We start from the raw sequence: 72,089 nt of genomic DNA, 5'->3' as shown, positions 1-72,089 counted from the left end.
AATGCACTATAAATCCGCAAAAGAGATATGGGACAAAATTGTCACGAGCTATGAAGGAGATGAACAGGTAAAGCGTGCTAAACTTCAAACTCTCAGAATTCAGTATGAGACTCTCAAAATGTATAATGATGAAAGTGTGGCTAACTATTTTCTTCGGGTAGATGAGGTTGTTAATTGTATGAAAAATTTGGGTGAAGAAATAAAAGAGGCTATTGTGGTTGAAAAGGTTCTAAGATCATTGTCCCCCAAGTTTGAATCTAAAGTATCTGCAATAGAAGAAAAGGAAAATCTACGAATTCTTACTATGTCTCAGCTACATGGAATTCTAACTGCATATGAAATGAGAAAGGGAGGTCCATCAGACAGAAGAGAAGCTGCTTTCAAGGCATCAGGCAAAGGAGATTATTATGAAGCAAGCCACGTCCCAGAAGAAGAGGAAGAAGAATCAAATTTTGTCAGAAATCTTCAAAGGGGTTCTGGAAGGTTCAGAGGTAAGTTACCTTTTAAATGCTTTGCTTGTGGAAGAGTAGGTCATTATGCTGCAAAATGCCCTTATAAGGATAAAGGAAAGGAACCTGCTAGATGGAACAAGAAACAGAACGCAAATAAGAAAAGCTACTACACTCATGAAGATAGTGATGGTCTATCAAACAGTGATGAAGATGAACAAGGTAATGAATATAAGTTGTTAATGGCATTTGAAGATGATGATTATATGGATGCTGTAGATGTGGATAACCTTTATGATGAAATTACTAGACTCAAGAGATGTATAGAAGAAAAGAACATGATCATTGATACTCTACAATTTCAAATTGATGAAAAGGAAAAACATCTTGAAAAATTAGAAGGTGAAATTGTTGGTCTTAGAAAAGAGATTGAGAAAACAAAAGCTATTAATCTCAAGTTTGTCAAAGGATCTGAAACTTTGGATGAGATTATCAATGTGCAGCGGTCTCCTCTAAACAAGACAGGTCTGGGCTATAATGGAGAAACTTCTCAAGCATCCACCTCAAAAAGTTATCTTGATGCAGCAAGAAGAAATGAGCAAAAGAACAATGAAGATCAACAGGTAAAGCAGGAACGAATTACAAACAGAAACTATCAAGGGCAATCCATCTTAAGGGTGAACAAAAGCTACAACCAGCCACAGGTAAAATCTTCTCAATTTGGTTCAAGAATAGATGAAAATAGAAACTACAATCAGTTGGCTGGTAGATTCAATAACCGCAGAAGTTTCTTCAATGGACAATGTTTTTCTTGCCATAACTTTGGTCACAAAGTAGCTCAATGTGTTGCATATAAAACGATCATGACTAGGGAAGCTCAAAAGCAAAGAAGTATGACAGGGATTACAAAAAGGACCTATAACAACTTTTCGGTTCTTGAAAATGAAGTTGAATGTTCTATTTGCAATAACTTTGGTCATGAAGACTCTGAATGCAGGAGCAGGTTTCAGCAGAAAAAGGAACAAGCCTCAAGCACCAAAACATGGAGAATAAAGGAACCTCAAACAGAAAGATGTGGGATAGCATTTTATGCAGAGGGACAGGAAAATTTATGGTACATTGACAGTGGATGTTCGAAGCATATGACAGGTGATAAAGAAAAACTCGAGTCTTATTCTGCTCTAGAAAAGGGAAAGAAAGTCTCTTTTGGAAATGATACTCCTGCAACTATAAAAGGAAAGGGCATTGCTCAGTTAAAAGAAAAGGTCAAGGCTGGAAATGTTTTGTATGTTGATGGATTGAAGCATAATCTTCTAAGTGTCAGCCAGATGTGTGATCAAAGAACCGAGGTTATATTCAGATCAAATGGATGTCTTGTTCGTGATCTTGATACAGGTAAAACAGTGATCAAAGGCAAAAGAACTCCAAATAATCTGTACATATTTGAAGAAGGACAACAACAATGCTATCTGAGCAAGGATGATGAGCACTGGTTATGGCATCGGAGGTTGGGGCATCTAAGCTTTTCACAAATAAGGAAAGCATGCAAATATCAGGCAGTTCGCGATCTTCCAGATATCAAAATTCCTGACAACACCATATGCAAATCATGTCAGTTTGGAAAACAAACCAGAACTAACTTTCCAGAGAAGGAAGGATCAGCTAGCATGCCTCTCGAGCTAGTACATACAGATACATGCGGTCCATTCAGGAAAAGAACACCTAGAGGAGAAGAATACTTGATAATATTTATTGACGATTTCTCCAGGTTTGTCTGGCTAGGACTTATGAAGCACAAAGATGAAGCATTCGAAAAATTCAAATCCTTCAAAGCCTTGGTTGAAAATGAATCAGGTCACAAAATTAAGTGCCTCAGATCCGACAGAGGTGGGGAGTTTACCTCAAATGAATTTTTCGATTTCTGTGAAGAACATGGGATAAGAAGAGAATTCTCTACAGCTAGAACTCCTCAGCAAAATGGAGTTGTGGAAAGAATGAATAGAACAGTCCAACAAATGGCTCGTGCTATGCTTGATGAATCAGGAACTCCCGCAACTTTCTGGGGTGAAGCTGCACATGCTGCGGTTGTTATTCTCAATAAAACAAATGTCCGGGTGAACAGCACTCAAACTCCTCATGAGCTCTGGAGTGGTAAGACTCCTTCGGTAAAGCACTTCAAAATCTTTGGGAGCAAATGCTATATCAAGAATACTGATGAGCAGCTTGCCAAACTTGAACCTAGAGCAGATGAAGGCATTCTTCTTGGTTACTCTCCACATAGCAAAGCATACAAATGCTACAATAAAAGACTTGGCAGAATTGTTGACAGCATTGATGTAGTGGTTGATGAGAAGGGATACATTCCTAGGCAAGTACATCATGAAGACATAGAAGAAGATGAAGGCTACCCTCAAAGACAGAATGATGAAGAAGAAGAACCTCAAGAAGAACCTCAAGAGGAGGAGCAGACAAGAATAGAAGAGAAAACCCCATCTAGATATGTTCAGAAGAATCATCCAGAATCTCAGATTGTGGGGCAGAAAGAAGCAGGTGTACAAACAAGAAGAACAGTTGCAGAAGCCTCAAGCTATTTGGCATTACTCTCCTCTACTGAACCACAAAATGTGAAAGAAGCATGCAAAGATGAATGTTGGGTGAAAGCAATGGATGAAGAACTTGAGCAAATCGAAAAGAACAACACTTGGGAGCTGGTTCCTAGACCAAAGGATAAGAATGTTATCGGAACAAAATGGGTCTTCAAAAATAAATTGAATGAAAATGGAGAAGTAATTAGAAACAAAGCCAGACTTGTTTGTAAAGGGTATGCGCAGCAAGAAGGAATAGACTTTGAAGAAACCTTTGCTCCTGTTGCAAGACTTGAGGCCATCCGAATGTTCCTTGCTCTCTCAAGTTTTCAAAACTTCAAAGTATTTCAAATGGACGTGAAATCAGCCTTTCTGAATGGAGACTTGGAAGAAGAAGTGTACATTGAACAGCCAAATGGGTTCATTCTTGGAAATGATCCAAATCTTGTATGCAGATTGAAAAAGGCTCTCTATGGTCTCAAACAAGCTCCAAGGGCTTGGTACTACCGTTTGGACAAATATCTTCATCAACAAGGTTTTTCAAAAGGATCAGCAGATAGCAATATTTATATAAAAGTTGAAAATGACAAATTGCTAATACTTGTTGTGTATGTAGATGACATTATTTTTGGGAGCAATGAAGAAGCTATGAGTCAAAGCTTTGCCTCGGTCATGCAGAAAGAATTTGAAATGTCTTTGCTAGGAGAACTGACATATTTCCTTGGTTTGCAAATCCAACAAAAAGAAGGAGGAATCTTTTTATCTCAAACCAAGTATCTCAAACATATTTTGAAGAAATATGGTATGGAAGATGCAAAACCAGTATGTACACCCATGGTCACAGGATGTAGCCTCAGTGCAAATGATGAATCTGCAGCAGTACATCAACCAACCTACAGATCTATGATTGGAAGTTTACTTTATTTGACAGGTACCCGACCGGATATCATGCATGCAGTTGGAATAGTTGGAAGATTTCAGGCAAATCCGAAGGAGACTCATCTTCAGGCAGTGAAGAGAATTTTCAAATATCTTCAAGGGACTCAAAATTATGGCTTATGGTATCCTAGAGATACAGATCTTACTCTTCATGCTTATATAGATGCAGATTGGGCCGGAAGCGTGGATGACAGGAAAAGCACAAGTGGTGGTGCGTTCTTTATGGGTTCCAGACTGGTATCTTGGTTCAGCAAGAAACAGAGTTCAATTGCCTTCTCTACAGCTGAAGCGGAATATGTTGCTGCTGCATCTTGTTGCACCCAACTCCTTTGGATGATGCAGACTTTGCAGGATTTTCAAATCACTTGTACACCTCCAATCCCCATCTTATGTGATAACACAAGTGCAATCAGCATCTCAAAGAATCCTGTTATGCATTCAAAAACCAAGCACATACCAATCAAGTACCATTTTCTCCGGGAACAACTACTTGAACAGAAGGTCAAGTTGGAGTATGTTCCTTCTAAGGAACAAGTTGCTGATATTCTCACCAAACCATTGCCCAGGGACACTTTTGAATACCTCAGGCAAAAGCTGGGGGTTGTTGATGCATCATCTTATTGTTGAATCTTTTCTGATTGATGGTACAGGTTCAGGGGGAGCATATAATGCATTATTGGCATTGTGGAGGATGGTCAGAAGGAGATCTTGGAAATAGCTGCAATATGTCTCTATCTCTTTCATGGTGGATTATGGTTCTTTGTTGCAGATTTGGTTCATATTCAGGGGGAGCATGTCCATACCCCTTTGCCCTTGATGTCAAAGGGGGAGAATGAAGCTGAAGTTTGTGAGGTTGCCATCAAGTCCAAAGGGGGAGATTGTTGGCATTATGTTTCTGGTATGGCTATATGTTACAGATGTTGTACTTGATGGCAACTCCCGTGGCAAGGCTCTTGATTTATTGAAAATTAAGAAGTACGCAGGAAAGCAGTTCAGAAGGTGCATACCCGCAGGTACACCATGCAGGGACCGCGTCCAGATACGCAGGCCAGCCGTTCAGGAGGTGCGTCCCCCCAGTGCACACATTTCAAGGCAGAGAAAAGCACACGTGGGGGTTTCTTATGTTTTACTCTTGGTATCTAGCCGACGGTATTGTGTTATTATGGTGTCGGCTCGTGGTATTGTTCCATGATTTGAGGAGGAGCTTGCCTATATAAAGCAAAGGAGATCACTTGGCTAAGCATCTTTTTCAATTGAATATCTTTAGATCTGAAATATTAGGTTATGGTCTTAAAAGCTTGATCTATATGAAAGGGAAGTTGAAGGCGAATCTGTGAAGGGTGATCTCTCGAGCACATGATCAGATCTGAGCAACTGTGCCACTCTAGTGGACTGCCTATTCGGCCCTAATCAGAAGGACGCAGGTGTTTAACAGAAGAGCTGCGTGGGTACGCAGTGCAGAAACAGGAGATCTGCGTCGGTACGCAGTGCAGAAACAAGAGATCTGCGTCGGTATGCAGAGCAGAAGAAGGATACCTGCGTCGGTACGCAGAGCAGAAGAAGGAGAGCTGCGTGGGTACGCAGAGCGACTAAGGTTCAGGTGCATCCGCATAGTAAAAGTACGCGGCGCGATAGTATCTTTGGGTGCGTCCCTGCAGTAACAGTACGTGGCGCGATAATGTCTCTGGGTGCGTCCCTGCAGTAATAATACGCAACGCGGTTCAAGGAACAGTGCGTGGGCACGCAGTTCGGCAGAAGGATCCCTGCGGGTATACGCAGGAAAGCAGAAGGTGAACTGCGTAGCGACGCAGGCCACAGAAGGGAAAACTGCGTATCTGTCTTAAAATGTTCTGTTGACTGAATTTTTCTGTTGATAAGGTGTTCAGGGTTAGTTCTGTTATTGCTGATCTGATATCTGTAGTGGACTGTAACTTTTATGTAATTGATGATCATTTGATGCTTTATGAAAAGAAGTAGGGGGTTGTAGCTCCCTTCCAGGAGAGACTGGAAAACGAGAGAGAGAGAGAGTTGTAGCTCTCTGCAGGTTGCAGCCTGCGTACTGGTAAAGGACTGCACCAGTACAAAACCATTGTAAAAGAAGTTTCCAAGTTGAAAGAAGATAGAGACATATTGCAGCAGGTGGTTTTCACCCACATTGGGTTTCCACCTTACATCTTGTGTTCTTTGGTGTGACTATCTGTTTTTCCTTGTTCATGCTCATTATTTTATGGTACTGACATGCAAAAATAATTCAAAGAACAAATAAGGAAGATTGATTAAAAGAATTAGATAATACTGATTCACCCCCCCTCTCAGTATTATTTCCAACAGTGATAACTTAGACACATGCATTTTACCTTCCTAGAAGTCAATGGCATCTCTTTCAGTAGCTTGCATCCTCTTTTTCGCATCAGTAGGGCTAGCTGGTAAAATTAGGGTTTGCTAGGGTTTGCATTTCCTTTCAGCTTTTCAGTTTCTTTCTGCAAGTAGATTAGCTTCCTTTGAGTTAGCTTTCATCCATCAGTTAAAAAGATTCTTCTCAGAGCTCATAGAAGTTGGCTTAAGCCCCTAGTGGACTTGTGCCAGCTGACCAAGTGACAGCTGTGGCAAGAGCTAGTACTTGTGCATACAGCACCGTCGCTTCCAAGTTTGTTACGAACTACCGGGTTGATAAAAGTAAAGAAGGGAGTCCCAGGAGTTGTAGCATTATTGCTGCAATACTGGAGCTCACCAACATGCACACATTGTCAAATGTCCAACAATGTCTCCCTTTGGTATTGATGGCAACACACCATCCTTCTCTCCAAGAATGGCCAACCTCAAGCTGCTTCCAAACATCTCATTGCATGAGACACCAATGGTCTTCTTGCCATCACAACTTCTCCACAACTTATACTAGCCATCAAAACTACCCCACAACTTTTCTCTCCCTTTGACATCAATGGAAAGGGGCTACAAGCTACCTCACTCTCCCAATGTAATCACCAACTGTGAGGACCAAATTATAGCTATTGAAGTGTGTATTCTTCCTCACAAACCTTTCTACCAGGACTACCACTACTGCTACTCCATACACTAGGAAAATGTGATATGTTCCCTGTGAACATATGCTGCCTCTAATTTGTCCTTCCAGTTTTCGACACCTTACCGCTGCTGGTTGAGAACTCTATCCACCAATGCATTTTGTATCAAAAATATTGATACCCATTATACTACACAGGGTATTGTTGTTGTTGCAAATACCAAGTTATAATGACGCATTTTTGGCTTTCGCTTTTTCACTACTACTACTGCTTTCGAGACTGCTCTCATTTTTTAGCATCTCCTCTTCTCCCTTTGAGATCATTCTCATATAATAGGAACTACTCCACAACTCATCCCAATTTCATCAACATAAAAGATACAAATAGAAAAATGTACTAGGAAAACTGTGCTTTTTATTTTCTAAAAAATAAATGTCCATTTTCACACATGGTTACTCAACATGAGCCCATCACAACCAATTGACATAGCTACATCAATTGAGGGTTAAGGGACATGAAAAATATTATACCAATTGTGTTTTATGAACACAAGACTACTATACATTATCAACTTACAACTTAAATGAAATAAGAGTGTTTCATCAAAGATGCAAACCTTTCTCTTTTCTCAACAATATTCCTTTTTGAGGCTACCCATTGTTTCCTGCTACTTCTTTTTCAAAGAAACTCCCCCTGAGCCAATGCTCCTTGATCTCTTGCAAAGATTCATTGCCTTTTGTTAGAAAATTATATATTATAGAGCAATGGAAAACATAAAATATTGGAAAAATATAAACACAGAAAAATGCATAAAACAAGAGAGACACAGATATACGTGGTTCACCCAATTTGGGCTATATCCACGGAGAAACAGCCAGTCCTTCTTTTTATATTATCTAGCAAACTGAAGAGATACAACCTACAGCAGATCCACTGTAACTCCCTCTTCGCTCTCAATCTCCTCTCTCTTACTCACTCAGAATACAAATATTTAGATATACATAGATGCAATACAATTCCCTCATATATAGCGAGGAGTTTCCTTCTAGGGAAAAAAACCATAAATTAAACATAACTTCTACCGTAAGATCATCCGTGTAATGAACGACCTAGATTGACTAGAAATTACTATACTTTTACAAGGCAATTTTACGTCTATTCTAAGCTTCGCGGGCACTGCCCTCGATCCCCCTACCAGGGGGGGCTCCCAAAAGGTCGCAACCATCCCCCTAGACCCCCCCTACAGCGAATATTTTACGGGCGGCGTTGCTACCCCATTCGAACTGGGGTCCAATGCGGCGATAACTTTGAATATAGAGGATAATCAGGCTCAACACCCAACACCTTTGTGCAGGGACTAATCTTGTGGAACTGACATGAATGCGAGTTTCCTATCACTCCACACTTCGATTATAGCCCATCTTCTTTCCATAAGAAGAGATATTGTTGTGTACTCCTCATGTTGGCCGCACTCGACCTTCATCAATCATATGTGCCATACTATTCATCTTCATGGCCTCCTACATCTGACTTACTCGACCTTCCTTGAGGCCCTTCTCTTCCTTTACTGAAGAGAAACAAAGGGTCGATTCCCCCTGAGAAAATCATCCTCTTTCTTCTTCTAGACCCTTAAAGGTCAAGTTCTCATAGAAGAATTCCCTTTTTGCTTCTTCTTCACCCCTATTTGGGTCTTCTCTCCACTGCACATGGGTAGAGGAATATTTCTTTCACCTCATGTTTCCTCACCCAAACCCTCTTGGAGCCTTTCTTCCTTATAGAGGGATCTGTTGCAAGAGTGGGAGGATCATAATTTTGACTTCTTCCTCCTCTATGCACCTTTCTCTGTTGACACAGAGCATTGAAGACATATGCGTATTTTTAATTCTATTCATTCTCCTTGTCTTCAAATCCCAAGCTGGTGTATTCACATGCACATGCTGAGAAGCATTCTGTTTCTTCTCATTTCTATAGTCATATCTCTTGTGCCTAATATTTCCATTGTTGGAGAATTCAACATCGCATAAGACCAAGCCATAGAAGTTTCCCTTTTTGACACCTCTTTTGTCAAAACTCCCTTCTTTGTTGTTGCTGCTACTTTTGAGATTGCTCTTATTTTTTAGCCTCTCCTCTTCTCCTCTTGAGATAATTCTTATATAATAGGGACTGCTCCACAACTCATCCCAATTTCATCAACATAAATGATACAAATAAAACATTGTACTAGGCAAATTGTGCTTTTTATTTTCTAAAAAATAAATGTCCATTTTCACACATGGTTACTCAACATGAGCCCATCACAACCAATTGACATAGCTACACCAATTGAGGGTTAAGGGACATGAAAAATCTTATACCAATTGTGTTTTATGAACACAATACTACTATACATTATCAACTTATAACTTAAATGAAATCAGAGTTTTTCATTAATGATGCAAGCCTTTCTCTTTGCTCAACAATATTCCTTTCTGAGGCTGCCCATTGTTTCCTACTACTTCTTTATCAAAGCAACTCCCCCTGAGCCAATGCTCCTTGATCTCCTACAAAGATTCATTGCCTTTGTGTGGGGACTGATCTTGTGGAACTGACATGAATGTGAGTTTCCTGTCACTCCACACATCAACTGTAGCCCATCTTCTTTCCATAACAAGAGATATTGTTGTGTACTTCTCATGTTGGTCGCACTCCACCTTCATCAATCATATGCGCCATACTATTCATCTTCATGGCCTCCTACATCTAACTTACTCGACCTCCCTTGTGGCCCTTCTCTTCCTTTACTGAAGAGAAAAAAAGGGTCAATTCCTCCTGAGCAGATCATCCTCTTTCTTCTTCTAGACCCTTAAAGGTCAAGTTCTCATAGAAGCATTCCCTTTTTGCTTCTTCTTCACCCCTATTTGGGTCTTCTCTCTACTGCACATGGGTAGAGGAATATTTCTTTCACCTCATGTTTCCTCACTTGAACCCTCTTGGAGCCTTTCTTCCTTATAGAGGGATCTGCTACAAGAGTGGGAGGATCATACTTTTGACTTCTTCCTCCTCTATGCACCTTTCTCTGTTGACACAGAGCATTGAAGACATGCGTATTTTTAATTCTATTCATTCTCTTTGTCTTCAAATCCCAAGCTATTGTATTCACATGCACATGATGAGAAGCATTCCATTTCTTCTCATTTCTATAGTCATATCTCTTGTGCCCAAGATTTCCATTGTTAGAGAATTCAACATGGCATAAGACCGAGCCACAAGAGTTTCCCTTTTTGACACCTCTTTTGTCAAAACTACTCTCAAGGCCAACATACCTTCTTCTAGCCTTATTGTGCATTCTTGGGTTGCTTCCACCCAACATATCTTGTTTCCTTGCAAGCCATCTAGAGTCCATGTCTTTGTGTCCAAAATTTTTGCAAGAAAAACAAAAACCATGAAAAGGCTTTTGTTGATAGAGGTTACCTTTTCTTTGAAGACTCTATCTTTAAGGAGGAGGGGTCCTCTGTTGGCTCTTCATGTGCCTTCTATGACAATGAGGATAACTGTCATGCACTCGTCCTTGTAGTTTCCTTTCCCTCTTCTATTGTGCTTGCTGTTGCTAATGCTTGGGATTTTTCTTCACTTGCTATTGCTTCTTCTTGGGCTTCTACTGCTCTAGTTGTTGTTGCTGCTTCTTTCCTTGCTACTGTTATTCTCTAACAACCTTTATTTCTTTTTTGTTGGAATCTTTTAGATTTTGAGAGTGAGACAACTCTTTATTTGACTTCTCTAAGTCATGTCTCAATGAGAATACCTCATTTTGTAGTCTCCCACATTAAGCTTCCTTTTCACTCAACTGATGGGTTAACATCCCAATCAATCTACTAGCCTCTTCTTGTTGAGAATTTAGTTCAACTAATGATTTGCTTAAATTTCCATTCTTGAGGTCATAGACTTTCAGTTTCTCCTCTTGCTTGAGAATTTTCTTTGATAGGTGCCCAACCTCCTTTAAAGCGGAGAACAACCTATTTCTAGAAAATATCCTTTCATATGAATCCTTTTCTTCACCACTAGAGGTGCTATCTTCTGAGCAGTATGGTTCGTGTTATGAGAATTATTCCTCATAAGCAGAAATGTGATGAGCAACAACATTACCCCATTCTGGTTCATTTCCAAAGTAGCAGGGCTCCTCATTCTCTACTTGGCCCTGTTGAAGCCTAAAAAATCGTTCCGACAACATGGGGGAAAACCACCCGGTTCGGACCTTGAAAGCAGCGCCTTTTCCGTTTGGTGTAGTGGCTCCAACTGGGGATAATGGGACCAATTTCTCAAAAAATATTTTGATAGTGTTGGTGGGGTGATATGATGTAACGAGAGAGTGATTGAGCTAAGTGTAATCTAGTCTAACAACTAAACACATGCATATATCCTAACTTAACACTATTTAACTTATAAATACACCCGAGAATTAAATACAATATGCGATCTACAATGATGTCTTACAACAATTGGCAATAAAGATCATTCAACTGCAACAAGAAATTAAATTGTTTAACAGTAATAATTTTGGATAAGTAGTTAGACAAAATGATTGAGAAAAATATATCGCCTATAAAATCGTTCATGTATTCAGAATAGAATCAAAGATAACATCATACAAAAGTGCAATAATGCTAAACTATAATTCATACTTTCATACATACAACCATTAAAATAAGAAGCATTTCTTAATGCATAAATAAAACATGATCATAAGATAAAAGTACCATATATGACAAGTCCTGCTCATATTCTTCAACAATATTGACCCAATTTCAATCAATCCAACACATTCTAAGAGTACAAAAGTGAATTTCAGTAGAGCATGCTACATATTTAAAATAAAATAGATCATGTTCCATTCATTTCATCAAAACGTCCTCAAAAGTATAGAAGTGCAATGTTTTGAAAAGTGTTTTTGATAAAATTTCTAGACCTCTCTCTAAATGCATGAGAGGAGTTTAAATACTAAACTATATGTCTTAAAATAGATTATTACAAAAATATCTGAGGAGGTTTCAAACAACATTCCTCAGAATATGCAAAAATAAAACTAAATTAAATGACTAATTCCTTTGAACTTGATCTCTTAAGGTCGCAAATATCAGTCATGGGCTTGAGCTGAGGTGGTTCGCTGATTGCAGATTTTAACTATCCAGCAAATATGGCATCTGTTAGTGCTGACAGCATATTTTGTGTAGAGGTTATTAAACACCTCAAGGTCATCCAATGGCTATGTGGTTTCACTAAAAACTACTAGTATGCTTCCCAATTTAGCCTGTTTACCTGTTTGATTGCCTCCTCCTTTTCGTGCGTTGCCTGTATCCATTGTTGCTCTAATTGTTTGAAATTTGGAAGAAATCTTGGTACACATTCCTTAACAAGATTGGCTCCATGAAGATTTTCATTGGTGGCTTCTATTATGTTGTTTGCTGCTGTCGCTGTTATCGTTGTTGCCCTTTCCGCTTGTTTCAATTGGGAATCCTAATCCGTGAACAAAATATCTTTATGAGACTCAACAATGTAAACTTTGAAATGGGAACTATAAACTCAAAATGGAAATTCTGGCCAAAAAACCTCGTAAAAACATTAAAAACAGTGCTAAAAACGAAAAGTGTTGATGTTGGAATAACACGTTTTTTTTTCTAGAGGAAATTTTCAACATGTTTTCAAAATGGTGGTGAAAACCAATTTTTTGTGCAAAAATTGTCCAAAAAACACCTTCAAAACAAAAAGCGTTGATGTTCGAATAACACTGCAAAAAACACCCTCAAAACGAAAAGTGTTGATGTTCAAATAACACCTTTTTTTTTCGATGGTAAATTTTGTGCAAGAAACACCCTTAAACGAAAAATGTTGACGTTGGAATAATAGTTTTTTTTCGAGGGCAAATTTTCAACATTTCGAAATAATGGCATAAAAGATTTTATTTCAAAAAAAAAAAATTAAAACAATGAAAAAAACACAAAACAAAAAAAGTTAAAATAAAATAATAGAAACGTAAATTAAAATATATATTAAAAGAAAAACATAAAATAAAATAAAAACAAAACGAAGTCAAATATATAAAAAATACAAAAAAAATCAAACGTAAAATAAAAAAAAAAAAAAAAAAAAAAAAAAAAAAAAAACTGTTTAAAAAAAACAAAATTAACATATAAAATATAAGAATTAAAAAACTAAAAATAAAAATAAAAATTATAAACAAATAAATAGTAAGAAAAAGATATTAACAAAAAAGTTATCTTGTAAGCCATAAAAAAATTTAGAAAAAAAAAAAAAACAAAGCAAAAATATGATTTTTTTTTTTTTTTTTTTTTCAAGAAACTATAAAATTAAGTAAAAATAGAAAAAAAAAAAAAAAAACATTAACAAAAAAACTAAAAAAATAAAATAAAATAAATTAAAAACAAACTAGATTTTAAAAAAAATAGAAAATTAACAAAAAATAAAAAGAAAAAACTACTAAAATTAAGATTAAAAACATTGAAAAAAATACCTAAAAAAACAAAAGTATACTCAAATTAAAAAACAAAAACAAAAATCCAAAAAACCAATTAAAATGTAAAAGGCATATATGTATTTTCAAATTAAAAAAAAAAAAGCAAAAAAAACAAAATACATTTCAATTTAAAACGAAATATATATATATTTTTATTGAAAAAAAAAAAATTTAAAATTTTTATTAAAAATAAACAATTTCAAAGCCATTTTAAAAACAAATATTTTTTATTTAAAACAAAATAAAAAATTTAATTAATCATTTTTTATTAAATAAACTTTAATTTTTTTTTTTAAACAAATAATTTTTTATTTAAAAAAAAAATTGACTCACGTCCGATCGCCCATGGTGGCGCGGTTGTGGGCGGAGGGGCTGCATGTAGCTTCCTCCGCTCAGGGTCGCACCACCACGGGCAGTGAGACGCTGGCGGGGCGATTCAACCACCACTTGGCCACCCGTGGTGGCGCCACCATGGGCGCAGGAGGTTGCATGTAGCCCCTCCGCCCACGGTCGCGCCACCACTGGCGGCCGGGTAGCAGATGTAGCCTCCTCCGTCCATGATTGTGCCACCATGGGAGGTTGGGCGGCGACTAGGCGATTTCGGGAATCACCCTGCTGGGTAGCCTCCTTCGCCCATGGTCGCGCCACCACCGGTGGCCGGGCAGCGGTGGGGCGATTCCGGGAATCGCCCCAGTGCTGCCCGGCTGTGCCACCATGGGCAGTTAGGTGTGAATCATTTTTTTTTTAAATAAAAAAATATTTGTTTAAAATTTTTTAAAATTAATTAAAGTTTAAAATTAATTTGTTTTTTTGTTTTTTTTTTTTAAGTTTATTTAAAGAAAAAATGCTCATAAATTAATTAAACTTTAAATTTTTTCTTTTAAAATAAAAAAAAGTCCTATTGAAAAAAACAAAAATAAAATATTTGTTACTGAAAAAAAAAATAAAAAATAAAAAACATTTATTTATTAAAAAAAGTTAAATGTTTATTTTTATTTTTTAAATCAAACATGTATGTTTTTTCTTAATTTAATTTAATTTTGCTTTTAAAAATAAAAAATATAGGGTTTAAATTTTTTATTTTTTTAAAATAAAAAATAGATATTTCTTTTTAACTTTAAATGTTTTTTGATATATATATATATATATATATATATATATATATATATATATATATATATACTTTTCAATTTTTTTTGGTTTTTCGTTTGCTTATAAGTTGAGTTTATTTTTGTTTATTTTTTAATTTTTTTTAATCTTAATTTTAGTAGCTTTTTTATTTATTTTTTTTTTTGTTAATTTATTAATTTTTTTTTTTAATCTAGTTTATTATTTTTTTTTTTTTTTTTTTTCTAGTTTTTGTTAATGTTTTTTAAATTTTTCTATTTTTACTTAATTTTATAGTTTTTTTTTTTTTTTTTTTTTTTTTTTAATTTTGTTTTTCTTTTCCAAATTCTTTTATGATTTATGAGATAATTTTTTTATTTTTATTTTTACATTTTTTTTAATATACATATATATATTTTTAAGTAATCAACATTTAAAAAACGAAAAATAAAAAACTTGAAAATTCATTAAGTAATCATGATTTCAAAAAAAATTGGACACAATAAATTTTAAAGTGTGAAAAATAAGCCCTCTAAAAAAAAGGTATGTTGCATCAACACGTTTTAAAATCAGCATGAAAATCATTAATATTTAAAAACAAATTTTTATGTTTGATACATAAGAAAATTTAAAGTGTCAAAAATATGCTCCGAAAAAAAGAAGTGTATTATGCATCACCACTTTTCAAAATTGGGTCACTTTTTTGCTACCTATACAAAACGGGTAATTGTATCGGTCATTTAGAGCGTCAAAAGCTATGCTCTAAAAAAAATATGTGTGTTTGCATTGCCCCTTTTCAAAATTGAGTCACTTTTTTGCTATCTCTACGAAACGGGTAACAGTATCAGTTCCCGTTTCAAAGTTTACGTTGTTTCTCCTCCAACTTTGGTAGGTCAACCTTTCTCCCATCCTCTGATTCTTTCTAGGTGATAAAGTTAGAACTCCTTTTATGGATTCGTCGTACTCAAGCCTCATGTCAATACCCTGGTTCGTTAACTTATCACTGGTCTCGCAATAAGGACTTATCTGCGAGATTTTCTAGCAAAGTACTTCCTTCTGTTGCATTAGTAGGGAATTAAGGTTGAGCGCTTCCTTGATGAATTCATCGATTTGCGGATTATCCTTGAACTTATCTATCATAGCTTGTATTTGTGCATCTCTTTCTACTCAGATGGCTTGATGTTGTATTCTCATCTGTTCGAATTCTTTTTGGAGCTAGGCTATTTGTAATTCTTCTTACTGGTTAGATTTCTCTTGGGCTAATTGATGTTCTAACAGTATAATTCTATTCCTTTTCCTTTATCAACATTTGGACCTCTGTCGCTTTGTCAATAGTTGTTGTGGCATAGGCTCCTGCGAATTGCGACAATTTTGTGAGATTCTCAGATGGGTCGATGGGCGAGTCTTTCCATAGGATGTCCATTAGTTCATTTTCCGGAGTCATAACAGCTACAACATCCAGCGTTCTTTTCTTCCTTTGTCTCTTGACTACAACTTTATTGGTAGGACTATAAAATACATCTAGGGGAGATATTTCCTCAATTCTCAAAACGATTTCTGAAATGGGAGTAGCAGGAATGATCTCAACATCCTGAGTACCCGAGCTCCTTCCCTTATCATTTTTGGATTTGACTTGTGTTGGGTTTGCTTAGGAGTTTGTATTTTAGATGTTTACTCAGTGTTTGAATCTGTATGGAGCTTTTTGTTGAACTGTTCCCATTCCTATTCCAAATCAATAATTGGGGTTTTACCTAACTGAGTGGATGCAGAGGCAATCTCTGCTTGTTTCTTCGATGAGTTTTACTCGACCGTTTCCTCTATAATTCCAGTTGTGTCCTTTTCAGACTCTTTATTTTTGTTTCCTCCCCCATTTTGAGATTGTTGATCTGAGTGCTCTGACTCATGTGTAGATTTCTTTTGGGTTTCTTCTTTGGAGTTTTATTTGGATCTACCCTCCAAGCTCATGCTGGGAGTTGGCTCCCTTATTGGTTCAATTTGCAGTAGGTCCAATGGGACCTTCAATAATCTCTTTTTTTCTATACACATGGAAAGCCTTAACATCTTCTGGGGTCAAAAGTAGTGATGTCATATGCAAAACTTTTGAAAATGTTTTTGCCTGTAAGAAGAGGTCATCAAAGGCATCCTCTTCATGGGTGAATTGCTTTACTTTTACCATAGTTGTAAATTCCTTAACTGTGCCATTTGGGTCGTAGCCAAGACTGTAGCTAGTTTTAGAGACTTAATGATCTCTGCTTCTTTTAATGCATGTCCATAATTGTGTAGTGCAAATGCACCACATTGTAATGGAAATTTAGGCCAAATGGACTTCTTCTGCTCCTTTGGTCCTTTGCTTAATCCTCCTTCCCCTGTTGTTTGGTAGACTATTTCTCTAGCCATTAATTTTTTGGGGACATAATATGGGAGAACATGTGGTGAAGCAATGCTCCCAAAAACTCTGATGTAGGTGAATGTCTCTTCCCCAAACCATCTGGCTACTAGAAAGATATCTACTTCAGCCTCTTTGGAAAACCTAGGGGCAGTTCTGTTGTACACTTCTTTATGAATGGGTAGCATAAGCCCTTGACATATTTTATAAAAATGGGGGTGAAATTGAGATTCCCACAAAATTATATGGTACATATGGATGGGAAGGGGGTCTTGTACAGTCCACTTCCATCCCATATTAGGAAATTGAGAACTAAAACATATTGCATCCATAACAAAAGAACTCATGAAAAGGGGGGAAAAGTCCTTAGAGAAAAACTTCTTTTCCTTCTATATTCTATAATGGCCTTAGCCAAATTTCCTGATAGAATTTGAGCCCAATTCATTATTGTTGCATTTACTGCAACATCTATTAACAAGAGCCATTCCATGGAAAACTTGGTGCTATCGGGTTTACCGAATAACCTACATATCATTTCTTTTACGAAACTATGAGGGAGAGAAATGGATGCCATAGAGTACATACCAGTTTTATCTCGTTTGAGCTTGCCTTCACTTGATTTCTAGGTTTGCGTGGTGTCTGATGGGTGCTCATTTTCCTTCGCAAATTGGTCAAGGAACTATTTGTTGTAGAGCTTTTGCGGCTTTGGCAATTGGTACATTAGTCATAGGTTGTCTGCTAAGAAAGACCCCATGACCTCTTTTCTATGACTCTTGAAGGTTTTGCCTGTGATTTCCACTTCGTTAATTATCCATTTGACCATATCCGTGTATGGGATTATCTTTGGTCTTGCAGCTATGTGGTGCATGAATGAACATGTTGTTTCGAAATAGGAGGCGCCATAGGAATCCTGAGCATCTGCCATGGCCTTTGTTACCAATGGCCTTGGGTTTTCTTCTTCTAACAAGTTATACATGGCATCCCATGTTGAAGTTCCTCCTTCCTTGCTACATGTAGTATCAGAGAAAAGAGGGATCATTTTTTATTTCTCGGACGCAGCTGCCTTTCCCTTCTTCCCCATTGTTTCGAACGATGTTCCCTACGGATTTTTCCTGAAATGGAGCAAAATGAAAGCTATCGGATAAACACAAGAAAGAATGATAATGAGAATGAATGATACAGATAACCTGAAAAGGTGACAAGAAAGGAGTTTTATTCAAACATAAATGGAAAGATATCGTATCATGTTGAGCCACTTTTTAACATAAATTCCATTAACCTATATTAAATAGCCACTAATGGTTCCTTATCACTTCCTTCATTACTCATTAATTTACTGCATCGCGAAACGAGAAGGAAAACTTTTAAGGTGGAAGGCTTAAGCTGCGAGAATGTTGATTTTATGATTGCGATGCAATATCGCAAATCGCATTATCGCACATTTGATTGTGCACTTTCTCAAAGTTCTTTAGGATTTTGCGGGATGCGAGATAAGTGGTACATCTTTTGTCATTTAGAGCGTAGTTTGTCTTGAGGAGTAATTAATTTATAAAGCACTTTTCACTACATGGCAGACCTAATTACAATTTATAACATTAGCTTTTATCAGGTCTGGACTTTATCGCATTTCTCAAACTGGCGTAGTTCATAAGGTTTTGAATTTTTAAGTATTTTGACGCGATGCGAAAATGTTTAATTGTTCTATTGCAATATTGCATCTCTCATGCTTCAACATGCTTTACGGGTTTGCATCCTTTGTGAACGTCGATATGCGATTGCGATAAGGACTTTATTTTATAGGAAATACCTTAGATTTTAGCTTTTGAATACAAAGTCCAATGATATCTAAGTTAAGTGTGGTGATGCTTTTGATCGCAATTCACAGATTTTGTTTGTTAATAAGAATTTTAACACACTTGGTCTAGCTGTATGCAAAAAGGCGAGAATTGCTAGTTTTTAAAGTGTTTTGACTTGATATCTTGCTTTATTCTTTAAAATTTTTAAAAGAAAGTGCCTAAGTAGTAAATTTTTCTTAGATGGTTTTTTTATCAAGGGTCCCCATTTATTAATAGAATATTAGTTATTCAACTAATAAATGGGGGGGGGGGGTTGTTGAATAGCACAACAATTGGCGATTCGTTGGAAGAACCAGTTATCTCTAACAATTTTTTGAAATTTCTAAAAAATTCTAAAATAAAGGCCATTTAGAAAATAAAAATACATGAAATATAATTTATGTAACATTTCTTTAAATAGGAAAACAAAATCCACCTAATTATTATCCATTTGATTATCCTCTTCAATATGAAAATTGCTTTGTCTACATCAGTCATTACTTGGTTTTAAAGATAAAAGCAAGGGGTTCTTGCAAATTAGCTTTTTAGGTGTACTCAGTTGTCATAGGTAGAGCCTTTGCTGCCAGCAGGCATCCATAGCCTTGAAAAGGTTACCTTTTAACCATAAATGATTCAGTATCCCATCCAGATAAGTGTGTAATTTTTAGAGATAAATTCAGATTCATACTCTTACTCCCTTTTTCATTATTTTCTAAACAATTCATTTTTCTTAAAAAATTCATTTTTTCTTCTTAAAGGTCATTGTCTTGGTTTGGTGGCCAAAATTGATAATGCCATTCACTGGTTGTAACTTAACTAAACAAGCTAGCTTGTGATTAGACCCCTTGTATTTTGATTAACATAATCTCAAGCCATTACCCTATTTTGATATGTAATATTGGTAATGTTAGTTTGTTACTTCCCTATGATCATGGTAAGTCGGCTCTTAATGAGACCTCTTATCCTTTAAGTTTAAGCATATTTTAGAATTAAACTCTAAAAAGAGAAAAGCTTACCAGATGGGGAGAATCATTGAATCCTTAAGAGTTTCTGGATGATGGTTATAGAGTTGAGTATGCTTCTCTGTAGAGAGTCTTTTCTTTGTTATAGATGCTTTCTTAACTGATGGTAGAACAAATGTTTATTTACAAAGTTGAGGTTTATCAAAGGACAAGTAATTTTGATAGAGAACAAGCAGATTTTAGAGTAATAGAACTTAGCTTATGTTTCAAATGTGAAAATTATCTTCTCAATAATCTCTACTAATACAAGTGAAAAGTCAAAATATAAAGGAGATTATTATTGTAAAGGCCAAAAGTAAATGCTATTTAACTTTTATTTTCCTAAAAAGTAAAATTAATAGTGTACAAGGGATAGAAGAGGTTATCCTCTATGAAAAATATTTCTTCAGAATATGCCCATTAACAGGCAGAGAATCTCTCTTGCCTGATAAGTCTTGCAATAAAAAGGTTGATGGGCCTATTTGTTCCACAATCTGAAATGGTCCAAGCCACATTCTTTGGAATTTGGTATGCTTACCTTTCTCCTTGTGTTCTTTATTCCACTTCAATACTAGGTCTCCAACTGAAAATATTTTGAACTTATAGAATTCACATCAAATGAATATTTTACTAACTATTGATGATGTGCATGTGTGATTTTGGCTTTTTTTCTTCTTTGAGCTTGAGGATTTTTTATTGTCTTAATGGCATAGAAGAGGAAGGAGTTTTCTCAATAAATTGAACCAGGGATAGGGAGGGAATAGCTACATTTGTAGCAAGGACAACCTCTTTCCCAGAAACCAAATTAAACAGAGAAGTGCCTATTGAGGCCTTCTGTGTTGTTCAATCTGCCCATAGAGAAAATGTTAAAGATTTGTGCCAGTTTTTCTGACTTTGGTCAACGATTCATTTGATAATTCTTATGAGATTTTTGTTTGTAGACTCAGCCAAACCATTTCCATGAGGGTAATAGTTAGCTGAATATTTAAGTTTAAAACCTCTTTAAAGAGAAAATTATGTCATAACATTGCCTGTAAAATAAGATGCATTGTCAAACATGAGGGTAGATGGTAGACCAAATTTGGTAATAATAAATTGGCCAATAAATTCAATGATGTTTTTAGAATTGACTACCTTAAGTGGAATTTCTTCCACTCGTTTTGTGAAGTAATCAATCATTGTAAGGATATATCTATGCTGCTTTAAAGAGTGAAGAAGGATCTCACCTATTATGTCCAGTCCCCATTGTTCAAATGGTTGTTCAATGTTGACTGGCTGTAATGGTAATGTGGGTTTCCTCTATCTTCCAGTAGATGTTTGAAAAAATTTACATTTCCTCACATATTCATGTGCATCTTTGAGTAAGGTTGGCCAATAATAGATAGCATGCAGGATTTTATGTGCAGTTGTGTCCCCCCCAAAATGTCCATTAGCTGGTCCATCATGGAGTTCTTGCAAAACCTTTTCTGCCTTATATTTTTCAAGGCATCTAAGAAAAACATAATCATAATTCTTTCTAAATAACACATTATTTATGATCTCATATTACTTAGCTTTTATCATCAAAGCTCTTTTTCTTCTGTAACTTAGTTGCGTAGGGGCATATCCATTTCTCAAATAAAAGATGATATCAACATATTTGGATTCAATGTCATTGACACTTACCTCATATACTTGTATATCATAACCTGCATCTTGTAGTGATGGTAAGTTGGATTCTCCTGCTAACATTCTGTAAAAACCTTGACCTTTAACAATTTTAGTTGGTCTGATCTCAATGTCATATTCTTGCAGTGTTGTTACCCAATTTTCTCTTTTCTCACCTACATCTCTTTGCATTAATATATTTCTCATTGCTGAGAATGGGACTACTACTTTAGTGTGAGTTTTGAGGAGAAAGGGTATGAAATGCTCTATTGATTTGAAAATAGTGAAATATTGTTTTTCAACATCTGAATAATTTAATTCAGCTCCCTGCAAATTAGATCTAAAGAAAGAAATTGGTGCTTTGGCCTTGTCATCATTGACTTGTGTCAATATAGTTGCATATGATGTCTCATAAGTAAAAGTATATAAAATGAAATGATTAGAAAAATTCAGAGTTGCTAAAGAGGGATAATTTATGATTTCTTGTTTAATCAGATTAAAGGATTCATGCTCTATATGTCCCCATTTGAAAACAAAATTTTTTCTTAATCATAGATTGGAGAGGTAAAAAAATTCATGAAAAGTCAAGGACAAATATTTTGACAAAATTTATCTCACCTAGGAAATATTGCATAGATTTTTTCTTACGAGGTAAAGGAATTTCAGAAATTTCTCTTATCCTATGAGGATCAATGTGAATCCCTTGTTTGGATACAATAAATCCAAGTATCTTTCCTTCACTTAAAGAAAAGTAATATTTCTTGGGATTGAGAGAAATTCCATACCTTTGACAACGCTCAAATATTTGTTTTAAATCCTTTAAATGATTGCTGCATTTTTTTTAATACACAATTATATCATCTAAATAGATTACCATCGATTTATTTACCAAACCTATGAAATATATGTCCATGGCTCTCTGAAATGTTGCACTAGCATTGATTAACCTAAATGACATATTTTAGTAAGCATAGGTTCCCCATTTGTTTCGAAATGTGGTCTTTAGTCGATGATCTAGATGTATGAGAATCTGATTATAACTTGGAAATCCATCCAGGAAAGACATTAGTTCTGAGCCTACAACTGATTGCAATATCTGTTCCATAGGAGGTAATGGAAAGTTGTCATTCTGACAAGCTTTGTTGATATTGCGAAAGTCTATACATATTCGAATATCACCATTCTTTTTCTTGACTGGAACAAGGTTGGAAAGCCACCTTGAATGCCTGACAGGAAAAATTATTTTGGCTTTGAGAAGCTTATTCAATTCAGATTTGATTTGATTTTCTAAATTTGGGTGAATTTTTCTTTACTTCTGTTGCATCAGATTTTCATCGAATATCATGGGAATGGTATGTTGAATGATAGAAGTATCATACGTCTTAAGATCTTCATAGTTCCAAGAAAAGACATTTTTGTATTTCTTCAACAAATGAATATAGGATGATTTTTCATCTGGTGTAAGACCAAGTCCTAGATTGATATTTTGAGGTTTAAAGTCAGTTCCAAGACTCACTAATTCAAACCTCAAAGTTGAACTTTGAAGTTTTGAGTTAGTGGGTTTCTTGAACATGTCCTTAAGATCATAAAAGTCTTCCAGCTTAACCATGGATTTAGGCATGGAATTTACAGTTGTTTCTTGCTTAAGCTAGCTGTCATGTTGATCCTCGTCTATTATCTAGTCGTTGTAAGAGCCTTCAGATGTTATAAAAATTATGATATCCAGATCATTATTAAAGTCTTGCCAATTGGTGATATTGTCAGGAATAGAAGGCCTAAAAATTGATTCAATAGAAAACGATCGGGGCTATAATCTCTTGGGGGAATGAGCTTTTGATGCAACATTAGCCAAAAGATTAACACTTTCATTTTGGAATCTTGGGATAGGGGAAATGTTAAACATTGTAAAATGGGAGGTAAGGTCCTAGACCAATGATTGATAATTTCTTAAATGTCCATAGAGAATGTATAGTATTTCTTACCTGTTTAATTACAATTTCTAAATCTCCAAACACTTGAAGATGTTTGATATCAAGGTCAATGGATTTATACAACCTTTGAACTAATGCTTCATATTCAAAAGTGTTGTTTGTGCATTTGAATTCAAGTCTACATGCTAACATAGCTTTTTCCCTTCTGGGGTAATTAATATGCATCCTGCTTCGGTTCCATCGTTAGATTTAGATGCATCAAAAAATAATTTCCAAAATAAAGATCTAACTACATGTTTATCAAAAAAATTTATACACTTAGAAGCATCTGTTTGAGAATGATTTTCAACTTGCGATATAACAAATTTTCCAAGGGTGATTATTTGCATTAAAGTTACCTAAAAATGATTCAACTGAATATTTTCCAATGATATTTCTGCTATATGCAACTGGCTCATTCACTCCCTCTAGTTTTATAACGATATACTTTTGATGTCATTCATGATCAACCCTTATTTGATTTGGCTTTCCATTATAGGGAAGCCACATATGGGACCAGTGGGTTGCAAAATAGCCATGAAGTTTTTCAGACCAGTCTTTGTTGAGGACTAATCCGTAGAATTCAGGGATATTGGCTACAAGGATGCCAATTAATTGACATACTTTTGGGTTTGATGAGAGTCTAATAGTGACTTGATTGAGTTCTCCTATAACTTCTAATTGGGATCAATCTAACTGCACAATGCGAACAATAGATTTTTGGGGCTCCACATTCAATTTTGCACAAACTGTTCTTGGTAGAATGTTGGATGAAGCTCTAGAATCAACTAAACAATTGTGTAGATTTTTATTGAAAACTTCAAAAGTCAAAAAAGATGGAGGTGTATGGGATTTGGATCTTCCTCCTATTAGAGCAATATCAGTTGAACTAATTTTGTCTAATGAGGTAGTAGGAGGCCTTCCCATTTCTTGAGCAGCCTATGAGATTACAACAACGAGAAGAGGAGAAGTGGGGATTGCTTTTAGTTCTTTGAGTAATAGCTTCTATTGATGTTTTAACTTGATAAGCTCATGGAATGTAATGTTCTCCCTAGTCTTTTTCATATCTTCAATGATGTTTTATTTAATTTCATTAGAGATTAGCAGGGTTTTAGCTGTAGGTGAAGAATTTGATTGAGGAGGAGTGGTTTGGGTGGATTTGGGGGAAGATTTGTTACCTATTTCTTTGTCATTTGGAGTTGGAATTGACGTTTTCTGTTTTGGATTTGTTTGTGGCAAATATACAGTTCTTCTACTCCTAGTTGCGATAGGTAATGCTTCGTGTGCTTCTTCATTAGGAAGAATGAAATCCCACATTCCTTGTAATTCAACTACTTCTTCATCATCAGTTTGTTCTTCAGTTGTTGAGACTTCTTCTTCCTCCACATCTGACTCAACATTTGATATTGTGCTTGGGGTCTTAGGATTAGAGGAAGCATTTCTTTTATAAGTCCTATAAGCTTTCCTTGAGGAAATCTCATCTACCTACTTTTTAATGTCAACCATTTCATTGGACATGGTTTCAAGGACTTTTTGTAGACCTTCAAGATCAAAAGGATCTTTAGGTGCTTTTTTCTTGGATTCATCCCTAAATGTTACCTTCTTGTATTTTCGTTCTTCTAATGCATTCTTCTTATCTAAAGCTAACATGTGTTTTTCTACAGCGATGGCTTCTTTCATGTTTTTTTGCCAAAGTTGGTTTGGCAGCTCTATCAACAAAAATAGCTGCATTTGAGGGAAGAGAAGAAATATACCATTCATTTTGGACTTCATCACTGGGCTTGTATGCTATTGGGATTTTATTCAATAACTTATTAAAATGTGAATTGAAGTCCTTAATCGGTTCTCTAGGTTCAAATTTCAAGTTGGAGAGATCATTGAGAATAGTAGCCATCTATTGGTCATCTCCAAACTTGGTTAGGAACTACTATTGAAAGGCTTCCCACTATTAATGGAACCAGATGGTAATGAAAAATACCATGATCCTAATGATCCTTGTAAGGTAGAAGGGAATAATATTACAACTACATCTTCTTCTATCATTTAATTGATATTTATGGACAACATAAAGTTGTTTATGTGTTCTTCAACTGGTAGGCCATCTTCAGGGTTGAATTTTAATAACCACTTTTCTGGATGGGCAGGAAATGGATGTAATGGTCCCACCATCCGAATAGCTCAGGGCTTTGTCCATGGTCTTTGAGCCATCGTAGGTATGTGCGTAGAGGAAGATTTTCTAGTAGTTGAAGGTGATTGGGTAGAGGAAGCTTGTGTTCCAGTACCAGTGTAAATCATGATCTGGAGTTGTGAGGTGGATGATTTATTTTGTGATGAAGTGATGGAATGAAAGAGGGTGTTTCAGGTGACGATGAGAGAACCTCACTATGAGCTTCAAAGTGTGTTTTATTAGTTTTCCTTTAGTTTTGTAGAGGGAATTAAAATGGGGGGATCCCAAATTTTTTGCTTTGTGATCTAGTTAACCTTTGAGAGGAAGGAAATTGAGAAGAAACACTAGCCTACAATAACTGAGATTCTTCTTGAGATAAAGAAATTCACTGCAGTTTATGGATCAAAGACTGGACTTCAAGAGTTTCTATAGAATAAGATTGATCTAATTTCTTTTAGATCACAGTAGTGGATTCTAAGGTTTTCTTTACAACTTCTCTTGTAGGATTTGGGGATTTAGAATGCGATCGAGAAGTTGGAGGTGATGGTGAGGGAGTTTTACTCTTAGAATGATCTATTGATTTAATTTTTCTTGCCATTCATAGTCAAGCCCTCCTTCTAGCACCAAAATGTTTAAGCCTCGAAAATCGTTGTGACAACATGGGGGAAAACCACCAAGTCTAGACCTTGAAAGTAGCTCCTTTTCCGTTTGGTGTAATGTCTCCGACTAGGGATAATGGGACCAGTTTCCCAGAAAATATTTTGATAGTGTTGGTGGGGTGATATATGATGTAACGGAAAGTGATTGAGCTAAGTGTAACCTAATCTAACTACTAAACACATGCATATATAATTATTTAACACTATTTAACTTATAAATACTCGAGAATTAAATACAATATGTGATCTACAATGATGTCTTACAACAATTGGTAATAAAGATCATTCAATTGCAACAAGAAATTAAATCATTTAACAGTAATCATTTTCGATAAATAGTTAGACAAAACGATTGAGAAAAATATATCGCATATAAAATCATTCATATATTTAGAATATAATCAAAGCTAACATCATAGAAAAGTGAAATAATGCTAAACTATAATTCAGTCTTTCATACATACAACCATTATAAGAAGAAGAATTTCTTAATACATAAATAAAACATGATCATAAGATAAAAGTACCATATATGACAAGTTCTGTTCATGTGCTTCAGCAATATTGACCCAATTTCAATCAATCCAACACATTCTAAGAGTACAAAAGTGCATTTCAATAGAGCATGCTATATATTTAAAAAAAAAATAGATCTTGTTCCATTCATTTCATCAAAACCTCATCAAAGGTACATAAGTGCAATGTTTTGAAAAGTGTTTTTGATAAAATTTCTCGACCCTTATCTAAATGCATGAGAGGGGTTTAAATGCTAAACTATATGTCTTAAAATAGATTATTACAAAAATATTTGAGGAGGATTCAAACAACCTTTCTCAAGATATGCAAAAATAAAACTAAAATAAAAACTAAATTAAATGACTAATTCCTTTGAACTTGATCTCTAAGGTCACACATATCAGTCAAGGGCTTGAGTTGAGGTGGTTGGTTGATTGCAAATTTTAACTGCCCAACAAATATGACATCTATTAGTGCTATCACCATCTTTTGTATAGAGGTTATTAAACACCTCAAGGTCATCCACTGGATGTGTGGTTTCACTAAAAACTACCTGTATGCTTCCCAATTCATCTTGTTTACCTATTTGATTGCCTCCTCCTTTTCCTGCGCTACTGGTCTCCACTCCTGCTCTAATTGTTTGATATTTGGAAGAAATCCTGGTACACATTCCTTAACAAGATTGGTGCCATGAAGATTTTTATTGATGGCTTCTATTATGCTATTTTTTGTTGTTGCTGCTATCGTTGTTTCCCTTTTTGCTTGTTTCAACCGAGAATCCCTATCCGCGAACAAAATATCTTTATGAGACTCCTCCAGCTTTGGTAGGTCAGCCTTTCTCCCATCCTCTGATTCTTGCTAGGTGATAAAGTCAAAAATATTTTTATGGATTTCATCATACTCAAGCCTCATGTCAATAACTTGGTTCGTTAACTTATCACTGGTCTCACAATAAGGACTTATCTGTGAGATTTTCTGGCAAAGTACTTCCTTCTGCTGCATTAGTAGGGAATTAAGGTTGAGTGCTTCCTTGATGAATTCATCGATTTGTAGATTATCCTTAAAATTATCTATCATAGCTTGTATCAACATATCTCTTTTTGCTAAGTTGGCTTGATGTTGTATTCTCATCTGTTCAAATTCTTTTTGGAGCTGGGATATTTGTAATTCTTCTTGCTCATTAGATTTCTCTTGGGCTAACTATTGTTCTAACAACAGAATTCTCTGTTCATGTTCCTTGAGCAGCATTTGGACCTCTGTTGCTTTGTCAATAGTTGTTGTGGTATAGGCTCCTATGAATTGCGACAATTTTGTGAGATTCTCACATGAGTCAATGCATGAGTCTTTCCATATGATGTCCATTGGTTTATTTTCCAGAGTCATAATAGCTACAACGTCCAACTTTCTTTTCTTCCTTTTTCTCTTGGCTACAGCTTTGTGGGTAGGACTATAAAATACATCTAGCGGAGGTATTTCATCAATTCTAAAAACAATTTCTGAAGTAGGAGTAGCAGGAATGATCTTAACATCCTGAGTGCTCGTAGCTCCTTCCCCTATCATTTTTGGATTTGACTTGTGATGGGTTTGCTTAGGAGTTTGTATTTCAAATGTTTTTCTTAGGGTTTGAATATGTATGGATATTTTTGTGGAATTGTTCCCATTCTTGTTCCAAATCAATAATTGGGGTTTTACTTGACTGAGTGGATGTAGAGGCAATCTTTGCTTGTTTCTTCGCTAAGGTTTGCTTGGTTGTTTCCTCTATAGTTCCAGTTGTGTCCTTTTCGGACTCTTTATTTGTGTTTCCTTCCCCATTTTGAGATTGCTTCCTTGAGTGCTTTGACTCGTGCGTAGATCTCTCTTGGGTTTCTTCTTCAGAGTTTTCTTTAGAGATGCCCTCCAAGCTTATGCTGGGAGTTGGCTCCCTTATTGGTTCAATTTGTAGTAGGTCCAATGGGACCTTCAATAATCTCTTTTTTCTATACACATGGAAAGTCTTAACATCTTCTGGGGTAAAAAGTAGTGATGCCATATGAAAAATTTGTGAAAATGTTTCTGCCTCTAGAAATAGGTCATCAAAGGTGTCCTCTTCATGGGTGAACTGCTTTACTTTTACCCTAGTAGTAAATTCCTTAACTGTGCCATTTGGGTCATATTTCCTTCCCGGGATTGTATATAGTTTTAGAGACTTAAATATCTCTACTTATTTTAATGCATGTCCATAATCGTGTAGCCCAAGTGCACCACATTGTAATGGAAATGAAGGCCAAATGGCCTTCTTATGCTCTTTCAGAACTCTGCTTAATCCTCCTTCCCCTGCTGTTTGGTAGGCTATTTCTTTGGCCATTAATTTGTCGAGGACATAATATGGGAGAACATGTGGTGAAGCAATTCTACCAAAAAATCTGATGTAGGTGAATGTATCTTCCCCAAACCATATGGCTACTGGCAAGATATCTACTTCAGCCTCTTTAGAAAACCTAGGGGTGGTTCTATTGTAGACTTATTTATGAATGGGTAGCATAACCCCTTGATAGATTTTATAAAAATAGGGGTGAAATTGAGATTCCCAAATTTTTTTATAATACGTATGGATGGGAAGAGGGTCCTGTAGAGTCCACTTCCATCCCACATTGGGAAATTGAGAACTAAAATAAGCTGCATCCATAAAAAAAGTACTCATGAAAAAGGGGGGAAATCCTTAGAGAAGAACTTCTTTTCCTTCTATATTTTATAATGGGCCAAATTGTTTGATAGAATTTGAGCCCAATTAATTATTGTTGCATTTATTGCTACATCTATTAACAGGAGCCATTCCATGGAAAACTTGGTGCTATCGGGTTTACTGAACAACCTACATATCATTACTGCTGCGAAACTATTAGGGGGAGAAATGGATGTTGTAGAGTACATATCCATTTTATCCCATTTGATCTTTCCTTCACTTGATTTCTAGGTTTGTGTGACATATGATGAGTCCTCATTTTCCTTGGCAAATTGCTCAAGGAACTGTTTGTTGTAGAGATTTTGTAGCTCTGGTAACTAGTACATTAGTTGTAGGCTATCTCCTAAGAAATACCCCATGACCTCTTGTTTGTGATTCTTGAAGGTTCTTTCTATGATGTTCACATCGTCAATTATCCATTTGACCATATCCGTTTATGGGATTATCTTTGGTCTTGTAGCTATGCGGTGCAGGAACGAACATGTTGTTTTGAAATAGGAGGCGTCAGAGGAATCTTGAGCATCTGTCGTGGCCTTTTTAACCAGTGGCCTTGGGTATTCTTCTTCGAACAAGTTATACATGGCCTCCCATGTTGAAGTTCCTCCTTCCTTGCTACATGTAGTATCAGAGAAAATAGGGATCATTTCTGATTTCTTGGACGCAACTACCTTTCCCTTCTTTCCCATTGTTTCTAATGATGTTCCCTACAAATTTTTCCTAAAATGGAGCAAAACAGAAGCTATCAGATAGACACAACCAAGAATGATAATGAAAATGAAGGATATAGATAACCTAAAAAGGTGACAAGAAAGGAGTTTTAATCAAACACAAATGAAAAGATACTGTATCACATCGAGCTGTTTTTTAACATAAAAATGCCATTAACCTATATTAAATAGCCACTAATGGTTCCTTATTTTTGTGTTTATTACTCATTAATGTACCGCATTGCAAAACGGGAAGGAAAAATTTTAAGGTGGCAGGCTTAAGCTGCGAGAATATCGATTATGTGATTGTGATGCAATATCGCAATCACATTATCACACATTTGATTGTGCACTTTCTCAAAGTTTTTTAGGTTTATACATGATGTGAGATAAGTGGTACATCCTTTGTCATTTAGAGAGTAGTTTTTCTGAAGGATTAATTGCTTTATAAAGCGCTTTTCACTACATGGCGGACTTAAACACAATTTATGACATTGGCTTCTATCGGGTCCTGGCTTTATCTCATTTCGCAAACTCATGCAGTTCATAAGATTTATATTTTTTAAGTATTTTGATGCGATGCGAAAAGGTTGAATTGTTCTATCAAAATATCACATCTCACATGCTTCAACATGCTTTGCGGGTTTGCATCCTTTGTGAACACCGATATGTGATTGCGATAAGGAATTTATTTTATAGGAAATGCCTTAGGGCTTAGCTTTTGAATAAAAAGTCCAATGATATCTAAGTTAAGTACGGTGATCCTTTTGATCTCAATTCACAGATTTTGTTTGTTAATAATACTTTTAACACACTTGGTCTAGTGGTATGTGAAAAGGTGAGAATTGCTAGTTTTTAAAGGGTTTTGACTTGATATCTTGCTTTATTCTTTAAATTTTTTAAAGAAAGTGCCTAAGTGGTAAATTTTTCTTGGAGGCTTTTTTATCAAGCGTCCCCATTTATTAATAGAATATTAACTATTTAACTAATAAATGGGGGGGGGGGGGTTGTTGAATAACACAACAAGCCCTCATGGCTATCTCCACCATACAGACATTGCAGTCTATTAAGCACTTACTTTTAAGACTCACAATTCCTTACTTCATCAACATTTGCCTAAGATAGCCCTCTCAGGATGATCTCCTTGGATTTCTCATTGTTTTCTCCATTCAAAGTAGAGAGGCATATATCAACATCTAGGGACATCAAGTAGGCTTCCATTCTAACCTTCTAGATTTCATACCAGAGCTCATGGCATGATCTATCTAAGAATGGAAATTCTTCTGCTGCTAGCCAAACTCCATTAGCCATTGTTTCCCTTTGATCTACCTTCTAGCGATTAAGTTATTTATGAAGGAATGTGGCTCTGATACCAATTTTTGGAAACAATGTCAATACTGAGAGGGGGTTGAATCAATATTAAGGATAATTTTTACTTTTTTATGCCATTTTACTTTCCTTATTTAAACATGGCATTCATTCATATAAGCAAAAACAATATATAATGTAGAAACAACATTAAATCGACACACAAGCATGCAAACCATAAGCATCATACACATTAGAAACAAGTTTTTCATGTGGAAAAAATTTCAGGAAAAAACCACAAAGCTTGTTGTTGTTATTGATGTAAACATAAGAACCTACTCTATTACATCAATCTATTTGTGAGAACCCAATAACAGGAAGCACCAACTCTCTTTGATTTGTTTTCTAGTACCAACTAGTAGGAAGCACCAACTCTGTCTATTTGTAGACACCCATCTAGCTTACTAGAAGCCCCATATGAGGCACCAACTTCATGGATTTACTGAAATAACCAACTTGCATCTCCTTGGTTTTATGCAAGCACCAAATTGTAGGAGGCACCGACTCCCAACCCTTCATAAGATCCACTAGAGATGAAAGCACCAAATTCCTATCTATAGGCACCAAGCCACACTCAATTAAGAACTGGTAGTCCTCTGCGATTTGGAAACAACTCGCCTGATCTCAGCTTTGATCTATGCTCACTTTTTTGCAATCTCTACAACATTATTCAATAACCCTATGATCTGCTCAACAACAATCACTCTCAGTCCTCTCCTCTCTATTCTCAACATCAGTCACTCTGATCTCAGCCTCACTGCTTTCCACAACACACAATCTTCTCTCTAAGGCATAATAACATCCTTATTCACACATCTCAGGAAACTTGCAACTTTAACACAGAGTGCAAGCACTTCAGCCTTGTTTCACATCTCACAGGCACTTTAGGACTTACTCAAGCACATAGGCACCTATCAACCTTTACACACAGAGCACACAGAGTGCTGCTCTCGGGGTCTCTTTTCTTCTGCTAAGGGACTTTCAACCTTTACACACAGAACGGGCTCTCACTTAGCCTCTCACAGTAGTGCATTTAATCAAAGCTCTTTCCTCTTGGCTCTAGGGCAACAATATTGTTTTCCACCACATGCTCAATCGAGCTCGTGGGTTTTGTTCCTTTACCGTCTCCCTGATTGATGTTGCCACACTATCCTGTGTCAACACTACGTAATATACCTCAGCATGGCCCTACACTCTGTTGTCTTCATTGGTCTCGGTCTCTTCCATTGCATTCACTAAGAATGGGCACATGACTATTTCCCCATACTAAGAATTAATTCTCAATCCACTTGCTTACTCAAACCAAACATAGTCATCTCTATGTTGCAACTCTCCCATCACTGAGACTCTCCATGCCTATTCAAGGCTCAGAGAGCTCGAAAACACTTCAACATGGCTTCATTGTACTTAGTCATGGAATTTCTATGGACCATCTTCCTTATCTCCTTGTCTCTCTGATGATCCATCTATCCTCTTAACTCACTGAGACATGCATCAGAGCATAGGAACAGTTTGTCTCATCTCATGGCAGACCCAACACTCTTTTCATTAAGATTGTGGTCCTTTCCCTTAACTAGGAAATATCTGAAAATCACCATACATTCTTGATACCAACTCCTATGCGCTCATTCAATCCTGTAGTTACTGACCCATACCCCTTCAATGCTCCTTTGTATTACTGTATCAGAGCTTTTCATTGCAACATCACAGTGGTGCAACATTCCAAACTTCTGATTGTCAATCTTTGATATTCAAGCCCATTTCAATTAGCTCCTTGTTGTATCTCCACCATAGGATCAGGTGCTGTGACTGAGGGCTTGACCTTAAGGCACTAAGTCTTTTAGAATCCTGTCGGGGGTACTTTTTCTTTGTTAAAGCTCTGCACCCTTGGTTTATTATTTATTTCTCAACCAAGCACTAACGCCATCGGATCCCTGTTATCGGTGATTTCCACTTGTTGCCCATATGCCAGCAACCACAAATCACCGATCGTTGATTGCCAATAGTCCCCTCTATTCAGCCTTAGCCCTTGGTTCCTTAACACTTCGCAACCACATGCTAGCCCCCATGTTGGAGCCTCTAATCGGAAATTTCCAAATGTGGCCAATGTGCCAACCATCGCAAACCTTAGATCGTCGATTGCATATAGGCAATAGGAACCATCTGTTAAGCCTTGGCCCTTGGTTCCCTTAAGCCTTCGCGACCACCTACTATCCCACATCTTAGCAAAATTTCATTGTGGCATATGAGCCAAACATTGTAAATATCTAATCGCCGATTGCCGAAGTGACGCCATCTCATGCCATGTGGCATCTTCTAACCAATGATACGTGTCACTTAGATATGGCCCATTAGGCCATCCATAAACACCAAAAAAACTTTCCACCTGTCCCTCCATATCGCGATGTCATGCTAACATAATATTCCACTTGGCCTGATCGAAACTAATCAGATCTTGCCATGTGTCCTCATCGAAGCTCACCACCTGCTACCATGTGTCCTTATCAGAGCTTACCAAATGCTTCCATCTATCCTAATCAGGGCCTACCAGCAGCTACCATGTGTCCTCATCAGAACTCCTCTGATGCTACCATCTGTCCTTATCAGAGCCAACCAGACATGTCCACGTGTCCTCCTAGGGAGAGAGAATGAGGCCTACCATGCTTGGTTTTGCAGTGATTTTCTTTGTGAAAATATTTTCGGCTCTCCTAAAGATTTAACACTAGAGGTTCAAATCTCGACGTTTTAACAAAGACTGTCTCAATTGGCATTGACTAATCAGAGAATTCCAATGGCTTTCATATATGAAACCGTCGTTCACTTATCTCTTGAAGCACCACTGTGCGCCGACTTCTAGGACCTCCGATATGCGATATCACAAATTGCATATGGCACATTGTTATTGCACTGCACCATTGATCCTCTAATCACCAATTGAAATTTTGTAGGAATTTTGATATGCGGGATCGTTAATCACTAATCATGGAATTCTTCCGCTATGCACTGCACCTTGGAACCTCCGATTGCTGATATTGCTATTCGTTTTTCGGCGATTCGCAATCACTATGAGACACACCTGGATCCTCCGATCTCTAATTTGTGGGAGTTATGATATGTGGGATGTTTGATCTTCTATTTCGCTACCATCTGATTTTCGATTACCGATATGGCTTGGCCTTCGATCTACAGGACTTCCAATATGTAGGATTCTTCCCTACTTAAGGCTTTAACACCCTGAACTTCAATAGGTCATAATGTTTGACCCACATGCACATTTATGGACTTACACATATCTTTGGAAAACTCTTCCAGAGAAATTTCCAACGAAAGGGGCTCGGTCAACCATTGAGCCCATCTGACACCTCAAAAGATGGCTCCAAACTCACTATCATACTTTCTTCTCCTTGAATCTTCAGACATTGGAAATCACACCCACCAAGGTGATCCTCTACACAAAGCATGCAATAACCATGGACTTCCATCCTGGTCCATCACTACCAGCATCTGCTACAACACACATCTGAGCTTGGCTGATTGACATCACTACCAACACTCCTACCAAGTCAGTTAAGAAATTCCAACTTCCCAACATAACTCCCCAGTAGGAACATTGACATCAATGCCAAATCACTTGCATATGTGTTAACTAGGCCACTGGCCATGCACACAATGCCAACTGTCCAATAGGATGCAGGTCACCAACAATGTGGAAGTGTGAGGCTCGTCATTACTGCTAGTCATGACCAGCCCTCTAAAACTGTTAGAGACAAAGTGGATGGGTCCTGGACGAAACCCATGATATGTTGGGAGTGTGGGGAAGACCACTTATGGAGGTATTTTCCTCAGATATAGAGGAATCACCCCAAACTATACAATGCTTATGAAGTAAAGACAGTCAAGGAATGGATCGAAACATGCCCAAAATCTATGTTGTCATGGACAAAAAACAAGATCATGACCACTAGGCATCTATTATCAAGATAGAAGGCATGGTTTCTAATCAAATTATCTCTATTTTAATAGAATCGGGGTCAAATTTTAGTTATACCAGTCCAGTAGTTGTCGAAAAATGTGCATTGAAAAAGCAAGCACACATTGAGCCTTGGCTAGTCCAACTGGAAACAGGGATGAAAAGGTGGGTGAAACACCTAGTAAATTCATTCACTTTTGAGTTGAGTTGCATTTCAATAGCAATAGACTTCAATATATTTCCATTGGGTGCATATGATTCTCTTATTAGGATGGGTTGGCTAACCATCCTAGGATGAAGATTGAATTTTTTGAGAAAGCAGTTGAATGCTTCAATGTGACTAGTGAGAGAATTGTGCTGCAAGGAAAACAAAAATCCACATCACTCCAGATAATAACATTGATGCAAGCCAAGAAGTGTAGCCAAAAAGGGTGTAATTTTTGTTTTTTTAAAAATAAACAATGGTTCAAAGAATAATAACAATAATGACTTATTGGAACACCCACTCTTGAAGAAGTTTATGGATGTCTTCCCTAAGGAAATCTCAGGATTTCCTCCACATAGGGAAGTTTATTTCTCCTTTGAATTAATTCTTGGGACAATGCCAACATCTAAAGCTCCTTATCGAATGAGCACTCTAGAGCTAATGTGTAGGGACATACCCTAAGATGCAATTTTTTTTTTAAATTGAAAAAAAAAATACAACTCAGACTCAAGGTAAAGGCAATAAATTCTAGATATAGGAACCAAATCATATTTAAATAAATACAAAGTGATGCAATTTAAGATACGACATTGAAAAATAAGCAATTAGGCAATCCATTTTACACTAGTCAATTGTTAACCACATCCTTTATGAAGTCACATATTACTTAAAAATACATCAACATTGAAAACACATAAATTTGAGATACATCGTCAATAGCCATAAATTTCAATTCAACCATCATAAAATTCACTTTTATAATATAGTAATTATATATACATCAATAATCATATAACAAACTTTATGAATACACAAGGCACCATTCACCAAGGAGAGGATTTTTTTATTCTCGTCTTTGTTGTTGCTTGTGCTCCCTAGCTGTCATCTGTGTCCATGTGTGAAGAATAATCTATCTTGACCGAACATTGGTGACCCATTGGTTGACGTCCCATCCTACTCCTTGGGTAATATTCTTCCCCAAGTACCCCCAAGCTACAATGGGGATTTATAGTAGAGGAATAATGTTATCTAACATAGGGGAGCATTCTTGGCTCAAGAGTTCCCTCTCTACTATCCTCTACCTCACCAAACTCACTATAGCTTTGTAGTCACTCACAATAGCATTATCTAATCCATCCAATGATAGGGAAAACATGTGCTTTCACCCATAGCTTGCTCCTTTTATAGGAGGCTTCATAGGTGAAATTTGGTAATTCATGCAAAAATAATTACTTTTATTAATTTAAATGTTTGATTATTCATCCACCCATGTGTCGCCCTCTCATCAAGGCTCTCCTAAAATACTTATTTAAATTTTTACTCAAAAACAATATTTTTTCTCACCCCAACATGACTCCCTATTTCTTCTCCTAGTTGTCTCTTAATTCCCCCTTTATGTTCCTTGATTTGTGTTCATCACTGAAGTCAATTAGTAGGTCTCAAATTTGGTCCCCCAACTACACCCTAGTTTAACTCAATTTGACTCTTAAATGGAGATCCTTATGTTGGCTCTTGCCACATGGAGGTTCTCTCATGAAATTAAATTTCTCTAATTTAATTTATTATTCCTTATTTTCATTCACCACCCTCTTTTCTTAATGAGGTTAAACTATTTTAGGATTAATATTTCTAATTAACTCTATGTCATTTTCCCCCTTTTGATTATTAAACATTTATGCACATTATTTACCTAATATTTTCCAAACATGGGAAGGGTAGAGTTCTCAAGTGGTCCAATCTTTTTATTTCTTCCTATTCTCCCTTTACCCCAAGTTTTATTCTTGATTTAGATAACTTGGTTATAAAACCTCATTTACCACATTATGTGAATTAGTATGATTATCATATCTTAATTATATTTCAATAGTTTCTTATTGATTCCTAGGGTTCCAAGTCATTCATTCCCTTCAAGAACTTCCCTTGAAGTCCCAAGGGTGCCACGTTGCTTTCCCTTCAAGAAAATAGTGACTATGAGGGAAAAAACTAGGTGTGACAATGGAGACCACTATCCTCTCTTATGTCACCCACTATAGTGAGACTATTAGTGTTGGGGATCAAGGAATTTTCCTTGATGCATGCCCCCCCCAAGTAAAATTCTCATGAGTGGCCTAATCCGGGTTCTACCCCCATGGCATTGTGATCTTCAAAGCAAAGGTATCCCAATGCCTTCCAACCCAAGTCAAGGTAAGAGTGCTAGTGGGTGAAATTAGGGAGGCTACCCCACCCTTCCCATGAAGTTCCATCTATCTATATAGCCCCATCACCTATGTGTGAGTCATTCAAACAAGATAATAACCTGTGCCTATATCCACTATCATGTCATTAGAATTCATAGCATATTTTTAATTAGAACTTTAAAAATCTCTTGACACAATAGTATGTAATTCAAACCAAACCAGAGGTTGTTGACTCATCACATGCAAGTGCATCTGGGTGGTCTCCTGCCACACTTAATGGTCATCAATAATATTTGATTCATAATATTATCCAATAATATAATTTTGTATGCTAAATCATCATCATGACATAATCATCAACATCTTTGTAACTAAGAGAGAGAATTAATATAAACAGACAAATAATGAATTCGTTATACAATTATACATAGTCATAAAACATGTCCATCGTGATTATTATCATCATAAAATCAAATTGGAATTATTATCACATCCACTCATAGTAAGAGTCAAATATCTGGTCATCAACCTAAGGTCCTCAAAGAATAATGTATCAAGGATAATTTCATATCAGGGTCAGACAACTAGAGTGGGAACTACATGATGGAGTAGAAACTACAACTCAAAGAATTGCGAGACAAAGGTTATATTAGGCTGAGTGTTTCACCTTGGGGAGCACCAATCTTGTTTGTGAAGAAAAAGGATGGGAATCTAAGGTTGTGCATAGACTATATACAACTCAATAAAGCTATCATTAAGAATAGATATTCATTGCCACTGATAAATTATCTATTTGACCAACTAAGAGGAGAATCTGTCTTTTTAAAGATTGATATAAGATTGGGGTACCATTAGGTACACATATAATAGAAATTCATCCACAAGACATCATTTAGAATAATTTACATGCATTACAAATTCATAGTTTTTCCCTTTGGGCTTACTAATGCACCAACTACCTTTATGTTCCTGATGCACAATGTGTTGATTCCATACTTGGACAAGTTTGTATTTGTGTTTGTTGATGACATCTTGGTCTACTACAAAAACAAGGAGGAGTATGAAGAAAACTTAGCTATGATATCACAACTATTAAAGGAGCACACACTTTATAAAACACTTGATAAGTGTGAGTTATTTTAGTCCTATATTAAGTACTTGGGACATATAGTCTCAAAGGAGGGAGTGGTAGTTAACCCATAGAAAGTTAAAATAATCATGGAATGACCAACACCAAAAAATGGAGCTGAAGTTAGATAATTTATGGGGCTAGTAGGATACTACAAGAGGCTCACTAGGAGCTTCTTCAAGATTGGTCACCCAATCACAACATTGAAAAGAAAAGGAATTCAATTCCTATGGATAGTTGAATGTGTTGCTGGTTTTGGGAAGGTGAAGAAATTTCTTACTAGTGTGATGTGCTAAGGATAATGGACCCAGAAAAAGAATTTATAGCGTTCACTGATGCTTGCAAAGAAGGGCCAGGAAGAGTCCTTATATAAGAGGGAAAAGTAGTCTCCTATGAATCTAGAAAATTGAATGAGGATCAGAAAAATTACATGACTCACTATTTAGAATTGGTTGCCATTATTCATGCATTAAATATGTGGAGACATTATGTCCTTGGAAGGAATTTCACTTAATGACAAATCATGGGGTCTAAAGAATTCATTTGACCAACCAAATTTAAATTCCTGGTAGGCTAGGTGGCTAGCCTTAATTAGTGAATTTAATTTTGAAATAAAATATATAAAGGGCAAGGAGAACATAGTCACTGATGCACTCAACGGGAGTTTACAATTGTTCCATATAGGAACAATGACTTCACATGGAAAAAATCTACAAGAAAATATGAAAGTACGTGGACAATGGGACAATCAATACCAACAAATAAAATAAGCTTTGTAGCAAGAGTTAGAAGGAGTGAGAAGCAAGAATTTATCTCTCTCCAAGGGCGAATTGTTAAGATTTAAAAATATGGTATACATTCCTTGTGACAATGACTTGAAGAAGCTCCTACTAAATCAATTCCATAAAAAGCCTTACTCTAGCCACCCATGGTATCAAAAGATATTTTTTTTTAAGGAAAGGTTAGCTTATATTGATCAATCTTGTAAATGGGCCAGTACCCTTACATACATAAATTATTCATAATCTACTAAAGTCCAGAGCTATTCAAAAAACATACTTCTCCTTTCTTGCCTATGACCGATTATACTTATGACAACATTAAGCTTGCAAATTCTCCAAAAGACACCACAAAACACTGCATATTTACAATACATTAAACAATATGGAAGATTTAGACATGACTCTACATTCCTAGAGGGTTGCTTTCATCCATCACATTGTCTCCTTCATCCAACATTGGCATTGTCTCTTCTACAACTAGTTGATTCACAAGCTCGCTTGGTTGTTCTTCATCTTGCACCAAAGGGTTATATAGTCCATATACCTCTTTAAATATGCCACCCATAGTTGATCATTTTATCACCTGAATTCCATCAACCTTTGAATCCACATTTTCCACCTTTGTAGCCAAATTCACTACTATCAGCTAAAGTCACTCCATATCTTCTCACATCTCCTCTAATGGCCACATAATCAAAGAGAAATGGGAGTGTGATTCAATCACATTTTACTCCTCATACATATCATGTTTGACAAAGTCATTCTCCAGCGAGACCATACTCTGGACCATTCGAACATTTCCACCGTCTTCATGGTGTGGAGAAGCCATGGAGTTAAACGATCGAAGTGTCACCTTAATGCTAAGCAACTCGAACCTTATATTTCTCCATTTATAACAAGGAGTGTCTCTAATTTCCTTACGAGAAGCCATTGAATTGCATTAAATGATCTTGAACTTGATTTTCTTGCTCATGTCACCTAAACTCTGCAACAAATCCTTTATCCTAGACACCAACTTGTCACATTTACTTTGTAAAATTTGAACATGAATATCGATCATATGGAATTTATGACTGAGATTGAAATTGCATGTAGGATGACACATTTTATCCTTGAGAATGATTGATTTCATATTCTTCATCCACCTGGGGAATCACTCAACCAAGTTCGAGAGCTAACATTCCATAGGAATGATTACCATCTCATTAACCTTATTGTTCTGAGGCTTCTATGAGCAGTCTTTTGTGTAGTGTTTTCTTCTAGGATTATCGCATCCATGATTATTTAAATCAATGTTTCGAACCATCCACTATGGCTCATCCTGATGTGGAGCCACAATGGATGACTCGAAACGCTGATTTAAATAATCATGGATGCAATAATCCTGGAAGAAACCACTCATTAACCTTGTTAATTAATTTCATGGCATGCCTCAAGGCTCAATTACTCCGATTTGACATATAAATTATTGCAATCTCCATTTTAATCCATTCAAATTTCATGGGATATAATAGAATGAAGGATTGCCTCAATCTTGGAGAAGCTCCCCGTGTTCCAAACAAGCCCCTTGATTAGAAAGCTTGTTGACAATCTGATTGATCCCTCTTTTGATATGAAAGAAGATTTTATTTTCAAATTTTAGGATTTGTCTCCTAATTCAAGAGTCTAAAGGAGGCTGATCTTTCTCAGTGGATTTTTTTATCTCAATGGAGTTTTTGGATTATCATCATTGAGTCTCCCATTACAACTAGTTTATGAATTCCTCTTGCTAAAGCAATCCTTAAACCATGCCACAAAGTAAGTGGTTTTTTTCCTGTTTATTTGTGGTTCTTCCTAATCCCCATAAAAAGTATCAAAAGATGTTAACAAACATAAAGAGTTCATATTATTGGCCCGATTTGAAAAGAGATGTGGCTAAATATATTTCCAAATGCATAGAATGTCAACAAGTAAAGGATGAGTGTAGGCACTTAGTGGGATTGTTACAATCAATCCCCATTTTGGAATGGAAATGGGAGGTGATTTCCATGGATTTTATCATAGGTTTTCCAAGGAAAACAAAGAAATGTGACGCAATCACGGTTGTGGTAGATAAGTTGAACAAGGCATCTCACTTTGTGGTTGTGAAATCCACTTATACAATGAGTAATGTGGCTCGATTATTCTTAAAGGAGAGTATGAGATTGCATGGAGTACCCAAGAATATTATCTCAAACTGAGATGCAAAATTTACTTCAAAATTTCGGAAAGACTTGCTTTCTAACCTAGGGACAAAATTGGCATTTAGCATAGCATACCATCCACAAATAGATGAGAAAACTGAGAAGACAAATAGAGTGTTGGAAGACATGCTCATAATGTATTTCATGCATGAACCACGTGGGAAGAGTTTCTTCCACTGGTGGAGTTTTCTTATGATAATGAGTATTAAAAATCATTAAAGATGAGTCCCTTTGAAGCACTTTATGGTAGGAAGTGAAATATTCCTATGAATTCAAGTGATCTAGTGAATAGGGTCCATATTGGGCCTTATATACTAATGGATATTGAATAGGAAATGGTAGCCATCAAGTATAATTTAAAAGTGTCTCAAGATAGGTAGAAGAGCTATGTAGACAAACATAGAGTAATTAAAGAGTTTAAAGCATGGGAGCATGTTTACCTACAATTTAGACCCAAGAAAAGTCAATTAACAATTGTGTCATGTGCCAAGTTGGCACCACATTATTGTGGACCATTTCAAGTTTTGGAGAGAATGGGACCAGTTACATATAGACTGACCTTGCCACATACAATGAAGTTTCATGGTATTTTCCATGTTTCTTTACTTAAAATATATTTGCGGGATGATAATCATGTAATTATTGGTTTGTTCTACAAGTATAACCAGAGGGAGAATTCCAGCTAGAACCTCTTTGCATTCTAGATTAGAGGTATATCATGCTCCAGAATCGAGTGATCGAGCAAGTCAAGGTGTAGTGGAGACACTTTGGACCAGAGAAATCCACATGAGAGATGGTAGAGCAAATGAGGGTATCATACCCATTTTTATTTGTTGGTTAGGAAAATGTAAATACACTTGTTATATATATATATATATATAATATACTATAAATGGTGTGTGTTAGGGAATATAACACCAATGACAATGTTCCTCTAAGGGGGTGGGGTCTGTGACAACTCTTTTTATGAAACTCTCTTGTAAATAATATTATGAATCATAAATTCATGTAAATGATTCTTAATAAAAAATGATGATTGGTTGAGATGGGACACAAATTCAAAGGTTTGTAGGAAGAGTTGAATGTAACCATGCCTTGCATTTAAGTTACCACCTTAATCCATATTGAGAGGTATGCAACTATTATGTAGGAAGTTAATGGAGGAAATGGGCTCTTGATCAGAGGACAAGTTGACATACTTCCTCACGGACCATGTTGATAGAATCAACATGTAAGAGGAGTCACGGGATGGGGAAGAAAAGAATGAAGAATGACATGAAGATTATGATTCGCAAGGGAGGGAGGAGAGAGTATGCATGAAGAAACAAGAGAATAAGGAATTGGTTTGTTTCTTGTCTGTGTATCTCCTTCGTTTGCACAACCTTGTATGATTGCATGTTTGGTCCAAGTGATAATGGAGGTCTGTACAGGCATCTAAGTATTCCTTGTGATCAATAGGCTAGTAGTTGTTCATGTGCATTGCTTGTTAAGGAATAAGCATGTCTGCGTGTTTGAATACCAAAAGAGAATTCAATGGAGCAGGGATGCTCTATGATAGCCAGGCTGAAAAACTTATGGGACTTGTTGGATAAGAATCATTAAGGCCATGGATCTGTTCCCATGGAAGACAAAACAACTAGAGACTATCTAGTTGAGAACTTTCTAAGAGGTTGAGGACCCTAGATCTAGTGGATTGATAAGACCTAGTGTAGCCTTCGGGGGGGATGAGAACACAAGTGTGAGCATCATTGAGAAGCTACTGGCAAGTGCGCTCTTATTCCTAAAGAAGTAATGTAACTAAAAAGCCTCTTATATATATATATATATATATATATATATATATATATATATATATATATATATATATATATATATATATATATATATAGATATATATAGATATATATATAGATATATAGATATATATAAGACTAAATTGAGACTTTGTATTCCTTGCTTGACCCTTGTGTTGTTTTGTTGTTGGATTAAAAGCCAACATCGAGTGATAGATAGGAGCTGTTGAGAACACTTGAGAAGTGGATTTGTTCATTGTATGTGATTGTATGGTTGAGAAATCCTGAGAAAACTACCTCCTTAGAATTTGAATTTGGCTCAGGGTGGTTGCCCGTAAGAAAAATCTGTAGTGGAGTCATCCTATGGTTGGGTGGATAGTTGAAGTCCCAATCATAGTTTCCAGGCTCATCTATAATACAAGATAAGTGTTTTTTCTTATGTTGTTGTGAATGCCATTTCACTGTTGTGTTATGTTGTTGTTATATGGCATGTGTGGTTAATGGAAATTATCTTATTCATTGTGTAAATCATATGAATGGTTGAATGATAAACATGCACATGTGGGAGGCTTGATGCTCCCTATAATATTTTTCATGCTTATGATAAATGATTATGATCTCCTGAGTGGTTCTTATTCTCTGATATAATGTCTGTTTCAATTGTAAGATGGATACACTTGCGTGCCACTATTAATTAATTGGTAGTTGTATGCCAAGGATGTAGGAAGTCCATGATGGTCATTGAGGCTCTAAGTCCACAACTGGGCTGGTAAATTTATCTCAACAATGAATGAATGAAGGAAGGAAAATTTATTATGCATGAGAGAGAAGTCGAGCCTTCTTTTTTATATTGAAATCTTAGGAAAGATAGCCATAAACATTTAAGTGTCGAGAGGAAAGTGATAGAGGGGTGAAATATTCCAAGTGTTGAGGAAAGGAAATGTTAAATATTAGGAGGGATGTGACTAAAAAAGAGAAACAAACTTTTAAGTAGAAAGAAAATATAAAAATCTACAGGGCGTGGCCCAATACTTCTGAAGCTCAAGGTTCTGGGCCAAAAATGTAAATAATTAACTAAAACATCTTGAAGGTTGAATGCTCAAAGGCAAGAATACTGAGGGGCAATGAACTTGTTCAGGGCCTAGTGTAAGTTTGGGGCATTTGACAAAAGTATTGATACTTCAAACTTGAAGTTACGAATAACCCATTCAAGGCCTGTTTGGTGGGATCTAAGCAAGGTTATGTGGCATATGACACGAATGTAAGCTATCAAGTACATTCTGGGGCCAGGCTTGAACAACCTAGGGGTTCGGTGTTCTTTGTTGTATGCAACAATACTACATAAGAAAAGGCTTGAGGGTCTAATCCCATTATAATATGGAATGGTTGTAAATTACACGGAGGGTTGATCTAATGGAACCCCTAGTTTATGGGGATGTGGCACATCTAATGGAACCCCTAGTTTATGGGGATGTGGCATGTGCCACTCCCACTTATGACATAACACGTGGAAAGGTGGTGATGTGGACCACCTTAGTGAGGTGGGATTTCCACGTGCGCACTGTGTGGGTGCCACATGGCAATGCCTTGCTGATATGTTGATGGTTTGGTGGCCAAAACTTAAATGATCATAACTTTTGATTTGCATGTTGTATTTTGACAAAATTTATATTGTCGGAAATATCTCAATGAGATTGCCACAATGGTGGTATTGGTACTTAGTTTTAAATAAGTTAAAAAATAAAGAGTTTTGTTAAACCTATTTCCATGACAAGACTATGGAGGTTGGGTTAAATGAAAATAAAACCTTCCACTTGGCTTGGTTTATCTAAGGGGGAAGGAGGGAGTGTTAAAATATATCATTCTATGTGTATGCCATTGTAATAAATTCAAGTCCCTTCCTTTATTATTGATTTCCTTTCATGTTTATATGTTTTCCATGGATTATCAATGGTTATTATTATGCTAACATAATCTTGCAAGGAGAATTTTTATAATTTTGTTGGCTGGCTTTATGTAGGCATTTAGTGTTGCATCCTGGAGCTAGGAGTTTTGGTGTCCCTCAAGTTGGTTTCTCCAACTATCTGTTGTTTCTTTATCTAAGAGGTATAACCTATCATCTTCCTTCACATTCTATATTATGGTTTGCATGTAATGGGATTGTTTGAATTTCTCTTTTCACACACATTTGTCTAGTCTTGGGCAAGGCTCATGGAGCAATAACTCCTTGTGATTGAGACTTTTGGTCACAATGAAGAAGAAATTAAGAAGAAATAGGAACATGAAGAATCCAAATATTACCTCACTCAAGAAAGGATAAAAGGATATGTGTAATAAAGAAAGATAGAACTATTATAAAAAAAAGGAGAAAATAAAGGGAAGAGAAGGTCCAACAAGATTAGATGGACCGACTAGCTAGATTGACTGAAAAGTTGTAGCATCCCCTCTTTCACCCCTAATTTTTGAAATGTTAAATGTGAATGAAACACCCACATGGAGAACTAGAGCTATGTGATACACTAATTAAACCTTTGCTATTTATTATTTAAATTAATTAAAACCAATTGAAGGGAGAACAATTGTACAGATACTGAGTCTGAGGGAAGTTTCTTGCTTTCTTACATGTTTTGAAAGCCACACCCAACTGAATTTAATGATGTAAGCCAATTCCAATTGTGAAACTACATTACCTAACCAATTTCACTGTGATGCAATTGGGGGTGAATTGTGTTTGTTGATAGTCATTTACGAGATCAAATTGGAGTGGCATAAATAGAGGGTAGTGCCCATTCTCCTTTCTACCCATCCAGATTGAAGAGACATTTGGAATGACCATTTAGGAAAACTATTATAAGATCTAAGTCTATGCTCTCTCATATGCACAAATGGATGCAAAGGACGAATAAATTATCTATATGTACACTTAGTAAAAGAGAAACATGGTTGGAATTCATTTGATTAGCATTTCACTATTTTACTCTTAGTGGTTGTCCTAGGGCATGTGTTGGTTCTCTCAAGCATTCATGTTTGCATTTGGATGGCTCCTTCTCTCTATTTTGATATATGTTCTTGTGATTTATTGTTGATCATGTGTGGGAATTGGTTCTCCCTCTTTCTCTAGTTTTGGTGCATGGTTATGATTATTATCCTAGAATACAAAAGGTGTTCAATATTGATTCTAGACAGTGTGGAGCTATGGAGTCTGACTTGGATGAATTAGCAGTGTTGGAGCTGATTATTGATCATATGTTATGTGACCTTAGGAGTTAATCCATGTTATTTTGTATTTTAGGTCAATGGATTGTGTTTTTATTCCTCAGTGGTCAGTGGGAGGCTTAGTGGATGACATATGACTGTGGTGTTGTTGTATAATTGTTAACCATCTAAACAAGGCAATATGATTCATTTTGGTGCTTGTTGTAGAGATGTTAACTACCTGGACAGTAAACTACAAACCCCTATGGTGCTATCTATGAAGAGACATTTCTGAGATCACTTAGAAAGTAGGTTCAACCTCTCGAACTAAGCAATATCCCCATTTGGACCCCTGGGGTGTAGCCTTATCATTGAACTTAGATAAGAAAGTGGGTCACTATGGTGCTTACTATCAGAGGTTGGTTGATAAACCAACTAGATAGTGGATTCTATATCTTGAGTATTTGAATAAGGACTACACATAAATCATAATATATGGATCAGAAGTGCCTCCCTACTAGTTTCTAGTCTTCTTTCCAACAAGAATTTTTGTGTTAGAGTACATCGAGAAAAAACTCTACTCCAACCTATTTCGTTTTTTCCCAAAAATCAAGAAGTGGCTTTCAAACTTGATCTAGGATCTTTTAAAGTGACTTGGCTTGTAAATGTTGATGGGCCTCTAAATTAGACATAAATTAAGGCCCATGCCTCTAAATTAAACAATAACTTAAGGCCTATGACCATCCTTTAGCACATTAAACCTCTCTTTTTGCATTAGATAATTTATTTTTAACTTTAATATATTCATTAGGAAGGTTTATGAGTAATTGGATATTTGTGCCTAATATTACTTATTTTTATGGAATATTATGAGAATATTGGGAATATGAGGAAGAGTTGGAGGAGGATATCATCTAGTGACTCGTTCCCTACTACTGGAGGATCAGTAATAAATAATAATTCAACAAATATTATGGAATTATGGCACAAATGGTGGAACTCCAATGATTGAGAAAATCTAGGAATGTGTTCCACTAATCAAGGGAGAAGATCCACCAATCAAAGGGACTAGATCCACTAATCAAGGGATTTTTGTGGGGAAAGCTTCCTCCATTCATGGGTAATGATTCCTAATCATTTTGTATAAGTACCAAGTCGAATTTTCCTCTAGGGGAATTTTTTTGGGGATCTTCAGACTTTAGATTTTGATTGGTGTTCTGATGTATAAAGCTTGTAGTTTTGCAGCTCCATTGTATTTTTTGGCAGAGATGTAATTCTTTTGATGAAAATAATGAAGATTGGTGTCATGTTCAGCTTCTAGATCTTGTTCTCCTCCATACTTCTCTGAGTTTCCTTGGGCTTGGCCATCCCAAGAACCTCAGAGCCCTTTTCGTATCATTGTCTTTCCTTCTTTTTATTGATTATTCACATGCATCTCTAGTTCTTATGTCTTTTTATTTTTGCATTGAGTTTCTTGTTGTAGGATTGATTTAATGGTTAAGTGATAAAAATAGAGATTGAGTTGTCAATGCAGTTAGGATAGGATTTGATTCATAAAAGAGGAAAGAATGTAATGACTGAGAGCTTAGATGATCAAGAATAGAGTGAGTAAGCGAGAGGTGTGACAGAGATAGGGTTTGAGATTGAAACAGAGGTCAGAAAAACTATTGTAATTGAGTCGAGAGGGCCAAGACTCTGTAATTTCCATTTTGTTGAATAATTTATTGAAGTGTGGTGTGGATGCACTATTCTGGTGTAGGAATTCATTTGTTTCTGTGTATCGGCATTCTGGACCTTAATTGGGTGTTTTTCTCTATTTATGTGTTTTATTGGTAAAATCACAGTCGATTAGCGTTAAGAGTTAACACTGATATTTAGTGCTAAAAACTTAGTTAAACGTCTTTCCTTAGGTTCTGTATCGATTAACATTAAGATTTAACATTGAGAGTTAGCCTTAAACCCTTGGTTAAGCATCTTTCTTTAAGTTCCGTATTGATTGGCATTAAAAGTTAACCCTGAGATTAAGTGCTAAACCCTTAGTTAAACGTCTTTTCCTTAAGTAAGCATGTGGGTAATTTTCCAAGGATGGTAAGTGGTATCTCACGTGCCCTAAAGGTGGGAAGCAGTATTTAGAAATTTCACGCGATTACCCTTAGCGGGCGACACGTAGCATAAGAAAACATCTTTTCTCACGTGCTTTTGGAGTATTAACGATCGTGTAAGATTTCGCGTGAGATTGTGTGACAGTCATTCGATTGGACGGGTTGCATTGATAGTGAAGATTGGCCTTGCTAGTTGGCGAGCAGGTTGTGCGACAGCCGTTGGATCAGATTGGTTAGATCCAACGGTAATTGCGTAGGAAGATGCATGTGATTTAATCAAGATTTCAAATGCGATGTTTTATGGACTTTGATTTAATATAGTTTAATTTCAGATTGATCATAGTCGTTCATTATGAGAGGACAAGATCTGACGGTAATCGCATTAGAACATGCACGTGATTTAATCTAGATTTCGAATGTGATAAAGTTTTGAATAAGATTAAATCTATTTGGGATTCAGTCATAACGTCAAAGAATTGAGAAACGTGATATCCGTTGGATCTGGTGAAGTGATATCAATGGCGAGGATTGAAGCACTTGATAAAGACAGATAAGTGGGACCCTTTGGGTGAAAATCCACTTACATCATCTATTTGTGCGCGCTGATTGGTTATAAAGCTAAACCGTAGTCAAATTACAACCTACCACCTCATTTTCGTTAAGAAAAAATGATAAAAAGAAAAACAAAGTTATTTTATTCATTTACATGCACAACATTAGAAGGTTTGATGGTTCGAATCTACATGCTTAGGAAAATAGGATTGTATACATGTTAACTTAGCATTCCTTTGCAGCAAAGCCTCTTAGGAGTTAGTTAGAAAATGGTGTGCTTAGCATTTGATTTCATTCTCTTTCCTTGTACTTTATTTCTTGCAATCAGTTAAGGTTCCATTTCAAGCAATTCATCATATGAAATTAGTTTAGGATTTGACTTTAGTACATGTACTCCATTACATCATCACAACAAAGGAAGGACACATTGTATGCTACACATATAGTGCCAATACCTCTTAAGTTTGTACGAACCCTAGGTTGATATTGAAAGTTGGTAGCCTTGGGAGTTGCAACATGCTTATTGCAATACTAAGGCTCATCACTTTTTGGTGCTGTTGCTTGGGAGGTGTCAAAGTATGCATTGTTTTCTTCCCTAATTGATTCATTTCTTTTTACTTTTTGCAAAAACAAAAAAAAAAAATTAGTTGCATTAGGCATATTTAATTTCAATAGTAGAAAATTGCATTGCATTATAGTTTTCATTCAATCATAAAAACAAAAACAAAAAATTCTCCAACACCAACCCACCCCCCATTTGATCACATGGTGTAGTAAGAGCCATATCACCATCCACTTTTGCAGGTAGAAGAAGAAGAAGATGACAAAGAATGGAGAAGAAATTGATGGCAATGATGACAATGAGGAAAATCCTATTGGATTTCCCATTCAAGATACTGATGGAAGTGTACACATGAAGAACATCCCTCCCTCTTTTCTTCCAAAATTTCATGGTCTAAGGTCAGAGGATCTAGAAACCTTTCTCTTTGAATTTGAGATTGTTTGTAGATCTTATGGTTACTTATTAAAAGCTCAAAAATTGAGATTGTTTCCAACAACTTTGAAGGATAGATCTCTTAGATGGTTCATGAGTTTAGGGACTAATTCAATAAGATCATGGAATGATATGCAAAAGATATTCCTAGAAAAATATAAAGATCATGATCTTAAAGAAGAAATATTTAGAATGAATCAAAGAGAAGATGAGAGTCTAGAGGATCTAGTAGAGAGGTTCATGTATAATGTTAAGAGGGAAAAGCTACACCATTTAGGATCCGACACACTAAAAACCCTCTTACTTAGAACAATTAGGGATGAATGGATTGATCCCCTTAATCTCATGAGTAGAGGTGATGTATATCAATTTTCATTTGAGGAAATTTTTGAAACATACAAACACATATCAAGAGGAAAAGCAAGAGTAGGTAAATCAACATCAAGATCGCTAAGTCAAGCTAAACTTGGAAATTTTTTTGATGATCTTAAAATAGAAATTCTTAGCAATCTAAAAAAACAAGTAGAAATGTTAAGAATACAATATGAAGGAAATGAAAATGTTGATATTTGTGTTGTAGAATCACAAGATGTTAAACATTGTACATCATTACCAAGGTTGAAGGAAGTTCACCAAGAGAACAATGGAGCAAGTCAATTTCCAATGCAACAATGTTATATAGCTCCAACAGGACCATGGAAGCCTATTCAAATGATATGATGCAAGAACCTAATTTCCAATTTCAAGGTTATGCATATCCACCTCAAAGTACTTGGAACACACCTTTTCCTTGGCAACATTGGCCATCTCAACCTCAAAACAAATCTTGGCAACAAGGTTGGAAAGGAACTTATAGGAACCACCCACAATATCCTCGATATCCTTAGTCTTTTCCTCAATATACTCCATACCAAAATCCATGTCATCCTTACCATTCACCTCCACCATGACCACAACCCCATCCACATCCATCTCAAATATACACTCCCACTCAACTACCTGAACCACCATTTCCAAACCCACACATTGAAGTAGCTCAGCCCACTTACAATGTTGAGATACAAAACTTCCAAACATCTCCTCTTGAGATCAATGTTATTCACCATAACTCAAGAAGAGTATTGCAAAAAAGAGATTCTCTTGATATCCTTGAAGGACAACATGTAGAAGAAGAAGATTCAAAAGAGAAGATCAAAGAACCATGGGCTGTATTTGATGAAGAGCAGACAACAAAATCAAAAGATGAGAAAGCTCCCTCATGGTTATCATCAAACCCTCCATGTGTTCAAGAGAACAATCAACAAAAAGAGGAATATTTGAAGGTCATGAAAGAAGAAGACATCCAAGATGATCCAAATCAGCAAATGGACCAAGGATATCACAACTACATTGAAATATGGTTCCAGATAGTCACTAAGTTGTAGCGTCACTCTCTTCCTCAACTATGCTTGATCCTTTCAAAGTCAAATCATTTGGTCTCTGAAATCCAGGTACATGTCAAAGCATACATTTCAAGCCTCCACATCATTTTGTCTGTGATCTTGATGTGCACATAGCTCCATTGGAAGTATTATTATACTTGAAAGTGATTTTTTTTTCAAGTAGGGTAGGGTAAAAAAAAAAAAAGAGAGAGAAAAAAAATAAAAATCTCAGTTGAAAACCTTCTTTGAGGCGCCTAGGATTAGCTCATTGATTGGAAACCTCCATGAGGAAATCAATGGGTTGGGAAAAAAGAAAAGAAAAAGGAAAAAAGAAAAGATCCTAGGTGAAAACCTCCTTTGATATGCCTAGGCAAACCTACTAGTTGAAAACCTCATTGAGACAGCTAGTAGGCCTAGAAAAAAAAGAAGAAAAAATAAAGGAAATCCTTTCTCCATGCATCTCTTTGATAAATGCATGTACTCTCCAACATCTGCAAGCAACAAGAACAAGTTGGTCAACCCTAGTCAAAAGAAGTCAAATTCTCCAACAAGTCCAAGGCCATGCCAATCCATCACCCTCATCTATTTTCACCATCCACCCATCATTCTCAATCTTCTACCATTTAGTTTGCTTGCTGTCCTAAGAAAACTACAAGATGCTCTGTTTTACTACAGGATACAAAAATACATGGAGCAGAAATTTGTTTTTGCCATAACCTGAAAACCATGCATCCATTTGCCAAGTTGTTTTAGGGGGAGATGCATATTGATGATAGTAACATACCCAAGAAATTTCAGCAAATTCCAGTGCATGGTTTCCAAGAAATTGGCCTCCATCACCTTCAGCCATTTTTGCATTTTCTTGAGATCTGTGCATCCATTGACCAAGCTTTTTCTATGGGGAGGTGTTATAGACATATTTGGGCACTGCAACCCCAATCACATATGTCCAAAAAACAAGGGATTATAAACCCCTAAAAGTGTTGTTTCATACCCTAAAGGGACAAGGTCAGCTGATTACATCATTTCCCAAAAGTTCTCCCTGAAAAACTGCTCATAACTGGTCAAAACTGGACCATACAGTTTGCTCCATGCTGAGGGTACGATGCATCTCACCTATTACACATAGAAGGTGTGATGCATACTGAAAAGACCTTCTGTAGGGTGTGATGAGCAAGAGCAAACAAATGGCAGAGGCAGTTTGCTAGGTGGAAACCCAGAGAATATTCTAGAAACTGCTCATTTGACACTTGCCTCTCTGAATTCGCCCAGGGATGAGTAAGAGATCATGAAATCTCCAAGTGGAACCAAGAACTATCAGTGAAATGATACTAATCAAAATACCAGAAGCTAACTCACCCACCTGCAAATATCTATATATGGATCCCTCATCCTAGAGATCCTGAGGCTGGAATTTTGTATTTTGTAAGGAAGTGTTGTTGGTTTCTCTGTGAAACATTGTATTGTTGGGTGATCTAAGCTTTTTATGAGGTGAAGAGGGATTTAATGCTGGGAGGATGGCGCTAGATCAGATAGCTTGGTTGTAATCCTCTCTTCTACTACTTCTATTAATAAAGCTATTTGAGTTTTCCTCCATATACTTGTATATCTCTGAATCTTGTATTTGTGTATGCATTTGTATGGTTAATATACATCTGATCCTATATTGTTTATGGTTATAGATCTCTATGCTTTGATGGTATTTTGTTGCTTTGACTCTACAGGTGTTCTTTGAAGTAGGACAAGTGAGAAAGGAGTGGCGAAAGCTCCATCAAGGGAGAGAGGAAACATGCAAGGAGACTAGCGAAAGATTGAGGTTGGTACTCTCTGCTTCTCTCTCATCTATCTCTCATAAAGGAAAACACAAGTGACTTTAAATTGTTTGTTTCTAAGATAGCTACCCGTCTTAGTGGGACTAGCAGCTCTGAGTAGACACTAGTTTTCCTGATAAGAAGATGGTGACTCCATTGGGGAATGAATAGTTTGTTTGTTTGTTACTATTGTTTGCTTTATAAACTACAGACGGAGCCTAAAGTTAAGCCAGCTAGTCTTCGAACTGCTTTTGCTATGCAGCTGCAAAGTAGATCAACGCTGCTTCAGTTAATCTCTGGGTTAGTTTATGAACTGAACATCTGACTTGCAAACATCCTAAGTGCCCTGGTGGTAGCTCAAATAATCTCATTAGGTCAGCTGCTATACTTTGTGTTTACTGTCTATCATTAGCTTAGCCTAAATCCTTGAACTTAGCTGCAAACTGTGAGTGAAAACCAAGCTCAGTCTCGTCCCTAGACCATTGCACTGTCTCTCATTGGCAACCTAGATGCATCACACCTCCCATGTGTTGTAGGTGAGATGCATCCCTGTTTCCCTGTGTTACAGGTGCGATGATTGAATGAGACTATTTCTGCCTCCATATTTTGGTTTTTCCTTCATTGCTTTTAGCTCTATTCAATAGTTTTGCTGTCTATGATCAGTATATCACTATTGAAACCTTCTTCCTTTGCATTATTCAGCCTCCATTGATAAGGAATTGTGAATGTTTTTTATATATTTTTCATCATTTACAGTCTTCCTTTGCAAAAAGTAGCTTAATCGAACTGTCTGTCTTTTGATTTGAAAGTGTCGTAAGTGTCATTTTTAGTCAAAGAAAAGAGTGTCGTAAAGTCTTCCTATTTTAGATAGTCGATTACACTTTTTCCATTGTATTTGATTTGAATCATCAATTCTTTGAAGTGTCGAAAGCAGTTTTCAAGTCGAAATTGAAAGTGTTGTCTTAATCTTCCGTTTGTTTTTGAAAAGAAATTGCTGAAGTGTCTCTTTGAGGAAAGATAGTTTAGATCTATACTTAGTTTTCTTTTTGTCATTCACACATTAAGGAAACTGAAAAAACAAATACATGCATGTGCATTTGCATTTAGACTGCATGCAGAAATTGATTTAGGACAGTGCATCTTAGTGTGTGCTCTCTGCTCTATGTTGAAAGAATTTTACTTCTCTTTCCTTAGTAGCTAGGATTTTCATTGCTAAAAGAAAGTAAACGACTGTTTATCATCTTAGATTGCATATTTAGGAATTGTATATCTACATCATGTGGTGAACCTTAAAGGAAAACTTCTTAAGAAAGATCAATTGTAAAATAAACCTCAATGAACATAAAAACGCTTTGGAACCTAACGCAAAACATCTAGAAGTCTAGGCTAGAGATGTATTCCAGCATCGTAAAGCCTGGTAACTATCGTTTTCATCGTATCTTGGGTGATTCCTCCTCTTTGATATGACAAGTGCCAGTACGGACTTTTACTCCCACGTACCGTCGAGTATATATTGGGATACCACAATAGGCTATATCCTTTATCCTTAGGAAGTCATGTCTGTCGCCCTATCAATCGCAATGCACTGAACACAGGATTCGGGAAGATTGACTGCCGTACGTAAAAAGTATTCTGCAGTTTTTCGATTGGTTTGGTAATCCCTCTATCTATATTTCTAGAGTAGTCACTTTCATTCCTTTTCAGACTCCTTCAAAGAAAAGGTCCATATGAGCACTTGTCACTTCAGGCTCATTAAAAATCGAAGGCGACTAAAGTCATCTTTAGATTTTTCTCGACTCTTAAAAATTGAAAAAGCAAGTTGTGTCAAAGCGTCATAAAATTTATTTTAATCGGGAATAACATCACTATTCCCTCGTTGGTCTTAGGTTGAGAAAATGGAGTCCACCAATCAAGTATTTCCCCTTGGGGGAAATTTAGTCCTTTCTCTTCTTTGGGAGATGTTGGTGCTCCACATATGGCTACATTGTCCCTTCCAGGACTTACAATTGGCCTACCAGTATGGCTTTTCTCAACCTCTGTCGTTCAAAACACTGTAATTCCTCAGCAATAAAATCAACAACCAGATGATACTGGAGTTGTTCCCCCACCTTCTACTTCATTTGTTTCTCCCTCTCCTTCTTCATCTTCGCTTGGCGAAACTAGTAACACTAAAAACCAAGTAACTGAGAAGAAGAAGAAAGGGAAGGAGAAGAAGAAGAAGAAGCCAATGGTGAAAGGGGGCAACCATGCATCGTCTGGCGAAAATCCACACACTACACCATCCAAACCTAAATCTCCATGTGTCATTTGCAAAGGAGACCACTATCATCGAGATTGTCCTTGCATCCCACAGATCTTAAGGGATTGGTCTCCCCGCTTACACAATCCAGTGTCTTCAACCTCTGACGATCATGTTGAGAGTACACCATCAACTAGTGAAAACAAAGTTAATGGACAAAAAGAAAGATCTAAATTTCCTTGTAGACTGTGTGAAGTTGATCATGCCCTCCACCATTGTCCCTTCCTGGATGAAGCTAAAAGAGTCTTGGATAACCATCCTGCTTCACCGCAGCGACTTCCCCCTAGATACAAGAAACTCTTTCCAAGTCCATCGCTAGTTGAAAATCTGACTGACACGCCTCTGTTGTCGGTCGAAGCATCTATCATTGAAGATAAACCCTCTGAGTCCACACTGGACCAAATTCAACAAGTAGAGATGGAAATCGACCCAGTCTTATCTTCAGAAGGTCCACCTTCAGATGATACAGTCTCCAAAGAGAATGAGAACGACACCATTCAAATTCTTTTTGTTAACATAGAGTCCGATGAACATGAGGACAATCTACCCGTTCCTTTACCGTAGGAAGGAAGTTCATTAGAGACTCATCCGGTCATTTATTCGGTCTCTCCTCCAAGCAATCTAGTCGTTTCCTTTGATTGGAATCTACTAGGGAGACCCCACCTACCATCTAATGTACCATTCTGAATCATAGTACAAGCTTACAGAATGCTCATGGCTGGTACTATCATAGATGAAGGGGCTTTCGTGAGTATCCTTTCCTCAACTGCTTGGAAAGTGCTTGGGTCGCCATCACTTCTGCCTGAGATTCAAAATTTGTTAGGCTTCAACAAAGGAACCAGTTGACCGTTAGGGATCCATCCAAATTTGCCTATAACTTTGAGAAGGAAAACCGTTTATCTGAACGTGATGGTAGTCCAAGGGCCTCTAGATTACAATCTACTCCTTAGACGTGACTACATTTATAGCATGGGAGCTATTGTTTCCTCACTCTTTCGAGTGATGTGTTTCTCGTATGAAGGCAGAATGGTCTAGCTCGTAGATCAGCTTTCATTCCCCAGTTCAAACATGGCTACTAGTCAAATGCCATCTCTAACTGGTATTTTTGCACAAGGAATGTGTCATCAACCTCCAGTCAATCCACCTGATGAGCGCGAGTGATTTGGTGAATGTGACCAAACCCAGGGGGCATGCGCCCTGGTCTGCTTTGGCAGGAAAAACCTCGGATATAAGGTAAGTTTCCGTGTAGGATATATGACTAGTCTGACACACCTGTTGTTATGAAACTAGCTCAAGAAAAGATAGAAAAGATAGATCAACGCCTTAGAATTCAGCCTCTTCGAGGGGGAAACCTCCTTTACATTACATAAATGAACAATTCTTGGATGATACAAATGAAAAGACCTCCTTTCTATATATAGGAGTCCAAGGGGTTATAACATAATCAGAGCCGACATAACAATAATAATGTAAGGGCACAATAATAACAATAGTGGGCTTCTATGGGGCACAATAGTAACAATATGGGCACTACATGGGTACATCAATATAATAAGTGGGTTGTACTAATAACAATAAGGGGTTACACTAGTAGTATAGGGGCCTAACATGCCCCTCTCCTTCAAAAAGTGTTTTCCTCAACGCTTGTGTATTTCTTCATGATTCTGTATAAAATTCTTGTCCTCCCATGTGGAATCTTCAGCGGGTAAGTTCTTCCACTTGATGAGATACTCTGAAATTGATCGATTTCGTAGCTGTCGGGTTCTTGTTTCTGTGACTGCTCGAGGTTCCAATATGATTTTTCCTTTCTCTTCAATTTCTGGTAATATTGTTTGAATTGGGATCTTTTGCAACTTTTGAATAAGTGGCCATACTTCTTCGTCCTTCTTCCGTTCATCCCTTGCTTCATTTATCCAATCTGGTTGGATAATAGAAATAGCACAAAACAATTCTTTCACATCCTCATCCTTGAAGAGTCTTCCCATTCGGTAAGGTCGCCATTTTTTAAGTGCATGTAGTATTGCCAACATTTCCTTCTCCTAAATAGCTTGCTTGAGATGTAGCAGTAAAAATACCCAATCACCTACGTCAAAACATTTTTCACTATGATGTTGATCTACTTGTTGTTTCGTTTGATTTTGCACTGAAGTGGCGTTATCCTTTAAAATTTGGAGAACTTGTTGTTGATGCTGAATGTGATCTTTCACTGCTTGAACCTTTTTCTTCTTGACATGTCCTTCTATCTCTGGAGTTTGAGGAGTGGTAATTTCTTCCAATCCTTTACAAGATATGGTCAGATTCATTTCTTGATGCTCGATGTGATCTTTCACTTCTTGAACATTTTTCTTCTTGATATGTCCTTCTATCTTGATAGTTTGAGGAGTGGTAATTTCGACCAATGAATTACAAGATATGGTTGGATTCATTTCTTCTTTATCAATGTGATCTTTCAATTCTTTCACCTTTTTCTTCTTGATATGTCCTTCTATCTTGAGAGTTTGAGGAGTGGTAATTCTTGCCAATGCTTTACAAGATATGGTCTGATTCATTTCTTCTTTCTTTGGGGTGGGGTCCTGGCGTATATCTTCTTCTTTTGATGTTTCTTGATCCTTTTCTTCCTCCTCTTCATATTCTATGTAAAATAATTTCTTCTCAGCACACTTATGACCTTTAGTGCATTTGCTATCACAATTGTAACAAAGCCCTTTTTCTCTTTTTTCTTCCAATTGTTGTGGTGTAACCCTTGTAGGTTGTGGAAGGCTAGGAGAAACAACACTTCCATCTTTATAGTTGTGAGGGGTATGCTTCCTGGTTTCCATAATTTTTCTTTCCAATATGTCACAAAGCCCTTTTACTCTTTCCAATTGTTGTGGTGTTTCTCTAAAGAAGGTGTTACTCTTTGTATCCTCATAATGTGCTATCATTTCCTCCGTGAAAATTGACCACGTAACAAGTTGTTTACGAGAAAAAAGCCCTTCATACCATAAAAATTGATCTGGTTATAAATATGAAGATGCAATACATAGCTTTTGTAACAGTTGTACACCATGTAGATCAAAATATTGCTCCATCTGAAGTATCCAATTTACCGGATCATTGCCATCAAACTTCCTCATCTTGTTTTTTCTTGATTTTAGGAGCTCGATCTTGAAATGACTCTAACTCTGTACTTTCGAATCTTTAAGTTCTAAAATTATGAGCTGCAGTAGCCCTCTGTGTCCTCTTTCTAATGCCACAATTCTGACCCAAATTGGATTCTCCAAGGAAGAGTTATGTGAAATCTCCCACAGTGACTTTCTTTTAGACTAGTTCAGTAGAGCGAACTTGTACGACGTGCCACGAGTCACTGTTTCAACCTTTGGATCTGAAACATGCATAAAAAAAACTACAGTCCATCCTCTTTCTGTATCTTCTTACGAAATTTCAATCCGATCCCCAGAGAGAAAGTTATGACGATTTTCCCCAGGTCACCTATTTTGAATGTAATTCAGGAGTCTGCAAAAAGACCAACTTCCTTAGATCATATCTCCGCAAATATCGCGCGAAAAGCTCTAAAATTCGGACCCGAGGTTCAGCGCGATTTCTTCTCAAATGGGTTTTTTTTTGCGACTTCTGAAATGTCACAGAAAAAAGTTATAGCGAAAATGCCATGATGACCTGTTTGGAGCAGCGAAACCCTAGAATCCAAAGCTCTGATACCAAATGTTATGAAACCAGCTCAAGAAAAGATAGAAAAGATAGATCAACGCCTTAGAATTCAGCCTCTTCGAGGGGGAAACCTCCTTTACATTACATAAATGAACAATTCTTGGATGATACAAATGAAAAGACCTCATTTCTATATATAGGAGTCCAAGGGGTTATAACATAATCAGAGCCGACATAACAATAATAATGTAAGGGCACAATAATAACAATAGTGGGCTTCTATGGGGCACAATAGTAACAATATGGGCACTACATGGGTACATCAATATAATAAGTGGGTTGTACTAATAACAATAAGGGGTTACACTAGTAGTATAGGGGCCTAACACCTATCGATTTAGGAAAATGGGATTAGACTGGAAAATGATTCCCTCGTCAAAGGTTATGTGAGTGGAAGCTTGTACCATTCACCTTTGTCTATTTTGATGGACAGAGCCAAGGAAATTTTTTGTCTACAAATGCGAATGAAACAACCTTGATTTAATGCAAGAACTTCCATATGGTAACTTGGAAACTCTACTCTATACCTGGGGGCATGCAAACCTTTTGCTTGCAAGTGAAAATCGACCTTTTATTTTCTTAGTTTGTAGGATTATTTTTTTAGTTTGTAGGCTCACAACCCTTTAACCTCATAGGTTGGTTGTTCCTAGCTTGCATACAAAAGGCTCCAGAGCAAAGTTGCGCATGAGACAAGCTCCCTAAAAAATGAACCTACTAATGAGAGACATCCTTATTATACGACTGGCACGAGTAGGTTTATGCAAAGTTCAAGCTCGTTACAAAATAAACCTAGCAATGAGCATATGTTCCGCCAGAATTCAAGCTCATTAAAAAATGAACCCACCTTTTGGTAAATAACCTTTGTGATCGCATTACTATCAGCTTTTGAGCCTTGGTCGTGTTCTTACCATCACCTCCACTTTTTAGCCGATCATATGCCTCCACCTGATTGTTTACCCTTTTGAGGAACAATTGCGACGAGTGATTTTGTTAGCCATCTTCTTTACACTGCTGTAATTGAAAAGTTCCAGACCTTACCTGGGACCAGCTGCTACCCGAATTTATCACTCGTTCCTAAAAAATGAGCCTCTTTTAAGCTCTTTTTAGACTCGTAAAATATAAAAATATTGCTGAGAAATTGGCCTCTCCAGCTCGTTAAAGTGATTGGAAGTGTCATCCCTCTTGTATTTTAATCTTTTTGGACCTGAGGGATCATTACACGAAAAGATCGAGTGCTTGTATTTTTCGGCTCGCTAAACTGATTGGAAAAGTCATCCATTTTGTATTATTTTCTACTTTTTCAAAATTAAGGGATTATACTATGAAAAAGGACTATTAGAGTTTCCTTTCCGTTTCCTTTCAGATTCTCTAAAACTGAAAAGGACCGAGTTTTCCTTGTCATTAAACTCGTTAAAACAATAGTGACAAACTTGTCCATTACAGACAAGAGCGAGTTTCACTGTCGCTAGGCTCGCTAAAACATAGCGACAGGTTTTCCCGAAGGGAAAATTATAGAACAAGAATATGTTATCCTCCTCAAGCTTGAAAAAAATAAAGAGGTACTAGTCAGCAATGACTGGGGAAAAATTAGGAAGAAAACTTGAAGAACTTCATTGGTAGCAGGTCACTCTTGAACATGACACTTTCACTCCATCACCATGATTGAGTCGGGTTGGGTTATTCCATTCACCGGTCATATCACCATTGGTCCTCCATACCATACATTTTTTGGGTTTACGCTACCAATCCATTTCAATGTCGCCGATATGTTTCAAGAGAAGTAACTCAGAGAATTCACCAACCCAGCTAACATCTCATCTGCTGCAATACCTTCACGCTTTATTCTTTCATGACCGCCACCCTGAACCTTGTATCATTAGATCGTTTTCACCTCCACAAAATCATTTGCTCTATTTCATGTCGTAGATGTGGGATTCATTAAGGCCCTCCTATGACGGGTCACTTCTTGTCGACATCAGCTCATTATCCAAGAAGTTGACTTAGGAAAAACCATTTCAGTACTTTGAAGCTTGCATGCCTCAATGGCAAGTTTCTCACTTCTGGCGACAGGTTTACATCAGTGGCCTTCGATTGAAAGATTTTGTGTGGTGTTTGACATCGACTTATGTATTCACACCATGTGAATTGTCCTGCAGTACCTTGAGGGGTCATTATCATTATCGGTGATTCCTCTTGTGCCTATTAACAGCTTACATCATTGGCTGGTAACTAGGCGGTGTCTTTCCATGTTCGACACCAGAACATCTTTTCACATGGATCGACTTGTACTTCGGGCGAAGATTGAACGAGTTTGAAGAACCCGGATCTAGTTTCATCCATCTGGGCTACGATATATTCAGGAAAATAAAGACATCAAATGTACATCATAGCTGCACAGATAATCATCCAAGATAAGGGATGATGGCTCTACCAGAATCATTAGTCTGCCACACAGACGATTGTCTGTCCTATGTACATGAAAATGAATTTATAAAGCTAAGCATGGGAATGCCTGCCTCAACTAGATCATGAAAACATTATGAAGATAATGTATTGTATTTTGTCTTATTACAGGTCACCTTCCAGTTCGAAAAACCTTGGATCCTCATGATAAAGCATTTCACCTGACATCAAAAGATTTGCGACCTCATGCTTTAGGGGGCAATTGTTATAGGCATATTTGGGCATTGGAACCCCAATCACATATGTCCATAAACCAAGGGCTTATAAACCCCTAAAAGTGTTGCTTCATACCCTAAAGGAACAAGGTCAGTTGATTACATCATTTCCTAGAAGTTGTCCCTGAAAAACTGCTAAGAACTGGTCAAAACTGGACCATACAGACTGCTCCATGCTGAGGGTGTGATGCATCTCTCCTGTTACACATAGAAGGTGCAATGCATACTAAAAATCTCTTTAGTAGGGTACGATGAGTGAGAGTAGACAAATGGCAAAGGCAGTTTGCTAGGTGGAAACCTAGAGAATCTTCTAGAAACTGCTCATTTGACACTTGCATCTCTGAATTTGCCCAGGGATGAGTAAGAGATCATGAAATCTCCAAGTGGAACCAAGAACTATCAGTGAAACGACACTAATCAAAATCCCAGAAGCTAACTCACCCACCTGCAAATATCTATATACGGATCCCTCATCCTAGAGATCCTGAGGCTGGAATTTTGTATTTTGAAAGGAAGTGTTGTTGGTTTCTCTGTGAAACATTGTATTGTTGGGTGATCTAAGCTTTTCATGAGGTGAAGAGGGCTTTCATGCTGGCAGGATGGTGCTGGATCATACAGCTTGGTTGTAATCCTCTCTTCTACTACTTATATCAATAAATCTATTTGAGTTTTCCTCCATATACTTGTATATCTTTGAATCTTGTATTTGTGTATGCATTTGTATGGTTAATATACATCTGATCCTATATTGTTTATGGTTATAGATCTCTATGCTTTGATGGTATTTTGTTGCTTTGACTCTATAGGTGTTCTTTGAAGCGAGACAAGTGAGAAAGGAGTGGTGAAAGCTCTATCAAGGGAGAGAGGAAACAAGCAAGGAGACTAGCGAAAGACTGAGGTTGGTACTCTCTGCTTCTCTCTCATCTATCTCTCATAAAGGAAAATGCAAGTGACTTTAAATTGTTTGTTTCAAAGATAGCTACCTGTCTTAGTGGGACTAGCAACTCTGAGTAGACACTAGTTTTCCTGATAACAGGAGGTGCATACAGATGATGGCAACATGCTAAGAAATTTTTAGGTCAATTCTAGTCTACCGTTTGGGAGATATGGACAAAACAAGTCATTGTCCTATAAACCTACACGATACAGAACAACACCTATAGGATTGGCAATGAGTAGTTTTAAAGGAGATTCAGTGGTCAAAGAATCTCCTCTCGAGCTTAGCACCAGCATCAAGATCATCAGCATCACCATCCAACACTTGCACACCAACCTCAACTCAGCAACAACATGCATGTCTCTCCAACAACCATCAGGTAGGTATAGGTATGAAATATTCTTGACCTCTTCTCTTGAGCATATTATAGTTAGAAATTTGTTGTCAATGCATGAGAGATGAGGTTTTATAAGCTAAGGATGTGTCTGTAGTCTCAACCGCCTTCAACTAGTTGATTTCAGCTCACTCCTTCACTCATGCAATGGTGAAAAGTCAAAAGGGTGATGATTTCAAAGAATGAGGACAACAGCTAAAAGAAGAAATTTTTGCAAAGGCCAAGTCACCATAACACTCCAAGCCCTCCATCCACTTCATATTCACTATATATTCATCATTCATTCATCCCATTTCATTCTTGAAAAAAAATAGACAAGAGCATCCTCTCCATTTTCACAAACCTACGCTACTCCCTTTGAGCCCTAGCATCATCATCCAATCCCTCTTCATCATTTCTTATCACTCCCATACAGTTAGAAGACTTCGAAGGAAGAAAGAATGACTACTACAGGAAGGCAGAATGCTGCTACAAGAAGGAAGAAAATAAAATTGTGCTAAAACCCCAAAATGACAATGCCTAAGAGAGACGTAATCAAAACATAGAACTCCAAGGCCATCAGGCAATCATCTAGGCCACAAGGAGAAGAAGAAGGCAACAAAAATAAATAAGGAATCCACCAGCAAAATATGAATCAAACGGTAGTGATGTTAGAGGTGTTCAAATGGCAGAACAAGGTAGCAGAAGGTTGATAAAGGTGTGGAAGACCTTGCCAAATTGAAAAATATTCAAGAACCAATCTTGAATAAGGAGAAGAAAGAAAGATAATGGTCTCAAGAAAAAAAAAATTTCTTTTCACACATATGTTTTTGGGCTTGTCCTTGCAAAACTTGCAGCCAATATTCTTAATGCACAAGAGAGAGGCCACCAGGGCCATGGAGGGGCACAATGAGGACACTAAGTTGCTCAGAGGATGAGCAATCCTTTTAGCAGGGGGGTATGATGGGCCTCTAAATTAGACATAAATTAAGGCCATGCCTTTAAATTAAACAATAACTTAAGGCCTATGACCATCCTTTAGCACATTAAACCTCTCTTTCTTCATTAGATAATTTATTTCTAACTTTAATATATTCATTAGGAAGGTTTATGAATAATTGGATATTTGTGCCTAATATTACTTCTTTTTGTGGAATATTATGAGAATATTGGGCAAATGAAGAAGAGTTGGAGGAGGAGATCATTTAGGGACTCATTCCCTACTATTGGAGGATCAATAATAAACAATAAGTCAACAAGATATCATGTAATTATGGCACAAATGGTGGAACTCCAATGATTGAGAAAATCTAGGAATGTGTTCCATTAATCAAGGGAGCAGATCCACCCATCAAAGGGACTAGATCCACTAATCAAGGGAGCAGATCCACCAATCAAAGGGACTAGATCCACTAATCAAGGGATTTTGGTGGGGAAAGCTTCCTCCATTCATGGGGAATGATTCCTAATGATTTTTTATAAGTACCAAGTCGAATTTTCCTCTAGGGGACTCTTTTGGGGATCTTCAGACTTTAGATTTTGATTGGTGTTATGATGTAGAGAGATTGTAGTTTTGCAGCTCCATTGTATTTTCTAGCAGAGATGTAATTCTTTTGATGAAAATAATGAAGATTGGTGTCATGTTCAACTTCTAGATCTTGTTCTCCTCCATATATCTCTAAGTTTCCTTGCGCTTGGCCATCCCAAGAACCTCAAATCCCTTTTTGTATCATTGTCTTTCCTTCTTTTTATTGCTTATTCACATGCATCTCTAGTTCTTATATCTTTCTATTTCTGCACTTAGTTTCTTGTTGTAGGATTGATTTAATGGTTAAGTGATAAAAATAGAGTTGAGTTGTCAATGCAGTTAGGATACGATTTGATTCATAAAAGAGGAAAGAATGTAATGACTGAGAGCTTAGATGATCGAGAATAGAGTGAGTAAGCGAGAGGTGTGAAAAAGATAGGGTTTGATATTGAAATCGAGGTCAGAAAAATTGTTGTAATCAAGCTGAGAGGGCCAAGACTCTGTAATTTCCATTTTGTTGAATAATTGATTGAAGTGTGGTGTGGACGCACTGTTCTGGTGCAGGAATTCATTTGTCTCTATATATCGGTGTTTTGGACCTTAATTAGGTGTTTTTCTCTATTTATGTGTTTTATTAGTAAATTCACAGTTGATTAGCGTTAACAGTTAAAACTGAAATTTAGTGCTAAACCCTTGATTAAACATTTTTCCTTAGGTTTCGTATTGATTAGCATTAAGAGTTAACACTGAGAGTTAGCGTTAAACCCTTGGTTAAGCATCTTTCTTTAAGTTCCGTATCAATTAGCGTTAAGAGTTAACCGTGAGATTAAGCGCTAAACCCTTAGTTAAATGTCTTTTCCTTAAGTTTTGTATTGAGAACGTGGGCGATTTTCCAAGGATGGTAAGTGGTATCTCGCGTGCCCTAAAGGTGGGAAGCAGTATTTAGAAATTTCATGCGATGATCCTTGGCGGGCGACAAGTAGCATAAGAAAACAACTTTTCTCGCATGCTTTTGGAGTATTAGTGGCCGTGCAAGATTTCGAATGAGATTGTGCAACAGCCATTTGATTGGACATGTCACATCGACGGTGGAGATCAACCTTGCTAGTTGGCGAGCGGGCTGCGCGATAGCTGTTGGATCAGATGGGTCAGATTCGATGATAATCGCATCGGAAGATGCACACGATTTAATCTAGATTTCCGATGTGATGTTTTATGGACTTTGATTTAATCCAGTTGAATTCTGGATCGATCATATCCATTCATTATGAAAGGATGAGATTCGACAGTAATCGCGTCGAAAGATGCACCTAATTTAATCTAGATTTCAGATGCGATAAATTTTTGAATAGGATTAAAGTTATTTGGGATAGGTCATAACATCAATGAAGTGAGATCAACGATGAGGATTGAAGCGCTTGATAAAGTCGGATAAGTGGGACCCTCTGGGTGAAAATCCACATACAACATCTGTTTGTGCACGCTGATTGGTTACAAAGCTAAACCATAGTTGAATTACAACCTACCACCTCATTTTCATTAAGACAAAACGATAAAAAGAAAAACAAAGTTATTTTATTGATTTACATGCATAGCAGTAGAAGGTTTGATGGTTTGAATCTGCATGCTTAGGACAGTAGTATTGCATACATGTTAACTTAGCATTCCTTTGCAGCAAAGCCTCTTAGGAGTTAGTTAGAAAATTGTGTGTTTTAGCATTTGATTTCATTCTCTTTCCTTGTACTTTCTTTCTTGCGATAGGTTAAGGTTCCATTTCAAGCATTTCATCTTAGGATTTGACCTCAGTACATACACTCTATTACATCATGACAGCAAAGGAAGGACACATTGTATGCTGCACATATAGTGCTGATACCTCTTAAGTTTGTACGAACCTTGGGTTGATATTTAAAGTTGGTAGCCTTGGGAGTTGCAACATTCTTATTGCAATACCAAGGCTCATCAAATGTCTTCAAGCATGAATGATTAAATTAAATAAGCTTAACAGTTAACTCAAGCATGAAAGACTTAAATGAAGATGCAACTAAAAATGAAATGTAGAAGATCAAAAAGAGAAATAAAACAACCAATCGACAACATAGTTCATCCATTGTGGACTACATCTCTGAGTCTTTCCTCCAAGGGAGTAGCCTATATATTATTCTCCCTAAAATTGCAATTACAAATAAGAAAAATTCCTCCAAAATCCTATTATAAATGAGCTCTCTACTACTAGGAAGTGGCCTCCAAAATGCCACCAAGAACCTCCTTTGGTCACTACAAAACCAAGATCTAACACCCTTTGTTTACAAAAATATGTAGACTCAAAACTAGGTTTAAACACTCTCGACACTATTATCTTTACAACTACAACACTTGTGGCATATTGCCAAACATTTTGTATATATAGGCTTAAGGGTTCATAGCCCTGGTGCTAAACCCACAGAGGTTGTAACCTCATCCATTGGCATATTACAAAAATAGCATGTATTAAAGTTCTTTGGATGTAAACATATTACATGTATAGTCTATCGTTGTAACCATATTATATATATGGAACATATTAATGTTTGTTATAACAACCATTTAGAGGGAACACATTATATAGCATGTTTTTTGGCCAACAAAATATATACCATGTAACTTTGACCCTCATGCCTTTATTGACTAGAAAATAACATGTGATCACGTGGTCTTCTTGTTTGCAGGTTGTCAAAATTGTTTTTAGCAGCTATGCAAAGGTCATTGGGTCATGCCCACAACCTCCCCTCTTTTTTCCAATAGGTTACAATTTTTTTTTTTAGATATGGAACCTATCATTCATAGAAAAAAAAAAACTGATGGCTCATTGGTGGAGCATTGGTTTGTCTAATTCACTAGTCGGTGGTTCAAACCACATTGATCCAACGATTTCAACCAATCATATTTTGGGTGCCACGTGGTGCCCTATGATTGGTCCATCTTACCTCCCAACTCACCCTACATCTACCACATGTTAATTATGCCATGTCATCTTACATATTCCACATCACCATGTTTGTACTACCACGTGTCATAGCCAAGTGCTGCCACATGTCCAATCAAGTTTGACATTTTGCATGTTGGTCAAAATATTCAAATTTCCATAACTACCTCATATGGAATCCATTTGATGTGATTCAAGTTGCGTTGGAATCATCTCATCGAGATCTTCGACATGGTGCAATTTTCATCAGCTTCTAAGAATTTTGAATTTTAGGCATTTTCAAATCCTTCTAGATCAATCCTCCCCATTAAGAGGCTTTGGACCTTCGAAAGGTTATTATTGAGACAATAAGTGCAGGATTTGCATCCCCACTTATCTGATATCTATCTGCCCTATTATGTGTATCTGCATTATCACAAAAATGTAGGTTTTAATCCGGTATAGAAATTACCTACATACGAATTCTTAAAATAGAAAATAAACAATCTCAAGAGCATAAAATAGAAAATATATATACATAGAGATTTTCCCCTGGATCCCAAAACTGGGATTACTAGATTTATTTTTCATTATGTTCCTTTCAATGTTACAATACATATATATACATGGCAAAGCATCCATAAACCCCAATCCATTAACCCTGGATTAGAATATAAACGTAGTTCCCTTGACTAGATCTACAAAATACCATGGACCGAAAACCATCATGCTCAAAACCATGTGTGAAATCCATGCACAAAACCATAGGTAGGTCCGTCCACCTAATATAGGGTCCATTTTTTTTTTCACGGGGCGTTGTCCTAGACCCCGTGCAGGGGGGCTACCGCCCACCTGCATACCCCCCCATGACCCCTTGGCAGCACTCGGTGCAACGTATAGGGGGGGCTACTACCCTTCCTCTAACCCTGCCACACGTGGACTACTCGTGTAAATAATATAACACAACCCAAAATTCTCCCCCTTGTAGTTTTATTTCCACAGGAGAGCTTAGTCATTGATCCAACCCTGCAATGCCCATTGTTTCTCTATACCAAGAGATACTCTCAGCACTCACAGATGTTTTCAATGCATCTGCGGTATTCTTCAAAGTGTCCACCTTTGCCAATAACCCTTTTTTCCTCAACCATATCCCTCACAAAGTGATACTGAACATCAATGTGCTTTGTCTTTGAATGATAAGCAGGGTTATTTGCTAAGAAAATTGCACTTTCACTATCAACAGTCTATCCTTATAGCTCGTTGTACTAACCCCATACTTGAACACAATCTATGCAACCAAATTGTTTCCTTGTTTGCATGAGTGGCTGTCATGTATTCTGCCTCTGTAGTTGAAATTTCCACTACAGATTGTCTCTTACTCATCCAAATGACTGCACCTCCAAATAGGTTAAACACATACCCACTTGTAGATCTTCTCTAATCTAGATCTCCAGCCTGTTCTACATCAACAAATCCATGGATGTCCAAAACTATGTCCAATCCTGGTCTTACTTGGTAGCACAAACCATAATCACTAGTGCCACACAAATACCTAAAAACTCACTTCATTGTTGTCCAATGTTTCTTCCTTGGTTTTGACATAAACCTGCTCAATACTCCCATTGCATACATCAGGCTACTGACTGCACATTCATATGGAACACAAGACATGTCCTCTTCCTCTTCTTGTTGTCTTGGGACACTGTTCAGCAGATAACTTTACACCTACAGGAATAGGAACCTTCACCAGTTTATTATCCTGCATATTAAACCTCTACAATTTTGTCTTGACATACCTCCTCTGGTTTAACCAGATCTTCCTCTTTGTACGATCTCATTTTATTTCCATACCCAAAATATAGTTTGCAGCACCAATATCTTTCATGTCGAATTTGGAGGACAATCGGGTCTTCAAATCCTGGATAATTTCTTTGTCATTTCCAACCAGCAACATATCATCCACATATAAGACCAGATAAATAACATGGTCACTAATTAATTTAAAATACACACAGTGATATGCTTTTCTTGTAGTGAAGCTAAGTCCTCATATAAATGTATCAAATTTCTAATACCACATCCTTGGTGTCTATTTTAACCCATACATATATTTTTTTTAACTTGCATACTAGTTCTTTCTTACCCTTCACCGCAAAGACTTCAGGTTTCTTCATGTAGATATCTTCTTCTAGATCCTCATGAAGAAATGTTGTCTTCACATCCATCTATTCTACCTCAAAATAAAAAGCAACAACAACAGATAAAGTTAATCTAATAGAAGATACCTTGACAACAGGAGAAAAAATATCACCAAAATCAATTCCCAGCATCTGAGAATAACCTTTTTCTACCAACTGAGTTTTTTATTTCTCCACCTTTCCTTCTACATTCATCTTCTTCTTGAACACCCATTTGCTTCCAATTGGTTTCCTTCTAGCCAGCAACTCCACCAGATCCCAAGCCTCAGTTTTGTGCAAATATGCCATTTCATCAACCATGGCCTTTTTCCAGAGTTTGCCATCCTCTAAATCTACTACTTCCTTCATAGTTCTAGGATCATCATCGGTAATAGATAAAGAAAAAATTGAATAGAAAGCAGATGGAATATACCCTTTTGGTAGCCTTCCTTCTCAAACTGATCTTCTCACAGCCTGATTTTGTGGCTCTTCATCTTCTAATTCCTCTTTTCCTGTAGAGTTTGATTCTTCCTCCTTTAGCTCAAACTCTATCTTCTCAGGTTCCTTTGGTAGGACTTCATGTTTAATAACACCTTTCACCTCTATAAACACCACATCTCAGTTGTACACAACCTTCCTTGTTTCTAGGTTCCAAAGCTTATAACATTTTAAACCATCCTTATACCCAATAAAGATTCACTTTTCAGATCTACTATCCAACTTGGTTTTTTCCTCCTTTGGCTCTTGTACATACGCATCACATCCAAATACCCTCAGATGTGAAAGAGAAGGTTTCTTACCAATCCATACCTCTTGTGGAGTCTTATCCTCCAACGATGATGAAGGTGATCTATTGACCAGGTAACATGCAGTCTCCATCACCTCTGCCCATAATTCTTGTCCTAACCCAATACCACTGAGCATGTTTCTTGCCCTTTCCATTAATGTCTTGTTCATTATTTCTGCAACTCCATTTTTATCAGGCGTGTATGGATTAGTATTTTTTCATACTATACTGCACTTCTTACAGAATGCTTCAATTTCCTTCTTGCAAAACTCTCCATCATTATCTGTCCTCAACACCTTTATCTCCTTCTCTATTTGGTTTTCTACTAGAGCCTTAAATTCTTTAAACATGTCAAAGACTTCAGATTTATTCTTGAGGAAATATATCCATGTATTCCTTGAGAAGTCCTTTATAAATGATACATAGTACACAAACTTACCCAGTGATGGAATCGACACAGGTCCAAACACATCACTGTGCACAAGCTCTAATATCTATTTTGCCCTCTTACCACTAGAGGGAAAACTCACCCAATTCTACTTTCCATATACACAATTTTCACAAAAATCAAAATCCAGAGAGCTATTAGACATACCTTATACCATACCATTACGATGAAGTATTCGAAGGCACTTCTCTCCAATATGTCCAAGCCTTTGATGCCATAACATGGTCTTTTCTCGAGAGACCACTAGATTTTCTACTCCACTTTCAGG

Source organism: Pinus tabuliformis, chromosome 8 (genome assembly GCF_031772625.1).
Source record: "Pinus tabuliformis cultivar Carrire ecotype Pingquan chromosome 8, CPIR1, whole genome shotgun sequence".
NCBI classification, from domain to species: Eukaryota; Viridiplantae; Streptophyta; class Pinopsida; order Pinales; family Pinaceae; genus Pinus; species Pinus tabuliformis.
This window is presented reverse-complemented; position numbering follows the sequence as displayed.